The sequence below is a fragment of the Bidens hawaiensis genome, unplaced genomic scaffold (assembly GCF_021521415.1).
Source record: "Bidens hawaiensis isolate Kalapana, Puna unplaced genomic scaffold, B.hawaiensis_p1.1 tig00009937_1, whole genome shotgun sequence".
Taxonomy (NCBI): domain Eukaryota; kingdom Viridiplantae; phylum Streptophyta; class Magnoliopsida; order Asterales; family Asteraceae; genus Bidens; species Bidens hawaiensis.
In genome coordinates this window covers 851,048-923,136 of record NW_027491752.1, presented here as the reverse complement: position 1 = coordinate 923,136, position 72,089 = coordinate 851,048, and the positions used below count along the sequence as shown (strand labels likewise).

The 72,089-nt window shown below is 37.3% G+C and overlaps 2 protein-coding genes and 3 pseudogenes across 5 annotated transcripts in view; 2 read left to right on the top strand and 3 right to left on the bottom strand.

Moving 5' to 3' along the window:
- LOC143533875 (protein NAP1-like) overlaps window positions 1–4,781 on the top strand; it is a 7,850-nt pseudogene extending 3,069 nt beyond the window's left edge. The window contains exons 10-23 of the transcript XR_013135438.1: window positions 1–91; window positions 204–336; window positions 416–526; window positions 621–699; window positions 776–969; window positions 1,040–1,185; window positions 1,276–1,357; window positions 1,432–1,542; window positions 1,614–1,739; window positions 1,845–1,984; window positions 2,071–2,167; window positions 2,792–3,783; window positions 3,878–4,090; window positions 4,184–4,781. The exon at window positions 1–91 is cut by the window's left edge and continues 52 nt beyond it. The product of XR_013135438.1 is annotated as a protein NAP1-like (transcript). The remainder of the gene's footprint in view (window positions 92–203; window positions 337–415; window positions 527–620; window positions 700–775; window positions 970–1,039; window positions 1,186–1,275; window positions 1,358–1,431; window positions 1,543–1,613; window positions 1,740–1,844; window positions 1,985–2,070; window positions 2,168–2,791; window positions 3,784–3,877; window positions 4,091–4,183) is intronic.
- Window positions 4,782–7,465: 2,684 nt separating this feature from the next.
- Window positions 7,466–10,117, bottom strand: LOC143533874 (ETHYLENE INSENSITIVE 3-like 1 protein pseudogene; annotated as a pseudogene). The gene is made up of 2 exons (XR_013135437.1): window positions 10,108–10,117; window positions 7,466–9,593 (listed from the first exon to the last, which is right to left on the bottom strand). The product of XR_013135437.1 is annotated as an ETHYLENE INSENSITIVE 3-like 1 protein pseudogene (transcript).
- A 28,975-nt stretch (window positions 10,118–39,092) lies between these two features.
- On the top strand, window positions 39,093–42,415 carry LOC143533865 (uncharacterized; annotated as a pseudogene). Its single transcript, XR_013135436.1, has 6 exons — window positions 39,093–40,282; window positions 40,439–40,442; window positions 41,191–41,702; window positions 41,774–41,969; window positions 42,049–42,226; window positions 42,324–42,415. The product of XR_013135436.1 is annotated as an uncharacterized LOC143533865 (transcript).
- Window positions 42,416–63,405: 20,990 nt separating this feature from the next.
- On the bottom strand, window positions 63,406–66,627 carry LOC143533872 (E3 ubiquitin-protein ligase RSL1-like). Its single transcript, XM_077028512.1, has 3 exons — window positions 66,209–66,627; window positions 65,397–66,121; window positions 63,406–64,046 (listed from the first exon to the last, which is right to left on the bottom strand). The coding sequence occupies exons 1-3, from the start codon at window positions 66,608–66,610 to the stop codon at window positions 63,617–63,619; spliced, it is 1,557 nt and encodes a 518-aa protein (XP_076884627.1). The 5' UTR covers window positions 66,611–66,627; the 3' UTR covers window positions 63,406–63,616.
- A 2,641-nt stretch (window positions 66,628–69,268) lies between these two features.
- The window catches only part of LOC143533864 (histone H3-like centromeric protein CENH3), a 3,074-nt gene continuing 253 nt past the window's right edge, over window positions 69,269–72,089 (bottom strand). Inside the window, exons 2-5 of the mRNA XM_077028505.1 lie at window positions 72,051–72,089; window positions 70,313–70,387; window positions 70,127–70,202; window positions 69,269–69,478 (exon numbers count right to left, since the gene is read on the bottom strand). The exon at window positions 72,051–72,089 is cut by the window's right edge and continues 98 nt beyond it. Of these exons, the coding sequence (XP_076884620.1) occupies window positions 69,423–69,478; window positions 70,127–70,202; window positions 70,313–70,387; window positions 72,051–72,089 (246 nt within the window). The 3' untranslated portion in view covers window positions 69,269–69,422. The remainder of the gene's footprint in view (window positions 69,479–70,126; window positions 70,203–70,312; window positions 70,388–72,050) is intronic.

The window sequence follows — 72,089 nt, the reverse complement described above, 5'->3', positions numbered from 1 at the left end:
AATCAAAGAAAATGGCAAAATCTGGGCGTACGAAGCAAAAAGAAGCGGATTTGGAATATAGTGTCGCAAAGCAAGTTGAGAAAATGATAAGGTATTAAAGAAGTTAGAAGCATTGCATGAAAATAATAATAATAGCTTGCACTCTTCTATTTGATAAAATGTAATTAATATTTATCGTTTGTATGATTATTTATATACTGCAGTGAAGTGAATGAGCAAGCGGTTTTATCATGTGATGCAATTCATCATGAGAGGAGAATATTATTAAAACAAGAGATTGGAAGAATGGTTCTCTTCTTTACGGACCAACCAAGTTTATTGGCTCCTAATATTCAGGTATAATCTACATACTATAATATTTTTCCATAATTCTTTTATAAAATTTTTGAACCGTTGCAACTTGCTTGCTTTACAGATGGTATTTTCTGCACTGGCGTTGGCACAAAGTGAAGTCTTATGGTACTTTCAACATGTTGGAATTAGTTCTTCAAAATCAAAGGCCAATCGTATAGTAGCAGTAGAAATAGTATGGCATCATACATTATGATATATTCTTTTTCTTTATTTTTATGACCAGTTCAAGTAATAACAAGCTTTCGTTTTACAACTTCTTGCTGCAGAATGCAAGCGATCCCACTATAGGATTCTTGCTAGATGGAATGGACCGCCTTTGCTGTCTTGTACGCAAATATATTGCAGGTAACAATGCAAACTGTTAAATTTGTTATATTTTTGTTATTTTTTCTTGTGAGATTTACAATATTGACACTGGCAGCGGTGAGAGGATATGCTTTATCTTATCTATCATCATCAGCGGGTCGTATTCGGTTTTTGCTCAACACGCCTGGTATGGTGGCGCTTGACCTGGACTCCACTCTAAAAGGGCTTTTTCAAAGAGTGGTTGAGCATCTTGAGAATATTCCAAAACCGCAGGGTGAAAATATCTCTGCTATCACATGTGATCTGTCGGTAAGTGGTTCATTTAATCATGAAAGATTATTATATCGGTTAGTTTACATATTTTACTTGCAATAAGCAGGAATTGCGAAAAGACTGGTTATCAATTTTGATGATTGTTACATCTGCACGGTCATCTATTAATATTAGACATTTGGAGAAAGCAACAGTGTCAACTGGAAAAGAAGGATTGTTATCTGAAGGAAATGCTTTATACAATTGGTCCAGGTACTAAATAGTTTTAATTTGGAAGTTATTTACTTAATATAATTATGCCAAATCTATTATGCTAATCGGATGTGTCAATTGTCAAACTAGATGTGTTGATGAACTTGAATCTCAGCTTTCGAAACACGGGAGTCTGAAAAAGCTCTATTTCTACCATCAACATCTTACAACTGTATGTTTTAGCTTTCTACTTGAATAATAATAATTATATTATTATTATTATTAATATTAACAATGATGATACAGGTTTTTAGAAATACCATGTTTGGGCCTGAGGGGCGGCCCCAACATTGCTGTGCATGGCTCGGTGTTGCTAGTAGCTTTCCAGAATGTGCCTCCACCATTGTTCCAGAAGAGGTATTTCTACTCAGCCTAATTTATGGGAATCGGGTCAATTCAAATTTGACCCGTTAATTGGTTGAATGCAGCTAACTAGAATTGGTCGAGATGCTGTCTTATACGTCGAGTCTCTAATCGAGTCCATAATGGGAGGGTTGGAAGGGCTAATCAACATCCTTGATTCTGAAGGAGGTTTTGGTTCTTTGGAGATGCAGGTTAGGTTACTTCTTTACCCTTTACAAATTAAAAGTTAATTATCAATTAGTATCAATTATCAAATACTCATGCGTAAGACTGACTATGAATGGTTAAATTATCAGCTTCTTCCAGAGCAGGCAGCAATTCTCATGAACATGACATCTAGACTTTCAATTCCTTCAGCAAAATCTCCAAGGGGCGTAGCCGGTTTGCAGTTGCCAGGCCATGAAAGTTATCCTGAAAATAACAATTCCATTAAAATGTAAGCCACCTCAGCATTATTTTTTGTTTTCTGAGTGTCACAGTGTCACACAAGCATTCATGTATGCTATTTGTGTCTGTTTACAGGTTAGAAGCTGCAATGCAAAGGTTAACAAATCTTTGTTCAGTTTTGAATGATATGGAGCCTATTTGTGTTTTGAATCATGTATTCGTCTTGAGGGAGGTAAGATCAGTTATAACCCAAATCGTCTCATTCATCGTTAATATAGGATTAGATTCATATATACCCTCACAAATTGAAAATTTTAATATATACCCAAGCAAAACTAACAATATCATATATACCCAACTTTAATGAACTAGCGTTCTACCCCTTTCCATTATATCGACGATAAACAATCCATATAAATCTTCGTCTCTCATCTTTTTCTACTCTCAATGGCAAATAATCAAACAGTCAAATCTGTATGCTGAACTCGAATGTATGTATGCTATAAAAGAAAATGAGAAAGTTAAGTATAATATTTTGAGAAAACTATTGTTTATGGGTAGAAAAAAAATTAAGTTAAAAACGGGTAAAGAAATTAAGCTAAAATGGGTAATAAAAAAAGTGTAGTTAAAGATGGGCATATATGACATTTTAAAGTTTAAGAAACATGCTAAAATGCTCAGTTATTAGATTATTTTCAGTGAATTGTATATTTGATATTTTTACTACTTTGTAAGCACGTATATGAAATTTAGTTTTGCATGGGTATGTATGATATGTTCCCTTATTATTAATATTATTATTATCGTTATTATTATTATTATTATTATTAAATGGTTCAAAATTGTTTGAAATCAGTACATGAGAGAATGCATACTCGGGAACTTCAGGAGAAGGTTACATGCAGTATTGAAATCGGATACTGATCTTCAACGACCCACAGTTCTTGAATCACTAATCCGTAGACATGTCAGCATAATCCACCTGGCAGAACAACACATCAGCATGGACCTCACACAGGGTATGCGTGAAGTCTTGTTAACCGAGTCCTTCTGTGGGCCCGTTTCATCTTTGCACACATTCGATAAACCCGCTGACCAACACACGGGGTCTGCCATCGAGGCCGTGTGCAACTGGTACGTTGAAAACATCGTGAAAGACGTTTCAGGAGCCGGGATTCTCTTCGCACCGCTTCATAAATGCTTCAAAAGTACCCGGCCCGTTGGTGGTTATTTTGCAGAGGCGGTAACCGATGTTAAAGAACTACAGGCTTTTGTCCGTACCTTTGGTGGGTACGGAGTTGACCGGCTTGACCGGATGATGAAGGAACACACAGCCGCCCTTTTGAACTGCATTGACACGTCACTAAGGGCAAACCGGGAAGCATTAGAGGCGGTTTTGGGCAGCATTCACTCGGGTGACCGTATAGAACGAGAAGCAAACGTAAGACAGATAATTGATGTGGAAACTGTTATTGGGTTTTGTATTCAAGCGGGTCAAGCCATTGCTTTTGATTCACTTTTATCAGAAGCTGGTGGAGCTGTGCTTGCTGACGGTGCACCATTGATACACTCGTTGTTAACCGCGGTTACAACACATTTACCTGTTGAAATACCCGAGAAAAAGGAAATTAGGAGGATGAGACAGGTGGCTAATGGTGTCGGGGTGGCAGTTAATCATGATTCTGAGTGGGTTAGAGAAATATTGGAGGATGTTGGTGGTGCTACTGATAATTCATGGGGTTTGCTGCCTTACTTATTTGCCACTTTTATGACTTCTGGTATTTGGAATACGACCGCCTTTAACATTGATACGGGTGGATTCAACACTAATATTCACTGTTTGGCAAGGTAAAGTGCTTTGTGAGATTCAACTAATCGATTAAATAACAATATTAATACATTAATAATTTGAGGGTTTTTTTTATCATACTTTGATTGGCAGGTGTATTTCTGCTGTGATTGCTGGAAGTGAGCTAGTTAGAGTTGAAAGAGAGTATAGACAGAGACGGTTGTATTCAAACGGCCATGCTGGAGACACTGTGGAGCCTGAAATGCCAGATTACACATCTGTTGAGTCAAACATAAAGTCAACCATACACCTCTTTGTCAAAATCTCTGCAGGGATTGCACTGGATTCCTGGAATGAAATCGACAGGTAACATGGGTGGTTATTATGTCAGGGTCAAAATGACTTAGGAAGTTTTGTGTGTTAAATATAAACTGTCTTGTGTATTATTTATATATGCAGGTCTCATATGGTGGCAAAGCTAATATTTTTGGACCAGTTATGTGAAACCTCCCCATACCTACCACGTACGACACTTGAAATGCACGTTCCTTACGCAATCCTTCGGTCAATATACAGTCAATACTATGGAAATTCCCCTTCTAACCCTCTGGCACTTCTAAGTATATCACCATGCAGTTCGCCAGCTATCTCTGTTGGTCATGCATCACCTGCCATTAGGCATCCTTATGGTGACTCGACACCACAATCGAGCCATGATTCAGGTTACTTCAAGCCTGGATCAGCACACGGTCCAGATCAGCCCTATGATGGGCATACACGAGGTGCTGATCACAAACATAGAAATGGAAGACGGTCTGGTCCGTTGGATTATAGTTCCAGTCAAAAAGTGAAGTCTGTCGAGGGGTCGACATCTGGCAGCCGAGGGCCCAGTCCGTTGCCAAGATTTGCTGTGTCAAGATCAGGTCCCATTTCTTACAAATAGAGCGGTTATTGTAATACAAATCATGTATGTGTTATTCTCGTACCAGTGTCTTACTTTGAGTGAACAAATTAGTGAAATTGAGTTTAATCAATGAATGATACCTTTATCTTGGAAGTATAGCTGCAAACAATCCGAGCCATGTTGGGCTTGGACTCGGGCTCTTTTCTCTTAACAGGTTGAAATGTTGAGCTCAAGCTTGGCTGATAAAAAGCTTGAGCTAGCTTGAGTATTTTTTGTATTTTGTATTTTTCACATAATTGATGTATGTAAAATTAAAAATAATATAAAACATACACATAAATAAGAGTATATAAATTGAGCTTTAAATGAGCCATTTTTTAAACGAGTTTAGAGCAAGATTTGAACCATGAGTTTGTTAAACAACCCTAATTTTAACTTCGCATATGTTGCTTTTATCTAGATGATTAACGAGCCGAATAAAATATATTATAAGTACATAAGTCTTGAAATTATCAAATTTGTAATCTAAACACAAGATGTAAAATAAAACAACACAAGATGTTCTTAAACAATCTCACTACATCATCAGTAACTTAAATTATAGTTAAACATCAACATCCAATTAAATTCAATATCTTCATCCTAACCTAAAGTCAAAAAATTATACCTTAGAAACTACTAAACTTTTGGTATCTTTTAGAATGTTTTTGTTACTATATATAAAATAAAGATAGTATTTTTAGGACCTAGTCACATGTGATCCAATAGTATAAAAAATCTTAACTTTAGAACACAACAGTTTAGACACCTTCTAATAATTGTATTAAGAATAAGAGTAGGTTGTTCACTTGTTTAGGTTGTATATTTTGACAAAGTTAGTTCACTAGTTCAACAGGAGAGACTTCCTGGTAGAAAAATCTCTCTTTTACAGTATAAAATTACTAGTAACGCAGATTTTATAAAATAAATTTTATAATCATAAAACGCATAAAATAGCACCATCAAACAATAACATAAGGGCAGGACAAAACCAAGATTAAGTTAAGAGCCTAAGACAAATCTATACGCCCCAAGAGATTTTTAACCTTTATCTAGATGTCCTCAAGAACTGATATCATCGATAAAAATCTCTTCAATAAAAAAAACACCTTTGATGATGTTTCTTAATGATTTGTTATAATTTTTATGTCTATCCTTTCTATAACTATAATTATTCATGCTAAGACCATGTGTAGTCATAAAGTTCTACATCCAGGGGTTATGCGCCACGTGGCGCCCAGTCAGAGTTATGGTTTTGTACAAAAACAGGCTGTAGTCATAACTCTCCACATCCAGGGGTTATGCGCCACGTGGCGCCCGGTAACTTTTACAGTTTTTTTTAATTTTTAATAAGAATAATCAAATAACAATAATATTTTATAATATTACAAGAAAATAAAAAAAAAACTATTCGTCGTTGTTGTTGTCGTCGTCTTCGCCCTCTTCGTCGTCGTCCTCGTCTTCGCCCTCTTCGTCGTCTTCGCCCTCTTCGTCGTCTTCATTGTTGCCTTCGTTTTGATCATCGTTTTCACCAGGCAGAGGCCGATACATCCAAATATGTTGGACCAAATCCTCCTTTAGTGCGTTATGTATCTCTCTTGATTGTGAATTAGTTGGTTTAATATATAAAGAAATAATTTTTTTTTATTCTCAACGGTTATATATGTAACGGTAATATTTTTTTGATTTGTGTGCCATTTGCGCGTTTTGTATACAACGCACCAAAAAAACAACATCACATAACGCGGGGGGGGGGGGGGGGGGGGCGGTGTACCCCCCGCGTTTTCAACCCATAACGCAAACATAACGTTTGCAGTACACATGGTCTAAGAAAGGATTATTTAAACGATATGTCATTTTCATGTACGGGTATTGGAGTATCTCTTAAAACCTAAATTATATAATTTAGTTAAATCTTCACTTGGATCACGTTGACACATAAGAACTCTAGATGATCACCCTAATCAGAAAAAAAACAAATTAAATAAAGTTAAATTTCATTGAGATCAATGACCGACAAGAATTTTAGATTATCATCAATAAGTAGATACAATATTAGGTTAAACGGCCATGTGAAACACATGGACACGACTTCTTGAAAATAACAGCATTTGATATAAAGAAGCACGTGCGAACGTTACAACAGTCTCTAAATAGGAAACACATATAACGAAATTCAAATTGTTTTCCTTCTTTTCGTGTCACAATCTAATGTAATAATTTTGACTCATTTTAACCTAGCACGTTTTTTTTCCGGATACAAAAGTAAGATATATTATAATAATGGATAGGCATAAAATTCAACCATGATCCACTCTAACAACCACACAATCAAAAAAAGTCACAAAATTTCAGACTAATTTATGAACATAATTCATGATATGACAAGAGAAACATAATTTCCCTAATCCATCACCACAAAAATCAACAAAAATTGTAACAATTAGGTCTAAAACACAGCCATAATAGTGGTGCAGAAACACCACAATAGCATAAGAAGTCAAAACAGCCATTGATGACTTTATCCACCACCCATGAAGTTATGTTTTGTTGGTTAGTGGCCATCCATCTAGCCAGCTACTTAGCATCTTCCTAAATTCTATCCATATATGGGACCCAAACCTTTGGACCCAAACAAAGTCACATGTTATTGTTACCTAATCTTTTAGTCAATTGGTCCCAACCTTTATCACTAACCCAACAACCCCCCACATGCCTTCACCTTTTACTTTCTATACATGATGACAAAACACATGTTACTATTACATAATAATAATATTAATCCAGTCACAACAAACTAGCCACCAATAATTCATATAATCCACCACAATATAATTACACAAGTATTCATTTTTGTCACAAGAAACATGAAAAACACGAGTGCATAGAAACAGTTTTGTAATTATAACAAGCATCATTTCAAATATAACTAACTTCATACTACAAAACTATTGGATCATGATGATGATTATGATAATGATAATGGTAATGGTAATGGTAATGACTTCAGAGGTACCACAAGGACATATCGGGGGTCGGGTTTGGGTTTGACTCGCCGGAAAAGTCCACACCTCCTAGATTGAACGGGGACTGCGACACGAATCTGAAATCCAAATTATTGTTTGCGTCGAATGCAGGGTTGTATGTTGTTTTGTTGTCAAACTGAAAACCTGTTGGCATAAACGTTGACTGATTCGAGGTCATGTTTGACTCGACCACACCTTGACTAAAAAAGTCGTCGTCGAGCTGGATCGGGAACTTTTGCTTCTGAAGGTCAGCGATAACGTCAAGATTCGTGCGATTGAGATTTCGGTTGGTGTTTTGGTGATTAGTGTCGTAAAACGACATGAGGTCAGAAATAGCACGCTGACCATCGCCTGGAAGTCCAAACTGTGAGGTGGCACTAAATGCAGCTGCAACATCCGGGTTAATGGGTTGGCCCGTGCTTATTTTGGGTTGACCAAATGACGGCAGAGTGAACACGGGCTCTTTCATTTGGAAGCTTAGAGTGGACCCACGAGGCGGGTTATGATTCGGGTTAGGCGAAGGGCGATACTGACAATTCATCTGATGATTGTTTCTTGACACTCTGTCAGTAAACCCGAGACGCGTGTCACTATACGGGCATTGAGAAAACTCACATGTGTAGATCTTTGGTGGCTGCTGGTCATCAGATACTTGCTTCCTTTTCTGAACCACAAAGTTTTCCGGGCTCGGGATTTCAACGATTTCACCTTTGACTTGACCAAGTTGACCCAGTTGCGGGCCCATCATCCCGAGGTTATAAATATTAGTGACCTCGACGGGCTGCGGTTTGCACTCTTCCACTTCAATGGGCTGATCATCTTCCACACCCTCCACATCATAGTCACTAGCGTCGGCAACATAAAACGACCCGGATCTAGACCCGGGCCCGGTCCTGGGCCCGCCTGCTATAGCTTCTTCCTGGTTGATAATAGCAAGCCAAGTGGCGCTTTCTTTAGCCGTCATTTTATCTTGCAAACATTTAGATTGTCTAACGAGCTTCCGAATCTTCGCAATATTAGGCGATATGTGTTTAATCACAGCCGTTAAAACCCCAACTTTCCACGCTTTTTTGAGATCGTGGGGTTTCTTATACGGCGGGGTCCCATTCTCTTTCGGTAACCCGAGCTGTGACCACCATTCCTCATTCCCGGTGGGCCACCATGGTGGCGCCACACCCTTCTCCAACGGGAACCGCCTCTGTGGTGGGTCACAGTGCTGCATCAAAGCTGACAATAATGACCCGAGAGTCGTGTCTTGAAGCTCTTGCAACGTGTGCGGGGTGGAAACCGGTGTCAAACTATCATCATCCTTCCCTGGAATAGAGTGATCCGCTTGGTATTTCGAAATTGCAGCAGGCCCGTTTCGGTCAAACCTGACCTTTTCCTTCCACCAGGCCCGGAGGTTATCAGACGCCCCACTAACGGGCTTCCCGTTTTCCGGAATGATCCCATAAACAAACCCTTGAGCCTTGCAAACTTCCATCATCTTGAGCATGTATTTCAAGATCCCATCTTGGGCCCGAGACATTTTCTTTCGTCTCGCTTGTTCTTGCGACTGTCGTTGCTTAGTGGCATCAATCCCATCTTTTCCCTTATTCTGATCTTTTAACCGCCTCAACAGCATACGATCACGCCACATCCTTCGTTCCAGCTCATCAACATCCATTTCTTCATCACTGTAATCTTCCTCCACGGGCTCGGGTTCAGGAGCGCGTTGCTGTTCTCCTTCACAGTTATTAGCACCCGAAAGGAAATCAAGATTCCCATAAAACCCCATCTCTTCAAAGATCCCCATATATCACAAATCAAGAAAGTATTCCGATTCGATAAACTTAAATACCACTTTAATCACTCACCGTCACACGATCACATAAATCGTAGATCGATTATATCTTTTACCCTGCAAGAAATATAAAATCATATCATTCATCTAATAACACAAGATCAGTTAAAACTTAAAAACATAAAATCATATCTAAGCTAGGCTTCTTATGCTCAAAAGTTTCAATTTTTAACACCAATACTATAGCTTTATCAACAACCGATTAATTACATACATATACATAATAAAAATACATCAAATTTAACCTTAAAGATTCCTTCTATTATATGATTCTTACAAACAATCAAACAAACATATATATAATCCCAATCAAAACATATTTATATTTCATAGATCTAATCAATCCATGAAAACAAAACCCATAAAGGGTTGATTCACGATCAATAAAAAAGAACCCACCTTGAATCCAAATTAAAACAAAGCCAGATACAGATCGAACGAAACCCAGATCGAATTGAGAAAATTATGAAAAACCATGAAAAGGGTTTTGAGTTTGATGGAAAAGTGAAGTGGGTTTTGAAGAAAGATTGAAAATAATTAATAAAAGATGAATGAAGAAATGAAGTCTTACCAGAATGAATAATACTGAAGAAGATGATTATGGGCATCTGAAAGAAAAATAAAAGAAAGTCGTCTTCGGCTGCTTTTGAGGAGGCTGGAAGAGAGAGAGAGAGAGAGAGAGAGATGTAATTAATAATTAATTAATGGGGGTATCGTATTGCTACAAATAAGGTAAGTACACGTATTATCAGTCGTCTTTCTACTTTTAGGAGCACAGCTATACAATTACAAACTATGCTCGCACGATGTAGCGGGGTATGTACGCAAACATGACATCGAACGCATAACCGTGTTAACGTTTTAGTAAGTGCGTGACTTCACAACAGTATATGCGTAACCCAACGATAGTATGCTCGTAATGCGGCATTGGAAGCTCAACTGGTGTACGGTGTCAGTAAGCACGTCAAACGATTGTACGCGCGCAATCAGGTGTCGGTGCACACGTAACACTACATTGAATGAGTCTTGACCAGCCACCTGTTCCGCCTGACAATGTTATAACCCGAAATCCGTACTGATTTAACCCCTTTCGACCCGAACCCGTCCTGAGCCAAACCAAATTAACCTTTTGTGTATCGACCCATTCCGACCTTAACCTTTTAGACCCATGACCCGAACGACGAACCCGCCCGACCCGTTTTGCCAGTTCTTAATGGTAATCACGTAACACATTAAGTTTTTAAAATGAAAAAAATATAGCAATACCATACTCAAAAGAAAGAGAATAAAATACTCGTTTTTATGGTATAATGTTTTTTAAATAATATTAACGTGTGAAAAAGTTATAAACGTTTAAACGTCATGAGGATAGTTGGTTTAAAATAAGGGTATATATTTAACTATTCTATAAATTAACAAAATGTAATTAAAGTGAAATGACCAAATTTGTAATTATTATTGAATAAATTAAAATGAACCGTACATTATTTTTGCTAAAAGACAAAATTGTCAAAAGACAAAATTACCTCTATTTATATTTAAAGCAATAAGTTTGACACCTCTTAAAATTTAAGAGGTCCATCAGTCATGCTTTATATATATATATAGTATAGATATGAAATATCTACAAAGCTACTTTCGAATCAAAGAAACTTTATTTATGTAAAAAAAAAAACTAAAAAGCATATTGAATTAATTAATTAATTAATTAATTCTAAAAGCTTTTTAAGTAAAATGTTTTTATCTGGGAATATAAGTAAATCTTTTTATTGAATATATTCCCAATTTGGTTATTGTTTTGGTCTAATTTGGCGGCTAACTGTCTGATTTATCGATGATTGTTACGTTAGATACGTGTTTGATGTATCAGAGTTATCAATATGGTCTTATCGTTTGAGGTGGCATATGTTCTAATAGTGCATGTTGGCATCTTAAATCATGACTCGTAGCTTGGACATGTAAGTAACGTGTAACGGTGAAACTACTTTAATGATGTGGCTTCATAAAAGCAAGTGATTTTACACGTGTTAACATGTTTGTGAAAATTGTTTACTCGTATGATGATCGTGTTATATGTATACAAAAGTAAATAAGTTTTTGTTCACTAATATCATAACGTATGATTTGGTATGGTTATCGATTTAACTAAAATCTACATACCACGTGTAGACTCCAATATGATATATTCATTCTAGTGGCTCATTTTAGTACTTAAACACACCTTTGGGTATGATTTATGTTGTACTGTAGTTGTATAATCAACCTGCTTATCATGCTTAACCTAAAACGATATGTCAACATTGACCCCCTTACATTAGCTAAGCCATTTGCTTAACCAAGATTCCAAATACATCCATTATATCAACAAATTTTAACTAGATTCCTTAAGCTTCCAAAGCAATGTGTAACACATCTTAATTTGAGTTATGATCTATGATATACGACTAGCAATGTGTTTGACATATTAAAGTAATAGCTATAGTTCTTATTTTTTCAGGTGGCATCTTAAACCACGGCTCACAATTAAGACACGTAAGTAACAACATGTAACGATTCATAAATTTTAATGACATAACTTCATAAAAAGCACCTTTACATGTGTCCTATTTGTGAAACTAGCTCTGGTTACTCACATGACGATCATAACACATGATTGGATATGATTAGTAAACCAAAATCTACACAGTACTGTATATGAAGTTAACCAAAGTCATTTCAGTACTTGAAAACACTTTAGGCCCCTTTCATTGGCCCCTTAACATGGCTAGTCTAAACCAATATCACAACATGGACCCCTTTCACTACCAAAACCACTTGCTTAGCCTACATTACAAACTCATCCATTATATCAACACATATACTATCAGATTCTTCAAGTTTTTTAATTAACAGGTAACAAATCTTAATTAAGTTCAGGGCCGGCCCATAGGTAAACCTATATAAAAAATTAATTATTTAAACCAACAAGTGTTACTCTCAAATAAAAGGTTATGGGTTCAAGTCTCATTTGAGACATGTATAATCCTATATTTATACAATTTTTTTTACACAACCCAAATTATAACTAAGTAAACCTATATAAAAAATTAATTATTTAAACCAACAAGTGTTACTCTCAAATAAAAGGTTATGAGTTCAAGTCTCATTTGAGACATGTTTAATCCTATTTTTATACATAATTTTTTTACGCAACCCAAATTATAACTAAGTAAACCAACAAAATACTTCTTTTAAATTAAGGCCTAAAAAAAATTTCGCCTTCGGCCCAAAAATTTTTTTGCTTTCTCGGAGCCGGGCCTGATTAAGTTACAACTGATTTAAAAGATTTAACTTAATTTAAGTTACAACTGATGTAGGCACGATATAAACCGTATTCACAACTTATACAACTCTTGCTGGCATCCTCCAAATATAACACACCATTTAACAACAATGCAAACAATCTACTACACAAGTACACATAGACCATATCTATATGATTTCAGGTGTGATTCACCCCTTTTTAACCTAACCCCAATTTTTTATTGTGTTTTTTTTTTTAATTTTTTATTTTTTTTGTATGAATCCTAGATGTGAGACCAAATAACATGTAAGCGTCACGACTTTTCTTTCTAAAACACTTAACAAAAATTCAACTTTCTTACTATTTTAATTAATTGCTCTTCTGTTCTTAGTTGTTTCTCTTCTTTGGTCAATGCTCATACATATCATACTGAAGCATACTTTTAAGTAAAAAGCAGAACTTTAGACCTTTACCTTCAAAATGTGGTCATAAATCTCATCCCAAATCAAAAGAAGTTATCCCATGTATTGTAGTCATGTACTTAATCATAATAATCATTGGATCGAGGGTAATTATGTGTTACATCAAACGTAGTATAAACGACCTTCCTGGTTAAATTTGGTATCACATCTATGTTGGTACCAAATCTTACCCTAGTCACAAACTCGCAATTACAATGTAGCCTGGCAACTTAAATGAACATGTATAACAGTTGTGTTCTATCTCTTGTGGTAACTCAAAATCAGCCACGTAGACAATTTGATCCACAATCATGTTGTGTTTTTCTGCTTTACAACTCCTTTTATGACCTCAAGCACATTTTATTTCATGGCATCCACAAAGTGTTTACTATTTATTTATCAACCGGCAAACACCCTCTTATACATTATTGAACATGTTTCACATTCTCGTCACCGAGAAATACATTTAATTTTGTTATCAACTTGTACAAAATTTGGCACTACTTTTGGATGTTAAGATTGTTCCTCATGACTCTTCACTTTCTTAAGGAAATTTTTGCGAGCTATATATATCAGCTATGATCATATTGTCAATATCTTACAAACTCATTGACAACTCCTACAGTTGTCTTCTCAGATCGGTCTTTCCACTTCCTGAGCTAGCAGGGCATACCAGACTAGCCATGTAACTTTATGTAATTATCGAGTCCTTATAATAACTCGTTTGTAACACAATCAACAGGCAATTTCATTTTTTACATTCATGCCACATTCAAAGATCTAACTTAGACCTAATGCCATAACAAAGAGAATCAGGAGAGCACTATTAGTTTATGTAGGAGTTACAAAATTTACAAATTTACTAACAAAATTGACAAATTCTGACAAATTATTTCAGATTTTCATTAATATTGATACTAAAAACCGACTATTAATCACACCTCAAAAAAGTTTTTGAACAATCAACCATTAAACACACCTCAAATAATAGTTTGAGATAAGAAATGCCATATTTTGGTTTAAGCAAGAAAATATAAAAGTGAATTATTATTACTATGCTTGATTAGTCAGTTCAATTTGATGGCATATTATATAACCGATGTTTCAGTAATTGGTCATCAAACTCCTTTTCACATGGTCATTTGAATCATTAACGAATCAGTGACTCATCCGATTATCTCCATTCCATCCTTAGGAGGAAACCAACCATAGGTTAAAAAAAACCTTGATCTAACCTATAACCCTTTATTTTTTATTACAAACGGGACTTGAATCCAAGAACTTTCCATTTTTAGATTAAAGGTTTTTGGTGTCTTACCTCAACTACTTAAACCATCTAGATAATTGACAATGGGTTATCCAACTAGTTGTAAAAACCGTTAGTATAACGGTTTGACCTCATATTAATAATAATTTTAGTAAAATAAAATGAGGAAGATTTGATTTGATTTGATTTGGTTCTAATTTTTATTTATAAAAGTCAAATGCATGCACCATTGACCTCAAATTTCTCCGAGGAGTATTTTTAATAATTTAAAAGGAAAATTAGAGTCATATTTGATTCAAGGGGCATGTACTCATGATCATTAAAGGGTATTAAATTTTAGTCTTGTAATTAAAAGATAATAATCAACTTAAAAAGTAGTATTTAATTTTCTTGATTATCTGTCAATTCTTAGAAAATAACCTATTAATAGCTACATCTACTAATTGAATATTTTTCTGCAAATGACTAACAAATAAAGTTTGGCTATCTATGGACGAGAATAGTAAGGGTCAGGGATGGCCCCGACTCCGCCTTTATTTTTGCGCAGTATTGTAAATTTACCCGTTCTTGTACGAAATTTTGTACAAGTAACGTAAATTGACCCGTTTTTTCCCGAAAATTTGAGCCATGCCCCCCCTCCATTCATGATTTTTTACACGTATCCCCCCCGGGCAACATTTTCGTTCAAGTTTCGCCACTGCGGCTATCCAAGGGTAACCCAATGACAAAAGACGATCTCATACGCTCGCGATCGCAGACAATGCTGGGTAGCCCAAGCCCACCATCTTCTATTCTTAGAAAAACCTATCGCCGAAGGTCTACTGTGTTAAAACCAAATTGAGATCATATCCGAACTTCAAAACTCGTTACATTTAATTATAAACAATAAAAGGCATGTTCCTAAATAAACTGACATAAAATAAGCTACTTATAGTTTTTCCTAATTTAAAAGGGGGAATGCATACAATGATTGTACACTTAACAGATAATCAAATGCTTTTCTATAGTTGGTTGTGTCATTTTCTCATATAAAAAGAAAAAAAAATAAGGTCACACTTTGACTTGAACATTGCAAGTTATAAATTTAAATGATTGACATAAGTGCTGGACTCGATTAAAGTTGTTTCATATTAGAAACTGGTACAAGTTATGATCATGGGTTGTTACCTGAAGAGGTAGGTCCCAGCAGAGCCCAGTTGGACTCGCAAGACTCACCTTGAACAGGGACGTCTGCGCAATGACCAACTGCTCCAGCAGGACCCACCATGCTCAAAGAACCTTACGCGCAGTACGCCAGCTGTACCCGCAGGGAAAGCCTCCCAATGGTGAAGTACCCCGCCTGTTCCCGCAGCTGCGGATACAAGCCATCAGGGAAGGCTACCCGCACTAACAGCAAGGCTACACGCACAAGGCATTCGTTACTTCAGTAGTCACATGAAGGAATGAGCAAGGCGGGAACACTCCCGCCTTAATGAGCCAGTCCGTATGCTTCTGGAAGGTCTTTCGTACTATACCTACTAAGGTATGGGCGGAACAGACAGTTTGACCAGAGCAGCCCATGAACTAATCACAGGGTGACAGCTCACCGACAACAATACGAGGAGCACCCTCTAGTACTGTTTGTCACTATTAGCCGCTGCCTACTCACCAACCCTTACGATGGGACGTGCGCAGCCTACAGTTGGTGGAACAGTGCGTAGCCGGCAGTAAAGGAACAGTATACAGCCGACCTTATTACTGTTGGCCGTAACCTATCCACCAACCAGCATGGCCTGTGCGTAGTCCACTGTTGGTAGAACAGGAATACTATTCAGCCGGCTGTACCTGCTTGGAAACCTACCTTCGGCTATAAATACTCCAACACCTTGGAATGGTAAGGACATCATCTGATATCTCAATCTTATCTAGCAATCTCTTAATATACACTTATATTCAGAGCAATCTAGTCTGATTCTCACGCCGGAGGGTGGTCACCAGGAGGAACCCCCCCCCCTTCTCAGTGACGAGCTTACGGTGTCTGTTTTGCAGGTCCCCTGAAGAACAACCTTCTCTGCTGGACCTCATCCGTGGGAAACATTACTTAACCCCCAGATTATCTATAATCTGCCCGTGGGTTCACTTAGTGTTTCTTCATTGGCGCCATCCGTGCATAAAAGCTAGAACTAATTTAGTTTTTTCAAAATTTCTGAAGAAATGGTTAACGTTACTCCGGTCCCAAGGCCAGTAACCGACCAAGAAACCCCGGTAACCACAACCCCAGCAACTGGGGGGAACACCGGCGGTTATACAAATCTTACGAACACTACCCCGACTACCCAAGCCGGGGCAAGTGCAGTAAATATTCCACTGGGGTTCACTGATGCCCAGTTGGAAAAACGAACGAGGGTCCCTCGCCAAACACTAGATCAAGTGAAGGCGTGGGCCGAAGCACGTCAAAGAGAGTTCCAAGCTGAATTGGATGAACGCTTGCGTTCAGTTCAACAGGCTGACGAATTCGGCAGTACTCGCCAACACCTCAATATGAACAGTGAGAGCGAGTACTCAGACGACGAGAGGGAAGAATCCGATACCGACGCAAACCCTCGCCATAAGGCGAAAGGGAAACGTAAGGAAACGGACTTCCAACCAAAAAGGAATTTTGGGGAAGCTTTTAAACCAACAAATGCGGAGAGAAACCCGCGTGACTTCTCAAAAACCTTTAGGCCAACTGCTACAAATGCAGGAAAGTCAAAGTTCGCAAGGGACATTGCGGAAGCAATCGCCCCGAGAAGTGCCAAGCAAATGTCCAACATTGGCACTTATGATGGTCTATCCGACCCAGACGACCACTTGAACAGATTCATTGCGGGGGCAACCGTCAGTAACTGGACGGAACCCACGTGGTGTTATATGTTCCAGATGACTCTGGTTGGAGCGGCCAGGGCATGGTTCGACCGTTTACCGGTCCACCACATATATGACTGGGCGGACTTTCAGAACAAGTTCAGCCAACACTTCAGCCAACAGAGGAAATACACTGAAGAACAGTGGACGATCCTCAACTGCGTTAGAGAGGAGGATGAATCTTTGTTAGACTTCATCACCCGCTTCAACTCCAAAAAACTAAGTCTCGGCAACATAAGTGAAGATCTTGTTCGCGCCGCTTTCATCCAAGGCGCCGAATACCCGGAGCTTATCCGCACATTGACGGGTAAGGATGGCATGCCATCAACATGGGATGCCATCATGACGGCGGCCAAGCGCTTTGCCGAGACGGAGAAGCAACTGGGAAGGGATCTTCCCCAGAGTACACACCTCTACACGCAGAGGACAAGAGAGAACAATGTCCGGATCGCCCGACAGAACAAAAAGAGGAAGCTAGGTATCTGGCAGTCAAGGGTAAACTTTGACACCTCATCCAGCTCTCAACCTCTTGTTGGCAGAAGAAATCACACGCACCCTCCAAGCCAAAAGCACCGGTGGACGCCACTCACCAAAAGCGTCACGGAGATATTTGCCACTGAAAAGCTACCGTGGCCAAAAGCTCCAATGATCCGGCAGCGACCTAATGCGGATCAGAGCAAATCCTGTGACTTCCACGGGACAAAAGGTCATGATACGGAAGAGTGTACATCCTTGAAGAATATTGTTGAAGCATTCGTCAAGGATGGAAGACTGGCACACCTGGTGGCATCAATCAAGAAGGGAGGACGGAACGACAACCGGTACCGAGGCAACGGACGGAAGCCCGTTGACATCAGCATCAACATGGTTCATGGTAATATCAGAGGAAGAAAAAGGCGAACGATAGAACCATGTGCGTGGAAGGAAGCTGAGGTGCGCTTCCCGCGAGTGCCAGGAGGACCCAGCAAAGAAGGTCCTATCGTCATCAAAAGCCAGCTAGGGCACTACATCACCTCCCGCACTCTCGCTGACAACGGGGCCTCGTCAACGGTGATGTACAGGCAGTTCTTCGACAAGCTAGATGACGAAGACAAGGAACGCCTGGAAACGATCTGCGCCTCGATGGAAGGGTTTGATGGCAGCACAAACACCCCCCTGGGTATCCTATCTTTCCCCGTCACTCTTACAGATGGGAAACACTCCCGCACAGAAGATGTGGAGTTTGTCGTGATGAGGAAGCCACACCATACATACGACATCCTCTTCGGGAGAGATGGGATGGCAAGGTTCAACGCCGTGGTATCCTCAGTCCACGGCATGATGGGATGGCCAACAGCTGAGGGTGTAGCGATGATCACCGGCATTCCCCAGGTATGCATCGCATCTGTCTCATCTAAACCCAAACCAAAGATGGCTAAACCAACCATCACCGAACCAGAAAGATGGGCCTTCAACGGCAAATACCCGGACCAGGCCGTCACCATTGGCCCAACAATTGTTGATCCCACACGCACCTTACTTAAGCGCTAATTACAAAGGAACGCCGACATCTTCGCGTGGACACCAGCTGACATGACTGGTGTACCCCGGAGTAAGGCAGAGCATAAGCTCAAATGCGATCCGGCTGTCACGCCGATCGTACAAAAGCGCAGAGTAATGGGGCCAGAACAAACTAACGCGTGTAGAACCCAAGTCAAGGAACTCCTTGACGCAGGCATCGTACGCGTTAGTAGATATCAAACTTGGGTTGCAAATCCCGTTATGGTACCGAAGAATGACAAACAATGGCGCATGTGCATAGATTTCAAGGATTTGAACAAAGCATGCCCCAAAGATTGTTATCCGTTACCTGAAATTGATCTTAAGGTGGATTCGTTGGCACCATTCCGCCTTAAATGCTTCCTGGACGCGTATAAGGGGTACCATCAAATCCACATGGCCGTTGATGATCAGGACAAAACCGCTTTTCGGACGCCCGATGGCACATTTTGTTATCAAATGATGCCATTCGGACTTAAGAATGCCGGGTCCACATACCAACGCCTGATGGACAAAGAGTTTCATTCCCAAATTGGGAGGAACTTGGAAGTCTACATGGATGACTTGGTCATCAAAAGCCCTGACCCAGAAGCGATGTTGAAAGACATCGAAGAAACTTTCAACACGCTCAGGAAGATAAACATGAAGCTCAACCCGAGCAAGTGTGCCTTTGGAATGCAAGAAGGGAAGTTCTTGGGGGTCATCGTCACTAAAGATGGCTTCAGAGCGAACCCTGAAAAGGTCGAAGCCATTATCAAAATGGAATCACCTACTACCATCAAACAGGCTCAGACACTGAATGGACGACTAGTGGCACTTAATCGCTTTTTGGCAAACCACGCGGATAAGTCGTTTCCATTCGTGTCAACATTGAGAAACTGTTTAAAGAAAACGCACTTCTGCTGGACACCAGAAGCGGAAGCAGCTTTTCAGGAGATTCGGTCACGCTTGATCGAACTCCCAACGCTGACGGCACCAAAAGCGGGAGAGGAATTAATCCTATACCTTTCCGCAACTGATAGAGCAACCGGGGCAGTCCTGCTAGTAGAACGAAAAGGCATCCAGATGCCAATCTACTATGTTAGCCGTGTCCTAACAGACGTAGAAACCCGGTACTCTACCCTAGAAAAATTAGTCTTAGCACTAATACACGCTTCACGCAGGCTAAGACGATATTTCCAGGGTCACCCAATCACCATTCTCTCAAACTTCAAACTTGCAAACGTTCTAGGCAAACCCGAGTTATCGGGACGCCTAGCCAAATGGGCAATTGAGTTGGGGGAATACGCGATAAAGTATAAGCCAAGACCAGCCATAAAAGGCCAGGTTTTGGCAGACTTTATTGCAGAAGTGCTTGCGTCGCGGGAAAAAGAGTGCCAGGAAGAGGCTCAACCCTCTCCAGCACAAGACATCAATGATGTCTGGCGACTCTACACTGATGGAGCAGCCAGTAACGAGGGTTCAGGCGCAGGGCTAAAGCTAACCAACCCAGCAGGCCAAGAATACACTTACGCTATTCGACTGGATTTTCCAAGTACGAATAACGAAGCCGAGTATGAAGCATTCCTGGCTGGGCTGAGAATTGCGCGTAAGATGGGAGTGAAAAACTTGGAAGCCCACGTGGATTCCATGTTAGTAGCCAATCAAATCAACGGGACGTACACGGCTGTGAACGACACAATGGCCCTGTACCTCGCACAAGCAAAATCCCTTATGCGCGATTTCAATGACTGCAAAGTCATACACGTCAAGCGAAGTGAAAACAAATCTGCGGATGCGTTAAGCAAGCTTGCATCATTAGCCTTCACCCACTTAGGAAAGGATATCCGCATTGAACTCCTCGAGACACCATCGGTCCCGCACAAGGAAATTTGTGTCATCCAAACAGGCACGGAAACGTGGATGACACCAATAATAGAATACCTTGCGACAGGTACACTACCGGAGTCCAAAACACAGGCAAGAAAACTACGCTGTAAAGCACTGAATTATCAACTCATCGATGACATCCTTTACAGACGTAACTTTCTTGGCCCACTCTTAAGATGCGTGGACAACCAAGATGCTGACTACCTCCTAAGGGAAGTACACGAAGGCATCTGTGGAGTACACGCAGGTCCCCGCGCTGTTGTAGCCAAGCTAAACAACGCGGGATACTTTTGGCCGGGGATGCATACGGATGCACTGGCATACATCAGAAAATGCAGGTCTTGCCAGCTTTACGCACCCAACACGCACCGCCCGAAGAATGAACTTGTTCCAGTCACTTCTTCATGGCCATTTCAGAAGTGGGCCATCGATGTGACAGGCCCATTTCCTACAGCAGCAGGAAATGTTCAGTTCCTAGTGGTAGCCATCGACTATTTCACCAAGTGGATAGAAGCAAAACCTTTAGCCCAAACAACCGCGAAACATATCAAAAAATTTATTTGGGAATTTATTATTTGTCGTTTTGGACTTCCACAGAATTTGGTGAGCGATAACGGCACCAACTTTGCTGACAAGAAGCTACAACAGTGGCTGAAAGAACTTCAAATCACCCACACCTTTACCTCAGTGGCACACCCGCAAGGTAATGGTGAGGTGGAAAGAGCAAATAAGAGCATCGTCGAAGGCATAAAGAAAAGACTATTGGAACACAGATCCGGGTGGGTGGACGAGCTTCCGCACGTCCTTTGGGCAAACAGAACGCTGAAGAAGGCCAGTACGGGAGAAACCCCGTTCAGCCTCACTTATGGTACTGAAGCCATGGTCCCGGTCGAAATTGGTTTACCCTCACCAAGGGTCTTGATTCAGCCAGAAGACAATGATGCGGAAAGACGGTTGGATCTTATGCTAACCGAGGAACGCAGAGACTTAGCCGCAGTGCGTGAAGAGAACTACAAGCGACAAATGCAAAAGTACTACAACACGCGGGTAAAACTCTGCAACTTCAATATAGGAGACTACATACTGCGTAACAACGAGGCTTCGAACCAAGAACGCCCGGGAAAGCTGGCCCCGGTCTGGGAAGGGCCATACATTATCAAAGAAGTCCTGGGAAAGGGCGCATACCGGCTCGAAAGGCTCGATGGCACTCCCATCCCAAGAACATGGAATGGAGCTCAATTACGCAAATGTTATATGTAGATCAATTCCAAACTTGTAAAGAAAAGGCCTAGAGCCACTTCTAATGGAAATGATTCTCCTTTCATAATGTGTTAACTTTACCTTTATACTTATGAACTTCCCACACTGGTGCCGGTATTCACCGCATAAATGGGGAAGAAGTAAGTCGTTACGTGTGGAAGGCGGCAAAACCCGCATAAACAAGACGCTAAAAATAAGGAAAACCTACACGCAGGTTAGATGTAAGTAAAGTTTAGCCATCCTTGTAAGTGCAAGTGACGGTCTTACCCGCACAATCACGAACAAGGAAGCAAAACTTCAACCTATCATCTACCACGTTCAAAGGTTATCCTAAAAAAAAAAAAAAAAAAAAAAAAGATGAGGAAAACCTACACGCAGGTCAGATATGGGTAAAGTTTAGCCATCCTACTAAGTGCAAGTGACGGTCCTACCCGCACAATCACGAAAGAGGAAGCAAAACTTCACACCTATTATCTACCACATTCAAAGGTTAACTTATTCTAAAACACTTGGAAATTTGCCAATTTAAACTAAAGTATGCAAGTCATATAACGTTTATAAAGCAAGGAATCCAATGAAAGAAGCGGTCTTAGCCGCACAAAGATTTATATTTCATAAATATTCGTTACAAGAATGGCCGGGTAACTACCCGCCTACAAGAAAGTAAATCTATACAAACTAAATCTATCCTAGCAGCGGGAAGGGATCTTCAGGATCAGGCTTCAGGGCCACTTCCACTTGGACCAGCGCCGTCAGCAGAGCGTGGCTGTTCAAGGAAAGCCTTAAGGATAGCTAGCCCATCATCAGCAGCAGCAACTTCATTCACCTTCTCCACCACCGGATGCGGGAAGGCAGCATACTGATTCACTGCTTGGTCGTAAATAGCTTCAGTATCCACATTATACAAAGGGAAGTTTGAAGGCGGGACGCCTTTCTCAACGAACCCTAGACCAAGCAGGAAGCCGGCCCGTTCCCCATCCTCGTGAGAAGCGTTGAGGGCTGCGCTCATAGCATCGTCGTAAGATGTCTCTGAGAAGACCCGATGCACAACCTACAAAAGAAAATATACAAGTGTCAACACCCTTTCTATTTACAAAGAAAAGCGCAAAGACACGAAAGCTTACCTGAGACAACGCTTCTCGAAGAAGCCATTCCTTGGCAACCAGAGCTTCTTGGAGGGCAGCTTGAACTTCGTTACGGGCGCGTTCGGCTTCACTCTTGTTAAGGTTGGCAAGCAACACTTCTTTAGCCGCAGCCTCTTCGACGCCCTTTAGCTTCCGCTCAGTATGGTCAAGCACCCCCCTCTGGTCCAAGATCTCCTGGAGCTTTTTGGCGTCTTCCATCGCCAAGGCTTCATGAGCCTGCTGGAGAGCCTCTAATTTGGCTTTAAGTTCTTCATTCTCCACGCGCAGAGGCTCAGCAACAGCTTCAGCCTTGGTGGCCCTCTCGGTTGCGTTCCTCGCAGTTTCCTTAGCCAGCCGAAGCTGTTCATTAACAGCTTGGGCAGCCTTGGAACGGGCCTCGAGTCGAGCCTGAACTTCAACCTCGAGGGCCTTGAAGGCCTTCTCCTTCTCCGCAGCCACTGCGGCAAGTTTTTGGTTCTCCTCCCGGACAGCCCGCGCCTGAGCTACTTCCTTGAGGCGAGCTGCTTTTAACTTGTCGTTTTCACGACAAAGCAGCTCGACGCGCGGCTGCATCCGTGCCAGGAGAACCCGAAGCTCATTGGTTAGCCTACCCTCCTGGTAGCTAGCCATGGCTTCCCCCAACGCACCACTGGGAGCAGCGTGACGAGCCCATTCCACGCACTCCACAGGGGTGCGAAGGGTTGTTCCTCGGCGAATGTTCCATCGTGGAACATACACTTCATTGGAATCCGACACTGCAAAAAACACAAAGCAGTTAGGAAAAGATGATAAAATATATATGTATAAAATGGGCCAGAAAAACCCTACGCACCTGTAGGGTCAATAACAGGCCGATAGCCGCCGAACCCATCACCTGAACCCAAAGGAAATCCATCCAAGAGGTCAGGCAGATGGGAAGGTGGCAAAGATTGGCGGGAAGCCCCATGCGTACCTGATGGACCGGCCGTCGTTGCCGATGGCGGGGGCATGGTAGCAGCCGCCGTGGTCGCCGCCGCGGTCGCTGCCGCGGAATCCGCAGCAATAGTAACCGCCGGCTCGGTGAATGATGCTGTAAAAATCGCACTCACAGCCGGCGGTGACGTCATCTCGGCTGGAACAGTCGGCTCAAAGGAGTGAGCAACTGATCCAGCGGAAGCAGGCGCAGGCGCCTGGGTCGACGCCTCAGGTAGGCTGACCAAGCCTACCGTCATCGGCGGAGAGGTACTACTCGGCGCTTCACCCTGGAATGCGCCAACATCCACGCCTGCGTAAAGAAGAAACGTGTTAAAAGACTAAGGATTAAGCTATGAAGATAAAAGCTAAAGGAAAGTTGTACTTACGGGTTTTCTTGAGCCTAAAGGTACGGAGAGGCGGGGACGGACCCGATGGAGCCGGCCTCTTTGCGCCGGTCACCGTCGTCTTCTTTGGCTCTCCGGAGGTGACAGTCCCAGCCTCCGGAGCAGTGGTCTTATCACCACCGGGATTCCCCGCCACCTCTTCGCTCTCGGTCTCCGAATCAGACCGAGGCGCTGGATCGGTAGTGGAGGCCTTCTCCTTCCCCTTCCCGCCGGCAGCCTTCTTCTTCAGCACCAACGGAGGACCATCTGCGGATTCCTCATCAGAACATACGATTAGAGGAATTCCAGCAGAGGTTTCAACATTGAGGGGTCGAGGGTCGAAGAGCGCCTTACCTGGACGACGGGCGCTAAGGATCTCATGGCCTAGCGGATAGACCTCCACGAACCGATCCGCAGTTTGTTCTAGGATGGGCAACTCGTTCTCATCTAGAGCGCGAGTACCCATCCATGCGGGACCGTCAGCCTCCCGCGGGTTTAGGAGCCACTGCAAGTCGTTCCCCTCTGAAATAAACAAGAAAGAAGTTAGAAGAAATTCAAAATCAACAAAAGGGAAAAACGCATACCGTAAGGAACAGAGTTCGAACCGTATTCGAGGACGATCGGAACCTTGCGCGCATCAGCCTCCTTCCACACCTGGCTCATCCCCAGCATCACCATCCCGGACTCCGCAAACCGGTAAACCGGAGATTGGACCCGAGATATCTTCGCAAACCATTCCGCCTCCTGGTAGCTGGAGGCGTGAAGGCTGAGAAGTGCCTGCCCGTTCTTGAATTTCATGGCAATGGGGATGGCGCGAGCGGATATGAAGAAGAACTCCCGCTTCCACGAGCGAAGACTGCGCTCGGTCGCGCAGATTTTTAAACCCTTTATTCGGGTTGTCAGGGTATACCTCCCCTGGATGCACCTCCAAGTGTAGAAGGTCATCAGGCGGTCAACATAGGGCTCAACGCCCAAAATCCGGCACACCCACTCGAAGTGGCGAATCTTGGCGATCGCCATGGGGTGCAACTCGGTCAAATGAACACCGTGCCTCTCAAGGACACGGTAAACAAACTTTGTCAATGGGAACCTAAGATTCCCATAAACAAAGAATGCTGCATAAACCCCGATCTTGCCTCTGGGGGCATTGTACACAGTATGATGGGGTTCAGGAAACTCAGGCTCGAGAGACTCGAGCATGAACTTCCTGACAACATACCGGTACAGATCGCCAGGCAGAGCACACTGGCACTCGCCAGCAGTACTCTTGTCATCGGCTGTGGATTCAACATCACGAGACGACATCTTGTGAAGGAAAGAAGAAAACGATTTCGGGAGAATGCTTGCCTGAAAAGGTGAGTATTCGCCGGAAATCGCAAAGAAGATGAAGAGAAGAGTGAAAGTGTGGATTACAAAGAACCCTTTCCCCCTTTATATACTAATCGCAATTAATGCGACGAAATTAATGCGGAAGAGAGAGAAAACGAAGGTGCAATGAAACTGTGACACGTGGCAAAAAGCAAGCTGGCAACAGCTGTTGACAGGACGCATACCATTAATTTCGCGGCCACGCGCCCGAAAAATCGCGCCCACGCGCCTGAAAAAGCGTCTGGAATGACCATGTACTGTCACGTCACCATAACTTCCTGCACGTCCTGACACAGTCAGAAGAAACCGTCGCACGACGTTTCAGATGTTTGGACTGTTCCTATCTTTCCACCAACTCTTCGAATTTCAAAATTCAAAATTCAAAAAGATTCAAAAGTGAGCGGGAAAATACCCCTTGCCTTGGCAACCAAGTAACCGTAAGACGGATGCGGGTACAGTGTTAAGGCAAAACCCTTCACATACCTAGCACCCGCAGGGAATTGAAGCCAACAATAACTTGGCAACCAAGTAACCGTCAGACGGATACGGGTAGTGTCAAGGCAAAACCCTTCACATACTTAGCACCCGCAGGGAATTGACGCCAGTAATACCTTGGAAGTAAAGTAACCGTAAGACGAGTGCAGGTACAGTGTCAAGGCAAAACCCTTCACGTACTTAGCACTCTGCAGGGAATTCAAACCAAGAAGGATCTTCTGGGCCATGCTTGCGGAAACGTGAATAACATTCCCGCACGACGGGAACGTCGAGAACTATATTGTTTGAAACTCCGAGATGGAATTGGTGGTTTTAGCATAATTGATCGCTATGTCGAAGACCACCAAGACCCCATGGAGAATCCACACAAGTGGGACTCAACGTTCCTGACGTGCGAGAAGGTTACAAACCTACCCGCTTCACACCCAAAGATCAAGCAGAAAAGTCGGGAATTTCTGCGTGACATCAGGAAAACCGCGGGATGAATCACCACGGAAAACCGAAAAACTAAACCCTTTTCAAAACCCCTTGCTAAGTCCAAAAGTTCACCTCACTTATTAATAATTCATGAGAAGAACATTGGACTGGGGGGACTTGAAGAGGTAGGTCCCAGCAGAGCCCAGTTGGACCCGCAAGACTCACCTTGAACAGGGATGTCTGCGCAATGACCAACTGCTCTAGCAGGACCCACCATGCTCAAAGAACCTTACGCGCAGTACGCCAGCTGTACCCGCAGGGAAAGCCTCCCAATGGTGAAGTACCCCGCCTGTTCCCGCAGCTGCGGATACAAGCCATCAGGGAAGGCTACCCGCACTAACAGCAAGGCTACACGCACAAGGCATTCGTTACTTCAGTAGTCACATGAAGGAATGAGCAAGGCGGGAACACTCCCGCCTAAATGAGCCAGTCCGTATGCTTCTGGAAGGTCTTTCGTACTATACCTACTAAGGTATGGGCGGAACAGACAGTTTGACCAGAGCAGCCCATGAACTAATCACAGGGTGACAGCTCACCGACAACAATACGAGGAGCACCCTCTAGTACTGTTTGTCACTATTAGCCGCTGCCTACTCACCAACCCTTACGATGGGACGTGCGCAGCCTACAGTTGGTGGAACAGTGCGTAGCCGGCAGTAAAGGAACAGTATACAGCCGACCTTATTACTGTTGGCCGTAACCTATCCACCAACCAGCATGGCCTGTGCGTAGTCCACTGTTGGTAGAACAGGAATACTATTCAGCCGGCTGTACCTGCTTGGAAACCTACCTTCGGCTATAAATACTCCAACACCTTGGAATGGTAAGGACATCATCTGATATCTCAATCTTATCTAGCAATCTCTTAATATACACTTATATTCAGAGCAATCTAGTCTGATTCTCACGCCGGAAGGTGGTCACAAGGAGGAACCCCCCCTTCTCAGTGACGAGCTTACGGTGTCTGTTTTGCAGGTCCCCTGAAGAACAACCTTCTCTGTTGGACCTTATCCGTGGGAAACATTACTTAACCCCCAGATTATCTATAATCTGCCCGTGGGTTCACTTAGTGTTTCTTCATTACCAAAATGTTTGAACTTAATCTCAATAAATCCCAAGATTTTTTAAAAAGTAAATTACGTATTTTATTTTCATGTATTTACTCAATTCCTCTACTATAAGTAAAGTTATACTGGATATGTAATTTTGTTGTTATTTTTATTAAGTAATAAATGGTTAAATTAAACAAATCAAAATACTTATCGGGTGTCGTTGGTCATATAGATTTTTATGGGTGTCTAGATCAAAATACTTTGACATTGTTAGAGACTTGATTATATTTATAATATTGTAAAAAAAAAAAAAAATCGTTGGTGTTGGACAACTCAAGGTCTTTCTTTTATCTTTGATACACAACTATTTCTAGGAAATGGAATTGGAACCGGGCACTAAACACTAAAACTGAATTGTAAGAACCGTAGGAATGTCTTAATATTCTGAACCCAGCGTAGATTACGAACTCAGTAGATAATGGAGCTGGCTCGACGACCTGAGTGTGGATTTCACAGTCAAAATGGTGAGTCTCTTCTCACGCCCACTAACAATGTAGCAAGCAATACAATATTTGAATTGAATAATTGGATGCCAGGAAAGGTAAATATTTTTGGTTAGAGAGTAGTGATGGTTAAAAACTAAAAAGCATGGCAAAGAGATATAAATGTTTACGCATTGTGTGTCCTTTGTGGTGAAACAAACGAAACGGTAGAACATATATTCTGATTTTAAAACGTACAATTGTTGTAAGTTGGTAATTTGTTTGCTATCTTCTTGCTACGCGGATTAGTTTTAATGTATGTTAGTTCGTCTCGATCCATTAAAGAGAAAAAGAATCTTTTAGACCATTACCACAAATCAACAACAATTAGCTCATCTACAAGGGAATATACCATTTCTCAAATCCTAGGGTTTTTCTAGGTAGCATCAAACACCTACTCTACGGGTAAAAGACCGTTACTGAAGATCAACATGTTTCTTTTCCCATTGCCTACAAACTATGTCAACAACCCAAAACATCAGAAACCGTTAAAATTGTTAACTAATTACTATAAAAGTTGTTGACGAATTTTTTTAGTACACAAACAATGTGCTTGTAATGATAGCTATTATTGTACGAGAATAATAACTATCATTACAAGTTTGTGACAAGTTTTAATAGCCAATATTGTACGAGAATAATAGCCAATATCCGAAATCAAGTTTGTGACAAGTTTTATATGATTAACTGATTATTATTCTAGTTGTTACACCCTAACCTATGGTGAAAATGTCGGGGCGTAAACTGATTGCCCACAGTTCTCAAGGTACTATCATGCAATATTTAAAATTATAATATCTATTAAGGTTAAATTCAAATGAAACCAAAATATTCATACAAAATTTATGTACGAGAAGCTCAAGAGAAATACAATTAAACTATACATTTAAATGACTACATTAAAAAAACATATATTTTATCAAATTAAATAGTTTAATAAGTACTAATTATATTTTCTAATAGAATGTTCATACGAATGCATGGTGCATTCTCACGTAATTTCTTCATATCACGAAAAGATGGCACATACTGATTTTATAAGTTGCAATTATATTTTTTTAATAGAATAACGAATTCTAGCAAAAGATTATACAATGTTTCATTATAAATGACATAAAAAAGAGAACATCGTATATAAAATTAGCGTTACTAAAGCACTATTTTGTATTGCATATTTGAAAGAGGTGGATGAGAACTCATGGATCGATAGAGGTTGGATAAATACGGGAGAATAAATTTGATATTCATTGATAATTTCTTTTTATTTTTTATCTTCTTAGATCTATAAAGATCATTCATTAATTTTTACCATATAACATTGAAAATTGTTTATAAATTGATTTAATAAAAAAATGTGGATATGACTTCATTAAAGATATAAATCTATTTATTATACTGACATAAATACTCGATTATTTTTTATCTCTGTAATTTAGATAATTAGTTATTGTATTAAATGATGGTCTGATATGTTTTGATTAAAATGACATAAATAAGTTTTCATTAAAAATAGAAAATAGTTTGAGTGGAAAAGTTTAGCTAAGAATGAATCTCCAACTGACATTTGTTTTCAATAATTTTACTTTATTAGAATAGTTATATATATATATATATATATATATATATATATATATATTTGTGTTTGTGAACTATACGACATCAAGTTTATAGATTTTGTTTGGGATTGAAAACAACTTACTAACTTATTGGTTTTTTCAAAAAAACATTTTAAAAAGCTAGAACTGTGGGTTTTAAAAAGCAAGTTTTCAACCATATTAAAAAGCTAAAATATAAAAGACAAATTGGATTTTAATAATTCCAACTTAATGTAGTTGACTAATAATAACTTTAAAAATAGTTGTCACTAGTCCCAACTTTCATACTATTTGTTTTCATTGGACCTCCGTTAAAAAACTTAACGACATTAAGTTTTTTTTTCAAATTTCAAACTGATATTTTAGGGCTTTTGATCGGAATGAGGATACGAGTCGATTGATGTCAAACTTACATCCAAACGGTGGTCCAAACGACTAAAGGAATGTTTCAATTCCGGTGTTTAAATTTTTAACAAAAATTAAGATGTTTGAAGCGACGTTCGAGTTAAGTTTTACATCAATCAATTCGTATTCTCATTCTGATCAAAAGATTTAAAACATCAATTTGAAATTTGAAAAAACGTAACGTTGTTAATTTTTTTTAACGAAGGTCCAATGAAATCAGATAATGTGAAAGTTGAGACCAATGACAACTATTTTTAAAGTTGAAATTATTATCGGCAACTGCATTAAGTTTGGACTATTAAAATCTAATTTTACAAATAAAAAAGATATTTTTGATTGTCAAATCTAACAATACTATTAAAGCAATACATATTGTCCACATGTCATTCAACTAGACTCTCCACATCAATGACACATCATTGCCAAGTCATTTATTTCCTTTCCTATCTTTTATATTATTAAATCAAAAATGATGTTAATGATGGGTATCGAACCATGGCACAATCCCGAGATGATAACTTAACAAATGCAACAATGGCCAACCAACCAAGGACTACTGATGTTCAATTATTTGAAATACAAATCCTATATATTGAAAGAACCATTGTAAATGAAAGGTTTTTGTAATTATGGCAATGGCTGAATTTCTCAATACATGATTAATAATCATTTGAAATTTGAACTATTAACCGACATTAGTTATTTTTTATATATATAAATATATATATATATGTATATATATATTATGACGTCATCCGGGTTAATGTCCGGTCCAACCTCTCGGGCCGAGTCCGGGTCGATGTCTGTTCCGGATCTGAAAACATTAATTTAAACCTTAAGATTTTCCACCCTAATCATTTTAATCTCTCTCTCTCTCTCTCTCTGCTTACTAACTCCACCATCCACCTTCTTCTATATTCCGGTAATGTAGATCGGGATTAATCGTTTTTCGGTAAGGTTATATATTATACTCTAATGGCCAACAATGTTATATGATTTTCCGACAATATTATATCTTTTTCCGGTAAGGTTTTCCGATATGGTTTTATATTTATTTTAATTGTTATATGATTTTGTAATAATCTCTTTAAGTTGTATATCAAAATCCAAGATTGAATTGATATTTTGAAGTTATTATGGTTTTCCGGTAAAGTTTACTGTAAGATTTTTGTTTTCCGTTTTTGTTTGTATTTATATTAATTATTATATGATTTTCTTATAATCTCTTTAGGTTCTATATCAAAACTGAAGATACAATGGAGATGTTCCCTATTTCGTTTTTCCGGGAACGCGATTCAAATATTCTGGTTATCAATTAGAACATCAGTTTTACATTTGTTTACATAATTCAAATCTTCCATAATTGGTAATTTTTTTTATTATGTGAATAATATTAATATTTAATTTTCTCATTTTAGGTTATGTTCCCAACTTGATATAGCTAATTTCATGGGTTGAAGATTTGTTGATAAGATATCTTATTTTTTGTTTAATATTGATGTATATTTTTGTTATTATTCATGTATTTATGTATATTTCGCAATTCATGTATTTTATTTGATTTTTATATAATCAATCATATATTGTTGTTGGTTAAAGTCCATTTAATATATTTTAATCATAACCGATGTATTAAAGAAAAATTATTTGTATCTTATATTTATCTATTTATTAACGATAATCTATATAATTTATAATAATTATTATAAGTTTAGTAATTTTGTTATTATTAATTTATTACCTTTTCTAATTAGTTGTTACATCTTATTTTGACTAAAATAATAACATTTACACCTTACCATTTTTATATTTCAATATCTTTGACTTAAACATTATTCTGTTATTATATTGTAAGATACATTATATTTTCTATATATAACCAATTACGTTATATATGGAAAAAACCCAATTAATAAGTTATAAAGTTTCCATGATTTTAATTACAAGATTTGCAATATAATAATTTATTGCAAATAAGCATTTACATTATATTTTCTATATTCAATGTATTTCCATGATTTTAATTACATAAATAATATAATTAAGTATCCATGATTTTCACTTATGGAAGTCAAATTAAATTAAATTATTTAACTATTTAAACTCAAATTTATTTTAATTACACTAATAATATTGTTACACATATTTATGTATTTTAAGAATGATTTCAAATATTGTGATAACTAACTATAATTTGATCAAAATGATATAACTATAATTAATGATATTATATTTTGCCAACTTCAAAACAATTTATACTTTTTAGATATGTATTAATTTATTAGTTAATATATGTTGACCACTAATTAATTTATTAGTTATGACATCTTTGACATAACACTTTCTTTGTTTTACAAATACAATTATTTGACAAATATATATGAACATTAGCTCCATGTGATAGCTAAAAATTAATCAAATAGAAAGAGTTTAATACCAAGTTTATAACCAATAATATCTATATAAACGTAGGAATGAATGAATATATACCAATTACATTGTTCTGTTAGATAAATTTATAAATGTTACTTTTAGAGTTAAATACATATTTTTTAATGGGTCAGCTCGGGTTTGATTTTCCTTTTAACACACTCGCGCGCGCGCGCACACACACACATATATATACTTATTTAGCAATCGATTTTATGATTAAAACATGAAAAATACTATTATTACCCCCTATATTTACTAATATGTTTTGTACTTTTTCATGTCTCGGACTTCTTGTATGTTGAAGTATTCCTTATAGATTGTAATTTTTGGATATTGATTTAATTAGATGCTTAATTTTTAATTAATATGTGTTTTTTTCTCATGTTATAAGTTATAAAAATGTTTTAACTTTTTATTTATCTTTGTTAGTGTTTGTGTGTTTTTGTATTTAAATTTACATAACAATTTAATGTCTCATAATTTATGTTAAATTATTCTTTTTTATATAAATATGACATTTGCATTTTACTAAATTTATAATATATACATTAACCTAAAATATTTTCCAGTTTAAGGTTAAACATCCATTATAATACAAATTAATTGTTACATAATTTTATTTGAAGTTAATAATCCGTCATTAAAAATATTCCAATATCAAAATAATATCAAGATTTTTTTTTTTAAATTCCATTAAAATACCAATTAATGGTTACACGTTTCTAATTGAATTTGAATTCAATGTTATATTATAATAATATGTTAATTATGTCAAAATGGATGCTTAAAATAAAACTCGCATTAAAAGTTTTTAAATCTCAAATACTTTCTAGGTTAATGTTTTTTGATTAATTCAATATTATATTAAAATATTTTAATTTTGTTAAAAATGTTGCTTAAAATAAAACTCTCGGATCTTTAATTTATTCATAGTTATGAGCATAATAGTAGTAAAATGATAATATGATGACTATCTTTATATAATTCTTATCATAAAATTCATTCTTTCATTCCAAGGATGTACACAGAGATTTATGATTTGTTTATAAGTTTGTAAATTATATTTGTACCTTTATTTCTCTTATTAACAATGCATTAAATTGATTTTATAGTGATTTTAGTTTTCTTCTTTGTAAGTATAAAAAATTACAACACGTTTCTTTCTATTTCGATGATTGTTTAATATACAAGACTTTATGACTTTATATATCATGATGTAATTTTTATTGATATATCTTTTTGGCTTCATGGAATAAGTTAGAAAGATGTTTTAAGTTGACATTTTACGTTATTTGTTGTTTTATGTTGATAAAAACAACAATGTAATACGTTATAATGAATGTACAATTATTTGTTCTTATAAATATTACACTATCAATTCATTATTATTATTATTATTATCATTGTCGCTATATATATATATATTTATATTACAATTTTCACGTGTATGATACATGTTACTAACCATTAAAATATATTGAAATTTTACATCATTGTTTGAGTTTTCGTCTCCAATTCTTCCAACGTTATAAGAATACATTTTTTAATATGTGACAACATTTTGTTCTAAAAGTTATTTTTGTAAACATAAAATGTATAATGATATCGATATTAATGTTTTGTTTTAAAATAAATCAAACACCAATGTTTGGTTTGCAAATTACAGTTTATAATTAATAGTGTATAAATATATCAAAATCTGATTATAAAAGTCATAGATAAAAATCATTATATAATATAACTCAATTTACATGTTACATGATATATATATATATATATATATATATATATATATATATATATATATATATTACTTTTATTATAACTTCCATCCGTGTGTAACACGGGCTTTCATTATTAAACATGTTATTATTTTAATGATATATTTAATTTGGATAATATTGTTTTTTTAAAATTTTCAGGTGGTGAAACAAAATGAGTTTTTTTCTTAGAATATTTGAAGAAGTTGATGATGGTTTAATATGAAAGAACATGTTTAGATCTTTTTGTTGATGTTTTTTTGTGGTTTGGTGTACACTAACTTATTGTAACTTAAAATTTTTAATATCTAGACATTGTAAATGATTAACGTTTTGATCCGAAAGTTGAAGAAGTTATGTGTGCTTGAATTTGTTATATAAATTTATTATGTTTAGTGACATGTTATTCTACCCGCGTGTGACGCGGGTATATACCCTAGTGTTTATATTAAGTAATTGACTTTTTGAATAAGTTGATAAGTTATTTTTAAAGTCAATCCTAAGTAAAAAATTGATTAAAGACTATTCAAATAAAAATAATATGGATAACATTTAAGAACTTAATTAAAGAATCACATGTAACAACTAAAAAATCATATAAAATATCATGTTGATTATTTTCTAGTATAATGTCACTATCACATAGGGTCATATTTCTCAACTAATTATCATTATCATAGACTAATATGATTATATGAATGTATTAATATCATCATCGCAAGTTGCAATACCCACATGCTATAACTAAATAATTAATATATTATTATGTGAATACATATCAAATGATATTTACAAGCTATGCAATCACCTATTAAACATCGTACAACCATGTAATCACATTTCTAACTATGACATGTTGGTTATCATATTATATTATATATATACAACTTACAAATAGTTTCTGTATACTGTAAAATTATATATCAAATTAAAACTAAATAATTATATAACTTTATATAATATCTTTTTATATGATCTTATTACTAGATAATCACATGCTATAACCAATTAACGATTGCCAACTTAATAAGCTGTATCATATAATATTTTTAATGGCTAGAAAGTTGATGTTTAATATTTTTTTAAAACAAAACATTATAGGATTTGAATAGTTATTTATTATAATTAGACATAATAATCGATTATATATGATATGTAATAGTAATATAAGAATTATAAATCTTTTTGGAAACGGTTAAGAAAAAATATTAATTATAATCTTCTAATATATTTATCAGTAATACTCTTGCTTATATAGGGCTACTCAACACTTTTAACATGTGATAATGAGTTGGGAACGGGTCGTAAAGGAAATCAGAAGTTGAGCTAAGGCTATGTGTAGTGGCTGTGTTATAAATTGGGCGTTTTGCGTTATGTGACGCTCAATTAGCAAATGATGGGTTTCTGTTTTTGGGGTGTAACGATGTTGTAGCCCATATATATATATATATATATATATATATACATATATGTCACACACACACACACATATATAATATTAATAAACAAAACAAAAAGCAGACGAGTAATTCTCCTCCCCCCTACTCGTCCTAAAAATCGCTTTGGGGGGGGGGGAGGTGTTCGCGCCCCATTTTGCCACATCTCCTCGCCCACTACACTTGGCCTAAGGGTGGTGATCCCAAACCATTTTTTACACACACTCTTGTTTATGTCTGCTTCATATCATTTCATCCTCTAACCATTCTAATACATCCTAAAATCCTTGCAACCATCTTAAGCCATTTCAATCCATCTTTCAACCATTTTATTTTTAAATTAAACATAACCTTAAAATAACATTTATTAATGAATGTTTTAAAAGGTTTTAGAGATGAAAGGATTAACGAATGTTTTAAAATCTAGTTAGAATGGTAAAATATTTATATGGTAAAAATATATATTTTAACACACCGTTTAAAAAACGGTAATACTACTGTTGGAGTACAAACTCAATCAGCAAGGCATGTGGCAACAACGAAGGTGGGCGTTTTGGTCGGTATCACAGGTTATGGGGCGGTGTTCCCGATCCTCTCGCAAGATACCAATTGCTTCCCGAGCTTCATTACCACCACCTTAACGCCCTGTTCTTGAATTTTTTTTAAACGAGGGAAATGAATAGGAGGAGTTATGAAGGATTAAATTAATGTATTTTCCCAATAAGTTATCCTCACAAAAATGGGATGATTCCTAAGGATAACTATTTTTTAACATAGTTATTATTTCATTTCCTCTAATTTTCTTCCAACTCAAGAAAACACCTAATTAAAAAATATTTCCTTCCCTTTCTTATCCTTCTTTCTCTTTTCCTTTTCTTTCCTTAGTTAAAAAACTCAAGAACAAGGCGTAAAGGATAGATTGGTTTTAATAAGCTCTTTGAATATATCAAAACCTATTAAAGATATTGAGATTATGATATTATCATTATTGATTGATATAGTCATTTTTTAGGTAACTTGACATGACATAAATCAAGTTTTCAAAACATTCAAGCTAAACTCAAAACTTTTTTATATCTCTTCAAATGAGGATTTATTTTTATACACCCAGTCTAGTTAATATACATTTTTTTTAAACAGTAGTTTACATAAAAGTAAATAACAGTTTACTTTGTAATTTTCTTAATCCCCTTAAATGTATGAAAATTAGAACCCTCTGATTATTGATTTTACAAAATGAAGAGAATTTTCCGACTTTTTTTCTCTTCTTTTTAATCTTCAACAATCAGTATTTTAACTTTCTAAACTCCTTCAAATAAATAAATTAATTAAGTATACATTAATTAATTTATCACTTAACTTCTTAAATCGAGTATATAAGAATCGTCCAAAACAAAATTGCTGAAGTTGGTTATAACTTTTTTTTAACTAACTTCGTATTTATAGGATATTTCGAATCCTCTTCACTTTCAAGTTTCAAATGTTATTAAACACTATTTAAATTGGTTAGTTGGTTACGTCTATCCTATAAATTACCACCCTCAACAATCATAGGATGAATCAATGTTTTAAAAACCGGTATTTTATTTGTACCGGATTGAACTAAAAAACCGGTACAACCGGTTGAACCGGATTATACCGGGAGGTTCAACCGGTTGAATAGTTTACCTTGTAATTTTCTATAAATGTAACTTCAATCCAAAAATAACTCAAAACTAAATGATTTTTATAACAAAAAATAATCCAAAAGTTAATCCATATTAGAATAATAATGCAAAAGCAATCAATTTTAAAAAAATAGTCATAAAGTTTATAAGTTTGAATGTTAATTGTTGGGTTAAAAGTATTTTTGAAAAATATGGGCCGCAAATATCAAAAATTTCTCGGGCTTAAAACCGGTTTGCCGGTAAAAACCGGTATTTTAGACAAAAACCGCCGGTACGATGTTCTAGCAAACCGGTCATAAATACTGGACTCAAAATACCAGCCTAGGGTGCGAAATCCGGTTTAACCGGCCGGTTTGAACCGGTTTTTAAAACACTGAGATGAATATAAAACATATGATCCTCAACATCCAAATTATTAAGTTGGATTCATGGCTATATTACTTACCTTCAGCAATCATCTTGGACATCTTGTCAAGACTCAACAGTGCCCGTCATATCTTTGGCTTGTTTTAATAAATAAAAGCAAGGACATTGTTGGGTGTAGATTTTTTATCCTCAGGATGAGCTATGATTCAAGGATTCTGAGCTATCCCGTCAACGCCATGGTTTTGAAACCCGGCCCGGCCTGGCCGGTCGGACCGGGACCCGGCCTCAATACCGGTCCGGGTCGGGGTGTAGAACCCGTTTTCTACTTACCCGGCCGGTCTGCGCGGGCGCCGGTTGAACCGGACCCGGTGACCCGACGGTCGGACCGGCAAGTTTGTATTTTTTTTATGATAAATTGATAACATAATAACCTAAACCCTATCCATCCAGCTCCTCCATCCCAGCCGCACCTCCCATCCAACTCCTCCATCCCAGCCGCACCTCTCATCCAGCTCGTGACCTCACTTCCGTCGCTCACCTCCGTTGCTCCACCACCTGCGAGGCTGCGACAGTGCGACCTCACCGCCGTCGCTCCATCACAGCCACTCCATCACTAATTGGTAAGTAATCTTTTTAATTTACTAATTTTCCAATTCGTTTGTTGTTAATTTGTAACAGATTGTAGCAGATTGTTAATTCCATGTTAATTTACTAATTTTTCAATTCGGTGTGTTAGTGTAAATTTGTAAAAGATTGTTAATTCCATATCTAGAAATAATAATACTCTCTAATTAACTAAAGTCTAGGTTATCTAAATTTATAGGTAACAGATTGTTAATTTGTAAATTTGTAACAGCTTGTAATGGTGTGTTAGTGTAAATTTGTAACAGATTGTTAATTTATTTTGTACAATTCTTTATAGGTTATTGTCAAAATGGACTCGAATTCTATACCATCATCCGAAGAAACTCCACAATCTCAGGCTAGTGTTCAATCAAGCAATCGTATGAAAACAGACATCACTTGGAAATATGTTACTGAAGTTGACGATGGATTGGGTACTCATAAGCTTAAAGTGTGTGTGTTTTGTGGTAAAGGATTTCATGGAGGGGGTATTAATAGATTGAAGCAACACTTGGCTGGAGTAAAGGGACAAGTTACTTCATGTTCAAAGGTTCCCCCGCTGATGTCCGGTGTATTATGAAAAATGCTTATGATGAAAGTGTGCAAGCTCCAAAAGGAATTAGTGTGGAAATAGATGAAGGGCAAACAACTACCCCACAACAAGCTCGGGTGAAAAGGAAAGTATCTTCCACATCAAATAGTCGGCCATTGGAAAGTAACTACAATGCTTGTCAACCTTCAATCAAATCAATATGGAATAGTAAAGAGAGAGTGCATGATACAGATTTAGCTATTGCTATATGGTTTTATCATGCTTGTATACCAATGAATGCAGCTAATTCTCCTTACTTCCCGATTGCAATGAGCAAAGTAGCTTCAATGGGGCATGGTTATACGGGGCCCTCTTATCATGCATTGTGTGTGACTTTATTGAAAGATGCTAAAGCAAGCGTGGCACTCATAATTGAAGGCCAAAGAAGAATGTGGTCAGAAACTGGTTGCACTATTATGAGTGATGGATGGCGCGATAGTAGACAAAGACCTCTTATAAATTTCTTGGTCTATTGTCCAAGAGGGATTTCATTTGTTAGATCTGTTGATGCGTCAGATATTGAGACCAATGCTGAAAATTTGTGCAATTTGTTTGCGGAGATTGTTGAATTGGTTGGTTATAGGAATATCGTCCACTTGGTCACTGATAATGCTGCTAATTACAAGGCTGCAGGAAGATTGTTGTGTGAGAAATATCCTTTGCTCACTTGGTCACCGACCCATTGTATCAACTTGATTTTAAAGGATATATCAGAGATACCTTCTATGGCTAAATTGGTTCAGCTTGCGTCTAGGATTACTGTTTTTATATATAACCATAAGTGGCATTTGAATTGGTTGAGGAAAAGACCAGGTTGGACAGAAATCATTCGTCCCGGTGCCACTTGGTTCGGTACTACATTCATTGCATTAGAAAACTTGCACGACCATAAAGAAGATTTGCAAGCTATGGTTACTGTTAGGCCATGAATTTTATACTGAGGATCCTCTATCCTTGACTGTCTTATAGATAGTTTATCCTTGAAATTTGTATCAGGATATAAAGGATCGATGATCCTTGGTATTACTTGTTTACTAATGATTGCGTTTAGTATGGTGATGTGTTAGACAGGTATGACAACTTTAAGACGTGCTTGTATCAATTATCCTCACAGAGTATTTTCTAGCTGGAGCATGGATCCAGGATCCTAGTTCGATGTAACTGTTAATGGACGAACTCATGCGAAGATGGATGTTTAAATATCAACAACGGCTACAAGACTCGTTCTCCCACTTATCTCGCTACTGGATGGCTATTGGCACGTGGTCAAAGGTCGTGGAGCGGCTAGTGGAAGACTTCCGGATAGTTAGGAGATATTGTTAGTAATATTTTCTTATTTATTTGAGCTATGATCGAGTAGGAAACACATGTACCATCACACACACTCTAGAGCAGAAACAATTACTCTCTCTACTCACTAGCTTATTATTGTAATCTCGATCATATACTCCACAACGATTGTAATACCTTTTACCATTAATAAACTTGACGGTGATAGTTTTCACCGTCTGGGGGTTTTTTGTGCCGGAGATCACGATAATCACATACTCCTCGACCAAAGGTTACCTTGTTGATCCTTGACCGAAAGGACTTAATCAACGATTACTTAGTTAATCCTTTATTGAAGAGATTCGACCAAAGATTACCTTGATAAGTTTTGACCGAAGTAAGACTATCTTGGTTAAGGGCTTTTTTCCTCGTGATCAAACATTTGTGTTCACCAATATTACGATTACACACTTGTCATTATCGAGTTAGCACCTTACCTCACTTAACAGATTTGGATACTTGATCCTTAGTAGATTTTTGTCCAAAACAGTTACTTCTAATGATTTCAAGAAAGTGTCGAAATTACCAAAAGCTAAGGAGGTGAAGCTAACTATCTTAAATGAACGTTTTTGGAATAATTGTTTAATATCGGTGAAGGTGATGGCACCCATCTTGAAGCTTTACGCATTTGTGACTCTGATGAACAGCCTTCGTTAGGTTACGTGTTTGAAGGTATGACCCGTGAAAAGAAAGAGATTGAAGAGTTGTTTCGCAGGAGAAAAAACATTGTGAAGTGTATACTAAAATACTTGATTCTCGTTGGGATAGGATGTTGCGTAGGAGTCTTCATGCTGTTGCTTATTGGTTAAATCCAATATTTCAATATGATTCCGAAAATGCTACTGAAAAGAATTATGCATTTACAAGTGTGGTTGATATGATTGAGCAAAAGACGCATTTAGATCCCTGTGAAGCTTACGTCATAGTTACGCGAATTCCGTGATCGACAGGGTCAATTTAGTCGACCCTCGGCTTTGCCCGGCGTGAAGAAAAATCCACCAGGTAAGTTTTTTTTTACTTAGCAATCATTTTAATATCATCAATTTTAATATTATGCTAATTTTTAATATTAGATGAGTGGTGGAGATTGTATGGTGGAGATGTCCCGGAGTTACGAGAATTTGCGATAAGAATTTTAAGTCAAACTGCATCTTCATCGGGATGTGAGCGTAATTGGAGTGTTTTTGAAAGAATCCACACCAAAATGAGGAACCGTTTGGAGCATCAACGGCTTGTATATGTTCATTACAACTTGAGTCTACAAGATAGGTATGATATAAACCAAAAATTTGTTATATATATGTATATTGCATACATTAAGTTTTTACTTAACATATCAATTCATTAGGGTTAATGTGAAATAAAGGATCTACGGCCCGGTTGATTACGAAAGCATTGATAAACCGACTTTTGGATAATTGATGAAGAGGCGGAAGGTGAAATTGATTATGATGAGTTGGAAAGTATGCTAGAAGAAGAGCCACCAAGTAACAATGGAGCGTCTACTTCACAAACACATGATGAAGGTTAGTTGTTTTACTATTTTTAACTTTTAAGAAACAAATCTTCAATGATGTACATATAACCAATTTTGGTTTGTTTTGTCAATTTTTTAAATTGTAGACGAAGCTTTGAATGAAGTGATTGAATTGGATGTTATTGTGGAAAATATTGTGGTAGAGGACAATGACAATGATGATTTTGATGCGCTCTAAACACATTGCATGAAGCTTTCGGTTATGTTTTGTTTTAGACTTGGATGTTGGTTTAAGACTTTTAAGATATTTGTGTTTTAAGACTAATATTGTGATGTATGTTTTTTATTGTTGGATTGTGATGTATGTTTTGAAAGACTAATTTATGTTTTAAGACTTATGTTTTATATATTAGTAATTATATATATATATATATTATTTATGACGTCATCCGGGTTAACACTGGTCCGCCCTCCCGGGTCGGTCCGACCTTTGACCAGGTGAGGCGTCCGGGTCGACGCCCGGGCCGGGTCTGAAAACATTGGTAAACGCTAATATTCCGAGGATGATATTTGACTAATTCAATTGTCCTATATTACTTTTATTTGTTTTGCAGATAAGATCACGTGTTAAATATGCTAATATGAACGTGCACCTACAACGGCTAATGCTTGAACTTCGTCAACTTGAACGTGGGCAAGCAACGAATTATGGAAGAAATAGTCTAGGGTTTCCGGATTATTCGGGATATCAGTTGTAACTTTTTCTTATATAAACGAGCTGATAATATCATTAGAACACACACCTTCACTTACCTAGCTACTAGCATATACTGTAACACATAGTTTACGATCACTTGTCAGTTCCACCACTTGTAACCACCATTTTATTATTAATAAAAGTGACGGTGATAGTTTTCACCGTCCTGGGGTTTTTTGTGCCGAAGATTTTCATAAAAAGGGCTTTTTCCCTCGTAATCACATCACTGTGTTGAATCATTTTACTATTAAGCACCCCACCTCACGCACTAATTTGATCAAAAGTTAGTTTGCTAATTTTTGACCGAAACAATTTGGTGCCCACCGTGGGGCAAACGGTGCTTTGATCATTATCAACTCTCAAACTAAACACTACTCTCAATGTCCACAACATGTCTACCCAACCGAAAATTGTTTCTTCTTCTGCCACGGCTTCGGATTCCTCTGTGAGGCCTTCTATGCCTCCTCCTCCTGCTGGTGGTATCCCAAAGAAACCTGACAACACTCTGAAGAAAGCCACCACTCCGGTGTTCACTGGAACGAGACCATCTCCCCAGGATCCCATTATGGTATCTAATAATGAACCTTTGTCCATATATAAGCGATTACAGGAACAGATGGATTGCCAGAACAAGACCAACCAGATGCTGGTGAAGGAACTGGAATATATCAGAAAAGCCAAGAAGCCGGCGGAAGAATTCACGCCATTAATCCCGAGATCTCTGGATTTCACTCCTCCAGGATCCTCAGGATTGGTGCGTCCGGAGTCAACCATGGCGTACATCCCTGGATCCTCGCTCTTCCAGCACTCAGGGTCTGCGGGATTGTACTCATCTGGATCCCAATGATACTTGCATGCATCCTTTGCAGGGCCGTTTCAACATGCAGGATCCTCAGGATTGTCGCAGCAGAGAGGATCCTCAGGTCCTTATCAGCAGGCGTTATCCTCAGGATTGTCGCAGCAGGGAGGATCCTCAGGTCCTTATCAGCAGGCGTTATCCTCAGGATTATCGCAACAAGGAGGGCTCACAGGACCGTTCCAGCAGTCTGGACCTTCAGGATTGTCGCAGCAGGGAGGATCCTCGGGTCCTTATCAGCAGCTGGTATCCTCAGGATTTCCGCAACAGGCAGGATTCTCAGGAGTGCCTCCATCAGGATCCTTCAATCCTCAACAGCCATTTGCTCAGACTCTTGCAGGGTTCTCTGAGATGCACCAGGGAGACTTCATCCCGATGCAGGCTAACACTTCGGCCACTCCATTTGTCACTCCAGGAAATACTATGTTTGGGAATACCAGCTACAACATCCAAACCGTTCCTCAAAATATCAATCAGCGTAACAGTTTCAATAAAATTCCTTTTAATGCTAATCAAGGATTTTTGCAGAATGCAGGAATAAGTTCAAGTTTAGCCCGAGAATTACAGAAGCTTAAGGACATGATATCAAATGTTCCTGGTGTTACCCGTCCCATAGCTGAAGTTCCCACTGATAGTCACAGAATATCCCGATTTTTGCCATCAATTGGTGACGTACAGATCCCAAAGCGGTTTCAAACCCCAAATATGAAACTGTACGATGGTTCAACGGATCCCGAGGAACACGTCGCACAGTATAGAGAGCGTATGGAGATCAACCCAATCCCTATGGAAATCAAGGAAGCATGTCTTTGCAAGGGATTTGGGTCTACCTTGACCGGAGCAGCCATGAAATGGCTACTGAGTATTCCTCCTAATACTATCACTTCATTTTCTCATTTAATTAACTTGTTCAATAACCAGTTTTCTTGCAGTAGAACATTTGAGAAAATGACAGGTGATCTTTACAGGGTTACCCAGAATCCTGGGGAATCCTTGAGAGATTTTATTACCAGGTTTAGCAAGGAGTCACTGGAAATTCCAAATCTAAACCCGGCTTCGGCAGTGGAAGCTCTTAAGTTGGGGTTAGAAAAAGGCTCCTCTTTCTATGATGATCTTGTTATGACTCCATGCAGGTCATTAGACGAAGGAAGAAGCAGAGCTCTGAGGTTTATCAGGCTAGAAGATGATAAGAAAAACTATAATATCGGTATCCCGAAGTACGATCAGACGAACAGGAAGGCCGAATTCCCGGGAAAATCATATCGATCAAAGCCTTACTATAAGCCTGATAACCCAAGGATCAATGCAGTAGATGATGAAGAATATCCTGAGGTCTCTGAATATTGTTTTTCTGTTGATATTGGTGGATTAATGTGTGCCATGCAGGATTTAGGTGAAGAAGCCAGGTGGCCAAAGAAGATGGAAAAACAAGGAGCCTACAGAGACAAATCAAAGTGGTGTGCCTTCCACGAAGACTTTGGGCACTTGACTGATGATTGCATTGCACTCAGAAGGGAGATTAGCTATCTTCTCAGAAAAGGCCACTTGAAAGAGCTACTTGGCCGGAAGAAGGGAAAGGAACAAAATCATGAAAATATTCCTGAAAAGCCGACTCCTCCACCAACGGATGCAAAAACAATCATGTTCATATCCGGAGGATCTGACATCTGTGGAACCTCTTATTCTGCTGCAATAAGAAATGTTGATCAAAGGAAGTTAGAAGTGGCTGATAGACCAACAAAGACATCCATTCTCACTCAAACAAAGACCATGACCTTCGATGAAAGTGATAGAGTCAACATTCAGGATCCTCACCATGATAGTTTGGTAATAACATTATATGTGGCTAACCATTATGTGCGCAAGATCCTCGTAGATGGTGGAAGCTCTGTCAACATTATTCAATTAGATGTGCTAAGAAAGATGAATATTCCTGAGGATGAGATCGTTCCCAGTTCCTCAGTATTGGTTGGATTCAGCGGAGAGACTAAGAGCACTATTGGGGAAATAAAACTCCTAGTATACGTCGAAGGGATAAATAAAATACAAAAATTTTGTGTTATTGACTGTTTGTCTTGTTGCAATGTTATATTAGGCAGGCCCTGGATACACGACATGAAAGCAGTCCCCTACACCTATCACCAATGTGTGAAACTCCCAAGTCCGTGGGGAGTTATCAAAATCATCAGCGATCAACAAGATGTAAAGAGTTGCTACACCTCTTCTATGAACTGCACTGCCAAACCCCAGCTGGCGTAGCAATTACAGAAACCAGCACGAGACGTAATGGAGGCCAGGGAATAAGAAATTAAAGAAGTACTTCCTTATCCCGAGGATCCTGAAGTCAAAGTGCTGATGGGAACGAGCGTTCCGGAGGATATTGAGTCAAAATTGCTCGATTTCCTCAAGACAAGACTGTCAACATTTGCATGGAAACATGAAGATATGACAGGTATTTCCAAAGATATCATAACACATAAACTTGGAATTGATAATTCTTTCAGGCCAATCCATCAAAAGAGAAGAAAGTTTGCACCTGAGAGAAACAAAATTATCCAAGAAGAAGTTGAAAGACTTTTGAAGGCAAATATGATTAGGGAAGTCCAATATCCCCGATGGTTAGCAAATGTAGTAGTTGTGCAGAAAAAGAATGGAAAATGGATAGTTTGTGTAGATTTCACAAACTTGAATAAGGCTTGTCCTAAAGGTCCATTCCCTCTACCACACATCGATTCAATGGTAGATGCTGCAGCCGGCCACGAGATGCTGACATTTATGGATGCATCCTCAGGATTTCAGCAAATCCAAATGGAGCCCTCAGATCAAGAAGACATAGCCTTCATGACTCCCAAAGGTATTTATTGTTATATTGCTACCCTTTGGACTTAGAAATGCAGGTGCAACCTATCAGAGGTTAGTTAACATGATTTTCAAAGAGCAACTAGGGGACACGATGGAGGTCTATATTGATGATATGGTGATGAAGTCCAAGAAAGCTGAGGATCATCTCCAGGATCTCAAGACTGCATTTGATATCCTCGACAAATATAACATGAAGCTGAATCCTGCAAAGTGCCATTTCGGAGTGAAAGCTAGCAAATTTTTGGGATACATGGTCACCAAAAGGGGAATCGAGGTGAGTCCAGAGCAGATACAAGCTATCCTGAATCTGAAATCCCCAGAATCAGTGAAAGATGTTCAAAGGCTAACTGGCAGAATAGCGGCACTCAACAGATTCATATCCAAATCCTCAGAAAAGTGCAAAGAATTTTATGATATCCTGAAGAAAAACAAAAGGTTCGAGTGGAACAGTAAGCATGAGGAAGCTTTAATGTCCTTAAAAGCTTATCTTTCCTCTGATCCTCTGCTGGTAAAACCTGAAGAAGGTGAACCTCTATCTATATATCTAGTTGTATCAAATAATGTTGTTAGTGCAGTTTTAGCCAAGGATCTCGAAGGTCAACAACATCCCATCTATTATGTAAGCAAAAGTTTATTGGATGCTGAAACCAGGTATTCTTGTTATGGCATCTACTAAACTTAGACATTATTTTGAAACTCACCCTATTCTTGTTAAAACTAATTACCCTATTAAGTCTGTTTTGAGAAAACCAGAAATGTCAGGTTGGATGGCAAAATGGGCTGTAAAGCTGAGTGCATATGAACCTAGGACTGCCATCAAATCCCAGACATTAGAAGACTTTGTGGCTGATTTCACCAGTGAACTTAAAGAAGAAGCAGACTTGGAAGTCCAACAACTTGAAGAAACCAAAGATAGGTGGACTCTATACACTGATGGTGCTTCAAATGTTAGAGGAACAGGTCTCGGAATCCTGCTGAAATTGCCACAGGGGGACATTATACCTCAATCCATATCCTGCGGATTTCAAGCCACAAACAATGAGGCAGAATATGAAGCTTTGATAGCAGGATTACAACTAGCAATCGACATGAAAATCAGGTTTATTCAAGTACATGTTGATTCATTATTATTAACTAATCATTTTAACGGTTCATATACTGTTAAAGGAGAAAAACTAATGAACTATTTAGAGCTAGTCAAAAAACTAGCAAAGTGTTTCGAAATGTTTGATATTTCGCAGGTACCTAGAGAAGAGAATGTTGAAGCAGATGCCCTAGCATACTTAGCTTCATCCTTTAGAATACCGGAAGGTGTCAAGATTCCTATCATACACATCCTGAGCCCAGCAATAGAAGAACAAGGTGTCAATGAAATATCAGAGGACAATGAAGATTTGAGGATAGAGAACCCTGAGGATAATGAAAATTCTTGGATTATCCCAATCAGGAGATATATTCAGGATGGAGTTATCCCCAAGGATGAAAACCCAAGAGCTTTTCGCACAAAGGTAATCCCATATGCTATAATGAATGATATATTATACAGAAAATCTCTTGCAGGACCATATCTTAGGTGCGTGGAGAAGGCAGAAGCACAAGAAGTTCTTCAGGATATCCATGAAGGAGACTGTGGGAATAATATTGGGGGCAGAGCACTATTCTCCAAAATCCTGAGAACAGGATATTTCTGGCCAACGATGGAAGAGGGATGCTATGAATTATTCTCAGAAATGTGATGCATGCCAAAGACATAGCAACATTCTGCACCAACCAGCAGAACCATTGTATCCTATTATATCCCCTTGGCCTTTCATGAAGGGGGGTATGGATATCGTGGGAAAACTACCAAGAGCTCCAGGAGGAAAAGTCTTTATGCTGGCCATGACGGATTATTTCTCGACGTGGATTGAAGCGGAAGCTTTTGTTCAAGTCAGAGAGAAAGAAGTTATCTCATTCATCAAACGCAATATCCTGACAAGATTCGGAATCCCGGCAGAGATAGTGTGTGACAATGGCTCGCGGTTCATTGGCAATAGAACCACCAACTTCTGTGCCAGTTGGAGAATCAAGATGATCACTTCAACACATGTCCATCCTCAGGCTAACGGACAGGCCGAATCAAGCAACAAAATCATTATCAATAACCTGAAGAAAAAATTGGGGTCTAAGAAAGGAAAGTGGGCCGAGGAACTACCTTTTGTTCTTTGGGCAGATAGGACCACTTCAAAGAATGCTACTGGTCAGACTTCTTTCTCCTTGGTATTTGGAGCTAAAGCAGTTATCCCGACAGAAATGGTTATCCCTACATCCAGAGTCAATCTTCAAAATCCCGAAGATAATGCTCAAAGTCTACTTGAAGATCTAGATGCAGCAGAAGAACTCAAGGATTTAGCAAAGATCAGAATGGCCTCTTATCAGCAGAAGATAGCAAAGTCCTACAACAAGAATATCAGGGTTCGTAGATTTCAAGATGGGGATTTGGTTCTCCGCTAAGCCTTTCAGAATACTACAAATCCTGCAGATGGAAAGCTCGCACCAAAATGGGAAGGTCCTTACTTGATTGAGTCAGAAACAGGAAATGGGGCATACAGATTGTCTACTTTGGATGGTGACTTATTACCAAGGGCTTGGAACGCTATCCACCTTAAAAAATATTTTATGTAAGACTTATATTCCGAAGATAATTGCTATCCTAAGAAATTTAACAGTGATGTTAAAACGACTAGGGTATGTATTCGAATTTACATTTTTATTCATTTTTCAATATTATTATTCTTCTATCATGGTACTGACTTAAGCATCGGAGGGGTGTTTGCAAGGCTAACACCCACCCCTCACTTAGAGTTGACTGCTTTGTAGCTTGAAGACATGTGGTATCCCCACATTGGATGAAATATATTTAGGCCTTGTCGCCAGTCTATTTGGGCCTTGTCGCCGGTCTTTTTGGGCCTTGTCGCCAGTTTCTTCGGCCTTTGTTGCCAGTTAAGGTATTATTCAATGCCTTCTAAGGTTTAAGGGGTTTTCACCTCTTCTTAATATCGCCTGTAGCGCACGATTATTCCGCCGTAGTTTGAGAAATGGGGCTAGCACATGAAATATAGTGACTTGTTACCTCGTTATCCTCAGCTATTGGTTTGAATCCCAAGTTAATGGTAGACATACCATTCCTAAGGTTTAAGGGGTTTTCACCTCTTCTCAAGGGCCTTGTCTCCAGTTTATTCCTAAGGTTTAAGGGGTCTTCACCTCTTCTCAAGGGCCTTGTCGCCAGTTTATTCCTAAGGTTTAAGGGGTCTTCACCTCTTCTCAAGGGCCTTGTCGCCAGTTTAGGCCTTGTCGCCAGTTTAAAAAGGCCTTGTCGCCAGTTTGTTTGGGCCTTATCGCTAGAATTTCTGAAATTATTTTCAGGATAATATTGCAGGTATATCGATATATCCTTATGATTAGAGGAACATCCTGAGAGGTAACCTTGTTACAAGGACGAAATGGTCTATACCTTATCAAAGTTGATTGCTATATGATTTTGGTATGACTTCCTATTTTCTAATGTTCTTTACTTACTCCTACTTGCCTTATTTACAAAATGAATTTTATGACTTCATGTTGGTTAGTTGAATTAAACCTAATTTTCTAACAAACCTCACCTAGATTTCTAAATCCAAATGAAATCAACTTTATTATGTAGATTCAATAACATGAGCAAGGATAAAACACCAACATAAGTCATAAAGAGTTGTTCTACTAATAATAAAGTGCAGGAAAAATGATGATTCAGGTTTCACTCAAAAAGGAGCCCATCCACCTGAACCATCATATTGTTCTAAAGCAGGAAATAAAAGACGGTTTGGGCTTCGTCCTCAACCAGGATCCCTCCACCCAAACCATTATCCTAAGCATGTCATATTATCCTTACACAATCAAAATAAAAATTGTTTTGACAACCATCACAAACACATTAACACAACCGGAACACCCGGTTCAAACCTTGTCACCTTCACCATGATCACCCGCCTTCTTCTCCGACTCCTTCACCTCACCAGCCTTGGTTTCCTTCACCTCCTCACTAGCACCAGCATCCTTGATCACTTCAGAAGTACCTGCCACATCATCTTCTTCAAACTTCTCACCCCTTAGCATCTTCAGCTTCTTCTTCCAAGCCGTGGAGTTCCAGGAGTCCATCGTGTAGCCCTTCGCTTGCACTTCCTCCGACATCTTGAGCATCGACTCCAGGATACTGGTGGCTGCACACTTCTTGGATTCTTCAATGAATTCAGTCTTCTCCAACTCAAATGAGGCTCTGAGATCCACAATCTCTTTATCCTTCTTTTTGAGTAGATTATCCTTTATGTCAACAGCATGTAGAAGATCGGAAACCTTGACCTCAGCCTCTCTCTGAGCCGATTCAGCATCTTGGGATCTCTGACGGTAACCTTCATTTTCTGTTATCCCCAAATTAACATAAGTTTTTCTGCAGTTTACTATTTTCAGGATAAACAGAAGTACTTACTATTCCAAGAAAGTTGGCAAGAGCTTGTAGCTTCTCCACAGCATCAGTAGTGCTCATATCGGCAAAGGGCTCGGTCTCGGCTGAAGTAGTGGCTTTCCTCTTCTTCTGTGCAGCGCTTTTCTGGCGAGTCGTCGGAACTCTCACAACCATGGAGAGGGTCTTGGAGTGTTCTTGTTTAATCACGGTCCTATCCTCGATAAGATCGTCCAGGTCGACTAAGCTGAAAGAAGACTTTGGCTTTGGCATCCCTATACAACAATTTATCAAGTTATTCCCAAGAAAGTGAAATCCTAAGAATTTCATGAAAAACCCAAAAAACTTACCAGAAGACATACTCTCAACAGACTTCGCAGCGGTCACGCTTGTTTCCCCTGTTTCTTCTTTTAGCCAGAATTCCCTATCCTCTGCAGGAACCTTAAACAACACCTTGAGCCTTCGATTTGTATCCTTCCTATACTTTATCAAATCCTCAAACACAACTGCCAAAAAAGAAACCGTATTAACACAAATTATTTGCAAAAAGAAATATTATCCTAAGAATTTCCTACCCTTGTGAACCCATTTAATAGGCAACCTCATTCCGTCGGGAATAAAGTCTCGACGCACGAAAAAGAATTTTTTCTTCCAATCAGGGTCACTACCGGACACCTTGGGAAACATATAAAGACGGCTGGATTTGGATTGAAGACAATAGCGGAAAGATCCGTGGGTACGGAGGTTATAGGTCGCGGCTATCTCAGGTACGCCTATCGACAACCCATGGGTTTTATTCAATCGATCTACAGTAGCCAAGACTCTCCACACCATTGGCATGACTTGGGAGTAAGAGAACCCGGTGACATCAAAGAACTCTTTGATAAGCGAAGAAAAATAGATATGAAAGGATCATCGAAAAGGGATAATAAAAGAAGCAAACCTAGGTTTTGGAAGAAAAGTCAGCCTTTACTTTGGGGTCATACGGCCTAATAATAGCTTCAGCAGGTAGTAAGCCCGAGTCTTTCAGAATTCTAATATCTAGATCTCTAAAAAGACACTGGTCTTCATCGTTGGCGGGAATGTGAGCTTGGTCAACGAAATCTTCTGAGGTTACGAAGGAGAAAGGATTGGGCGCTCGAGGGGTTCTCTTCCTCATTATCGTTCGAATCGGAAGAAAAATTTCAAGAAATTAAGAAGACAAGAAAGAGGAACTGACCTGATTGTGAACCGGTGGAGAGATTATTTTGAGATTGGGAAATTGCTTGATTATAACCTAAAAGGATAGTTATAGGGTCTCCTCAATCCGCGTGCATGTCCTTTCAAATTGCAGAGATATTATTGATTTTAAAATTCAAAATTTTTACAGCTGTCATGCGCTAATTGTAAAAATTGGGGGCAATTGTTGGGTGTAGATTTTTATCCTCAGGATGAGCTATGATTCAAGGATTCTGAGCTATCCCGTCAACGCTAATATTCCGAGGATGATATTTGACTAATTCAATTGTCCTATATTACTTTTATTTGTTTTGCAGATAAAATCACGTGTTAAATATGCTAATATGAACGTGCACCTACAACAGCTAATGCTTGAACTTCGTCAACTTGAACGTGGGCAAGCAACGGATTATGGAAGAAATAGTCTAGGTTTCCGGATTATTCGGGATATTAGTTGTAACTTTTTCTTATATAAACGAGCTGATAATATCATTAGAACACACACCTTCACTTACCTAGCAACTAGCATACACTGTAACACATAGTTTACGATCACTTATCAGCTCCACCACTTGTAACCACCATTTTATTATTAATAAAAGTGACGGTGATAGTTTTCACCGTCCAGGGGTTTTTTGTGCCGGAGTTTTTCATAATCAATGGATTTTTTCCCTTGTAATCACATCACTGTGTTCAATCATTTTACTATTATGCACCCCACCTCACGCACTAATTTAATCAAAAGTTAGTTTGCTAATTTTTGACTGAAACTGACATGATGGGATACATGATAGATTGGTTGGAAATATTCAAATATATATAACTTTTTGAAATAAATCAATAGTTGTAGGTGGTTTTTGAGTTGGTTTTGGTTACTCACGGTCCGTTACCATGAATTCGTGACCGAGTAGAAAATATTGGAATTTTTTATTGTAAACAAATTCTATATAACAACTATAAGCAGGACACAATGGTAATTACATTAATAAGAGAAAATTAAAATTTAAAATAAAAAAAAACATATGGAAGGCTACAAAATTAAAAGAAAAAGAAGGTCGTTGATCAATCATACCCAATAAAATTCCACCATAACAAAACTACAAGCACATAAAAAAAAGGTATGAAACATAAATTATTAAAAAGTTATATTATCAAAAACAAACTAAAGAATAAAACTAATTAAAATAAAAGTATTAAGTTTAGGATTTTTAGGATTTGTAAATCGGAATGTCTAAAGAGTAGCCCGGCTCCACTGATAGCGATGTCCTACCGTGCGCCACTATACACTTCAATACTGCTAAATAATTATGTGTGTAATATAATTTTTTAATTTATTTTTAAAACGACAAAATTCTTTAAATATACGTTGATGTATGTGAAACTTAAACCCAGGACTTCAAGACCTCCCAATCTTAGTGTTTTTAGGCTCGGTCTTTGCTAATGAACCACTAATTACCGATTTACCCCATTGATAAATATACTTACAAAATAAAATTGTGTTACAATAAGTAACATACTAACATATAATACAAAGTAACAAACATATACATTTATAGTGTATCCAACTAACTCCTTGAATACCGACACTAGGCATGGTCGAATACCTTAGTTTGATACATTGTACTACACGTAGAATTGTAAAAAGCGAGTGAGGGTCATTGATATAAATTTTATTCAATGAAATGGGGCTAACATGTCACTATAATTCAATGAGTGAAACAGGTCAAATGGATCTGAACTAGCCTACTTAACCAATCAAACCATTTGAACTCGTACAACTCACATGAGAGATGTCGACCCCAAACGCCAACAAAAGCCAGTGTTTTGCAAGTTGCAACTCCCAGACAATTGGTTGAACCCGACCCGGCCCCATTTAATGATAACTACACTTTTTTATACACTAATGAAACAAAGAAGAAAAATACTTACAATGACGACAAGAGAGAGAAGCCTCGCATATCCATATTAAATTACCACAATTTGAGTATAACACCTGAATTCTCCTGCAGTTAATTTAGATGTAATAATTGGAGTACGTGATTGAAATTGAAAACTTTACAAACGTGAAATATGAAGTTTTAAAGCATCCCAAGTTTAAGTTTCATCTGTAAAGTTTTAAATTGTAATGAGAAATTATGAAATGTTTTTAAGTCTTTTGTTTTGTGTGATCAGTGATGTATAAATCCTAACAAAAGTTGCATCTGTACGTGGGTTTCGGGGTGTGACAAGTTGGTATTAGAAACCGTGCATGACACGACAAAGATGTAGGCAAAGTATCCAGGTAGTGTATAAATGGGCTTCGTCGTGATACACTTTTCTCTATTAGTGTTGGGTGGAGGCAAACCAAGGAAAAGTCATGAAATTTTCACTCATACAACATTACAACTAATAACAATTCTATGAGCTACATGTGAGGAAATCCATACAATATTGCTTGGTACGAAAGGTCTTGATGTTACTGTAGGATTACCGTTCATAACAATAAACTAAAACTGAAAAATTTTATTAATAATAAACCATATTACAATATAAAACAAGAAATGAAAATTACAATATCGAAACCAAATTACAAACATATTAGAAAGAAGTAACAAAACGAATAACAAGGTGACCGAGGCACGTGTAAAACACGTTTCCCTTAAAACAGATTTTCGGGCCAACCAGGTGAACCCGTCTGTTTCCTAAGGTACAATAGCCTAAGCAGATTGTACTGTCGGAATTTGCCTAGCACCTGAACTATACCTGAAACAAGAGCACGTAAGATCGAAAAGTCGGGAAATTCTTTTGGTTGTGTGTGAGATTGCATCAACAATTTTTTCTCTATACCAAAAACCAAATGATCCAAGACATATGGTAGTATATATACACGAGTCATGTCTCAACAAAAAGCCTTAAGTTAATACATCATTAACTATAAAAGTTAAGTTGTATTTGAATGCAACTCTTATAAGACTTGAATAAATCTATTAACTCTTGCAGCTTATCGATTTCTCATTCAAACAGTATTACATTTAGTAATAATAATTATATTACATTAATTATTATACTAAATTTCCAACCGTTACGAATATATAGTCATCCAAACACGAAAATAACATTACATGTCATTTTAATATCCTTTTGAATACTTCGCACCTGTAATTCTAAGAATATGATTTTTATAAATGTTTGTTACGAAATTTTATTAAATTAATAAGTAAACAGAAAAATGCTTACATTATACCATATAATTAGAAATGTACGACACTTACTATGTGGGGTTGTCTTCGTCGATCTAACATGTTATATCATTTAGATAAACACTTGATGGACTGACATTATCTACATTGCATTAACTCATTTAGGATATGATCAGAACTATGCATTAATAACATGATGTGACTTGTGATAGTAAGGTTCTAGAAAACTTGTGTTATCTGTGGTTGATTTCTAATTTTAGAAAGATATTTTCAACAAGATAATCCAACAACAATCAAAGCATACAAATACCAGGTAATAAAAGAGAAAATCATCAACTTAGTTTCATTGGTAGGTTATAAACGCATAATCATGTCATAAAAGAATTATGTTTATATTTTTCTTTGTCACAAATAAGACTTGAACCGATAATACTACTAAAATGCATATCATGTCGATTAACTAAGTGCATATTTATTGGACCTAATACAAATCCATTTCATACAAGTTTTAAGCCCCTAAAGTTATAATTTGTGGGATCTTTCACTAATGCCTCTATGACTAGAATTGTTGTGCTACGGTGGATATGCGATTTGCTTAAGCTTTACATACACACCCATCCCCTTAAGGACTCATCGTCCTTGATTTGGTTTGTTCCACCATCTTGAATGTCACATGAGCGGCTTTGTGGCATATTGGTGACATCTAAACAGAATTTACATTGGTCGTGTACATGAGAGATCCGAGTTTAAGAAAAATATCTTATCGCATGTATTAATTATCAACACATTTTGGTTATGAATATGAGAAAACTCTACAGCTAAACGTGTTTAGATATGAATAATTTCATGACGGACGACTCTCAAAGAAAAATCTTCGTTCATGTAACATAGCCATTGAGTCATTGACAAAGTTGTGAATTTGTGATCAACTGTTGGATAAAGCATGCATTAGTTGTTATTATGTGAGATTATAGATTGATGTTAAAGTTCTCTTTACGTTTCAAGCTACATGTCGTGCACGTACTTAGCTTATGGGAGAATATTATACGAGATATATGATTATGATATCTACAAGGTATTTCAGTATAATATTATTCTCTATATATAAAGCCCATACTACAATACATTCTGTATCTTTGTCAATGGCTACTCTTGCGATGGAAGCATATGAAGTTAATTCATCGTAATTTTTGATCATGAAGAAGTCAGTTCACAAGTACTAAACATTAGGGGAGTGAATGGGTCGGTTTGAGACATTTTTGGGCTAAACCCATAACCATAACCGATATGTTGGTTTTGGTTAATCGGTTTTAAATGTTATAGCGAGTCAGTTATGTGTCACTTAACTGTAACCAAGACAATGCAATTGAGCCTAAAAGTTTGATACCAGATAATTAAAAGAAAACTACATGACATAATCTAGCAAGGTATATAATCCATAATGTCAATACCAAATATTCAAAAAACGGCATTATATATTCTAACAATGAAAATCAAGTTAATTAGATAACAAACGTTGAACCAAAAACATCAAACCAGTATAACTCGTCAATATGTTTAGTGAAAGTTAATCCCAAACATATTGTAGGTTAAATAAATGGGTCGGTTTAGTTATGAAGGGTTTGGAATTATTTTTAACCAAAACCGACCTGCATTTGGCTGTTTTCATAAAGTCATTAAACCAACCCGCGACTATGTGGGTTATCAGTTTAAATTGTTTCGGTTATGACGCTTATGGTTCGGTTAATGGTTATAGAATATAGATGTTATGTCACCCGTACTAAACATAATTCGATGCGGATGTGTTACTTCTTGGTGAGCAAATCATGGGCCGACCCGGAAAAACTGAGAAACCAACTTAGCCCTGAGTGAGACCAGCCATATAGTACTCTAGGCGGTGAGGTCCTCGAGTTGGTTTAGTCCAAACCCAACAGGCTGAACTGAATAACCTGGCCGGCCCGTATAACAATGAAAATGAGAGGAAAAAAAAAACTAGTTTTTTTTTATTTTTATGCATAAGTCGGGTTCATCATCGACATTTGCGGTTCATCTTTTGCATTAACATATCCTGTTCATCTTAAATCTTATATATATATATGGGATGTGTATATATTATTGTATGTATATATTGTAAGGATTCTCACAGAAACCATATTTTAGGGGCAACTATGATGTTCTCTCTATAATATATCATATTATATGTATACTACCAATTAGGGGTATTCATCAGGTCAACCCGGTCGGGTTTCGGGTCAGGTTAGTCGGGTTTTTTTTAAAAAATATCTAACCCGCAACCCGATCGTATTAAGGTTCGGGTTAACCATGTTACTTTATTATTTTAAGTTGGTTTTTGCGTGTAATTTGTAGGTTACAAAATTTCTCATTCCACTCAATTTTTAATTTCATTTACAAGTAATTAACTTATAGGATGAGATATATGATTATGATATCTACAAGGTATTTCAGTATAATATTATTCTCTATATATAAAGCCCATACTACAATACATATATATGTCAATCATATATACTCTTAAATTATTTAAGAATTTGAATGAACCCTTGAAAACCTACGTTTTTTATAAAAAAAATTTATAGGTCAAATATTATTTGTGTGTAATTTTATCATTTTTATATCTATATTTCCGATTACAATTTTGAAAATTAGTTTTTTTACATATTTATGTTTTTTTAACACATGTAAATTTGTTAGTACATAAATTTTACACATATGTAAACTTATTATTATATGCAATCAAAAATTTATATATAAAAGATGATAAAACTACTCTTAAATAATGTTAATATAAAAAAAATTAAGAAAATGTTTGGTTGTTATGAGTTTCTAAGAGTTCAACTTTTTTAGAGTTCCTACATGACACTAACCCATTATCTTATAATTTGTAACATCCTGAAATTTCTAAAGTAATATTTAATATATTATTTTGTCGGGTGAAATAAACGAGTTAGTGGAACGATAATAATAATAGCAAAATATGAAGACTTAGTAGGATAGTTAGATGGGATTAGATAGTGACCAAAAGGAAATATAGGCTTTCAGTCCATGGGCTTAAGGGAGTATAAATACCCCCTTAAACCCCAATCCTTTCCATTCCATCCATTTATCCATCCTAATCTCTACACACCCCAAAACACACAACCTGAACCAAGATCCAAAGGCGAGGACCCGAGCTCGTTGGTGCTAGATCGTCGTGACGAACCAAAGCAACAAAACCAGCTCGTGTTCGTAGTTCGACTCATTTACGGTACGTTTATATCGAGAACTTGTTCGTTTAGGTTTGGATTAGTATAGAAATGATAGATCTGTGTTTGTATGGTAAAAACGAATCCAACAAAGCTAAACTTACTGAAAATGGTTACGATTTGATGGGTTAATCGATTGATAAAAGAACCCGTAATCTATATGCCTAAATCGCACCCTTTAAACATCGATGTTAGGTCGATTTGATGGTTGGGGTTTGTAGGCGCTGGTCAGACGATTCCGTGGATACCTAAATCGAGTTATTTGGTTAAGAAACGAAGATGATTAAGGACGAACAGTAGCTGCAGCCGACAACTTCGCCTGCAAGCTAAGTTCGCCTGGTGAACTTCGCCTGCAAGCTAAGTTCGCCTGATGACAACTTCGCCTAAAGCTAAGTTCGCCTAAGGTTTAACTTCGCCTAAAGCTAAGTTCGCCTAAGGTTTAACTTCGCCTAAAGCTAAGTTCTAACTTCGCCTAAAGCTAAGTTCGCCTAAGGTTTAACTTCGCCTAAAGCTAAGTTCGCCTAAGGTTTAACTTCGCCTAAAGCTAAGTTCGCCTAAGGTTTAACTTCGCCTAAAGTCAAGTTCGCTTAGAAAATAAATTAAAAACGATAAGTAAAAGTAAGCTAATACTAGGCCAGCAGATTAAATCAGGCGAGTATTGATACGTGTAACTTATACAGTCAGCCGAGCTCAGTTAAAGAAGGGATTTACAACTATCGGAGGAAGAAGCAGAGTTCATGTGAGTTTCTAGCCCCATTTCCTTGTTATGTTTTCGGGGCTGTGTGCATACTCGATGTGAAGTGTGAATACACTTACCTTAAGTGGTAAGTGTATGCTATAGATGTTATACGAGGTATATATTTTATAATGCTTGTCGGTACGTGAACGATCTTCGGATATTGCACGTATCGCCAAGGATAGTAAATTCCAAGTGGTTGATAGTGTGTATGAATGTTATGATGTGACTTGTTTATTACGTAAATACTGAACTGATATGAAGTGTGATATAGGCAGGTAGAGGTAGAGTGTGTTAGAAGTGGCAAGAGTCTAGTAAGGGGGTTAGTGGCATAACGTGAGCGCGTGATAGGGAAAGCCTGTACGTGCCATCGTTATTATGTGTGTATGATTGTTGATGTGACTTGCTTATTATGTAAATGATATGAAGCGTGTTGTAGACAAGTAGAGGTAGAGCGTGTTAGAAGTGGCAAGAGTCTAGTAAGAGTGTTAGTGGCATAACGATAGTACGTGGTAGGGTAAGCCTATACGTGCCTTCGTTATTAAAGTGGCAAAGTGGCATAACGTTTTACGTTATTAAAGTGGCAAAGTGGCATAACGTTTTACGTTATTAAAGTGGCAAAGTGGCATAACGTTATAAGTTATTAAAGTGGCAAGGTGGCAAAGTGGTAGGCGTAAATAAGAGGCTAAGTGGTAATGTAAGCAGGTTAGATAGTGGACTACGTGTCTGCGGATACGTATATGATGCATGTAGTGGTTGTATGATAAGTTGCTTGATTAACTAGAACTCACTCAGCGTAGCCGACTTTTAGTATGCACGCAGGTGATCAGACCAAAGAACTAGCATGAGGATGGCACATGGCATGGATTGAACGGCTGGCATCTTAAGATGGAAGAAAAGATGTTTTAAATAAAATGATTTGTTTTATAGTATCAGAGAAGAGATTGAATGTTTTGTAACGAATGCTTCAAGTAAACGTTTCCGCGAAAGTTTTAATTAACTCTGATTGCAAGAACTGTGTTTATGAGTAAATCCGATGCTAAAGTAGGGCTACCGGTAACGGGGCCTTACATAATTACATATACTATGCCTGTAATGGACCGAACGAACATGAACAAAGGCATGTCCATGTTTTTTCATTTAACTTTTTACGAACACGAATACTTAATCGAACATATATGTGTTCATGTTCGTTAGTTAAAACTAAAAATGTCCGTGTTCGTTTATTTTCGTTCATTAAAATCTAAACGAACATTTCAGGAACATAATTAAACAAAGATAAAAGAACATGAACATATACGTACATACATTAAAGAACACAAACATACATAAATAAACATAAATGAACACATTTAAATAAACACAAACATATATAAAACATAGCAGGGTGATATAATTTCTAAATGCAAATAATTTTTAATAATTTTCTATTAATATGTAAATGAACATGAACGAAAGTAACAATCTTAAATGAACGAAAGTAAACGAACGTTCACGAACATAGATAAATGAGTGAAACATGTGTTCATGTTCGTTCGTTTAATTAAATGAACACAACATAAATAAACTTTTCGTCGAATGGTTTATGAACAAACAGAATAATTAACTCCTCTATAAAGCTTACATTATTGCTTTAATAGTGCTTATTTTGCCTTTTAAACATTATTGTATTTAAAGTTAAGGTATGGCTTTAAATATTCAGTTACTACATTGCAAAGAATTGTCTTGCTTATGATCGTTATTGTTCCCGACTGATGAGCCTTTCCCAATTTGTCACAAGGTCTGTTTAGACTCTTTTGGAGACTATGCGGTGCATTGCAAATAATTGTCTGGCTTTAAATACATACAAGATTTGGTTTGGGATGCTTTGTGCAAGCCCGGCCCAAGGGGAGGGCAGTGAGGGCTCAAGCCCTAGGCCTACTCCTCCTTAGGACCCATAGGTTTTTAAAAGACTTACATAGTTATATATATGTGTTTTTTTTACCAGGCCCAACACTCTCATCATTTTACAATTAAAATTAATAGTAATAATAAATAATAATAATTGACTTGTTCAATCAAACGACGCTTCCGCCTAAGGGCTCTTGTGCTTTTATTGTAGTGTTTTTAGGTACTGTATTTCATATTGATTAATTTAATTCTATTAGTTGATTAAATTATTCTATTAATTAGTATACCATTGGTCAATAGACTTTTTATGTTAATTTGTTTTATTTGAGATATTATCCCCCTAAAATGAAATATTTATTCGTTAGTCAAAAATGTAGAAAGAGTAAAATAGAAGAAGAGTTAAGTAAGCGTAAATGGAGAAAAATGTGAAAATACATATGTTATTAGAGTAGCGGGCAATCAAAAATGTTACAAGAAAGACTTAACAGGTTGACGATTACTACTCCCTCCGTCCCATTATAAGTGTCATAGTTTGACTTTTCAAGTCTTTCTTTTGCAACTTTGACCGTAAATATTTTTGTTCGTGTCATATAATACTTGATGAAAATTATATCAATGTAAAATACATTTAAAACTCAATCCATTCATATATTTTACACAAAGTATTATATAACACAAAAAAAAATATTGTCGGTCAAAGTTAAACAAGAAAGACTTGAAAAATCAAATTATGACACTTATAATGGGACAGAGGGAGTACTATTTATAACGATGTTTTAGAGATCATGGATCATTTTAAAAATGCTCCAGGAGCATCGGATTCTTTTAAGTGTTTTAGTTAGATCATTTTGCTAAAATATTTTTGTTTTATTATTATTATTATTATTATTATTATTATTATTATTATTTGTCTAAAATATATAAGAGTTTTTGACTTTGCATTTTAAGGCCTTTTGTTTTTCATATCCCGGGCCCCGAGTTTTTTTTTTGTATTATGGGGGACGGCCTTGGTTCTGTGTGATATTCTTAAACGGGCAGAGATTTCTGCTAAAAAGGAAGCCCCTGTTAACTTTCTCACGGATCTTCTTGAAGGGAGGTCTATTTTACGACCAGCTGATATTCTTGTGTTCGGGTGGGCAGAGGGAAAACACGCATGTGTGGATCTTACAGGGGTGTCTCCTCTTGTTGGGCTCAGGGACCGTGGGTTTGTTGTGGGTCAGGCTGCGCTGAAGGCTGCATCAGACAAAGTTGTTAAACACGAGAAAGCTTGTTTAGAGAATCAACATGTCTTTCTCCCATTTGCCTTGGATACATTTGATTTTCTGGCCTCAGAGGCTGTGAATTTTTTTAGTAGGGTTCAGCGTGTCGTGCACGGAACCTCTTCAGCTCCTAGGTCCAGAAGCTTTGTTTTTAGTAGGATTGACTTTGCTATTCTAAGGGGGTTGCAGCGCAGCTTATTGTCCGTTTGCCTGTCACTTTATTGTAATCGCTTTGTAGTAGCTGAATATCTTGACTTTAAACTTTATTGAATTATCAAAAAAAAAAGTTAAGTATCACCACTAATCGGGTTATTCGGTTAACTGGTAACCATACTTTTTCCCAAAAATTAACCTGAAATCCGACCCTATTAATAATCCGGTTAACCCGAATAACCCGATTAATACTTTTTGACCCTATTAACCCGATCCAAATTTGCTTATACGGGTTCTGGTATTTTGGACAGCCCTACTGCCAATGATTTTGGCAAAAACCAACTGTTTCGGTCCGACTCGATACCGAGTTCTGTCTAACCCAGCCCACACTATAATGGTCCCGTCCTCGGGTTTGATTTTTCATGATTTCTTTTGTGTCCCACCTCCATCTAGAGATGATATATTGATACAATTAACTGAGCAGAAAGCCCAAAACTCTCATTTTCATCGCAGAAGAATCTAAAGGCCAGCAAAAACAAACCATAAAAGTTAGCACAACGCAATGCATGCCCACCAAGTGTTTGTCAATATGCCACAATGACACACGAGTTTCATTTTCATCAACCGTCTATTCTTTCTTTAATAAAAAGAAAAGAAAAGAGATTATACATAACAATGTTGTTTACTGTAGTAAGTCAATACAATCTTCAAGATGAAGATTAGAATAAATCACCAAATTAACTAAATAGAATACCGATTACAAATCGACCTTTTCAATGCTAATATGTTTCAATCTGTATACTGATCGTAATAATCGTCACTAATAACAGAAACAAACCTCTCGAGCCACGGAAGCTGATGGAGGTCTTTCATGGTGTTTTCAAGATACGATGACCCCGAGTCTGCACATGGAGGTGGGGGTGACTGTGACTGACACGGGTATGTATGGTGGTCACTGAGACTGAATCCTCCAGCAAGAAACCTTTGAATCAGCGCAAGTTGTGATCTTTCTTGATCCGAGTAAGCATCCATTAAGCTTGAAAGCGACCCGCACGAGTCCCAAGCCCATTCCTCTAGTGCAGGGCTGGAACTAAAGTTCTGGGTCAGGGTAAAATCGTCATTTTCTCCTCGTGCGTCAGTATTGGATAACACGCATCTGCATGTCTGTTCACTATCAATGTACTCGGCACCACAAGAATAACAGAACTCGTGTCCACACCTGCACAAGAACAAGAAATCTCAAGTTATTTATAACGTGGATACGAGGTACAGTCAAGCCCTGCTTGCGGTGCGCACATATGATGTATATATGTGTGAACCCTCGGGTGGGCAAAAGTGAAATTGCACTAATTTTGACGTTATTTTACTAATCTCGTGAAAATAACGTTAAAAGTGACGGACGGTTAATCAGGCATCATGTAGTGGCGTTGATAGCCGAAAGACAAGGGTACATGCACCAATCAGCCGGTGTCCCGATGATTGAGTGCTATGTGCCTTATGTCCAAGGCTTGATGCAAAACTACTATCGAGCCGGGGGTCTCACCGGAAGCAGCCTCTCTATCCTTATGGGGTAGAGGTAAGGCTGTCTACATCTTACCCTCCTTAGACACTACTATAGCTTTGCTATTGGTGGGATATACTGAGTACGATGATGATGATGATGATGATACGAGGTACAGTCAGCACTTATGAATGGGTTGACTTTGGTTATGCTTATGCCGTTCGTCAGCTACTAGAGATCGGTTCATTAAAAGCACGAATCAAGTCCAGATTAAACAAGCCCATGTTCGAGTCAAGAAACTAAACTTTGTTTAATAAACGGGCACGAGCCCTAACTCGAGCTCAAGTTGCCCCGCGAGCCTTTACGAGCCTAGCTGCTCGTGATCTACCTAAGACCGGCTCGTTAAGAGCTCGAATCGAGCTGGGCTTAAACGATTCCGGGACTGGGCTCAAACCTAGAAATTAGCATGTTTGATAAGCGATCCCGAGCGTCACTTATTGAGCTCGAGCTGACTCGCGAGATTATTATTTATATAACTTTTATTTATTATATTAAACAGATATTTTATTAGTATATAACTATGATATAAACAAGTAAATAATGTATATTATGTTATTGATGAAAAAATTTATAACTAATAACGAATAGGCCAAGCCGAGCGCACAAGATTGAAAAACTACTCAAGAAAGAAGCTTAAGCTTAAGAAATATAGCTCGAAATTCGAGCTACTTTATGTTATTAATGAAGATTATAATTAAAATATATACATATAAAAATTATTATAAATGCATACAAAGTAATCAATATATGATAATCGAGCCGAGCCGAGCTCAATATTGAAAAAACTAGTCATGAGCCGAGCTAGAGCTAATGTTCTCGTAAGTTAAACAAGCCAAGCTCAAGTCTAGTCAAGTTCGGGCTCGGCTTGTTTACACCCCTAGTTGTGCTTTATCTCAAAGGATCAAATCAAAAGTTTAAGAAAAAACAGAACAGGTCAAACGGGACAAACTTCTCCTAAATGTTGAACTGCAAACTACTAAAAAGGTTAAAATATTTCTGTAATCATACCAGCATGTCATTTGATAGCAACCATGCGTTAACTCAATCATCCTTTCACACATTTGGCAACGCCTCCATTTTCTATTTTCCATCGGGTCAACATTGACCCGCCCCTTGGGAGGGCACTCCTGAAATTGGTCACAACTCATAGACGAATGCCAAGGGACCCCACATTTCACACATATAAATCTCCGACACACAGGGCACTCCACACAATTATTATCCGATTCGTTTGAATCACAACGTGGATCAAGCAAAACTGAGCAATCAGAAAACGGGCAGTAAAATTTATTTGTAGCTAACAAATTCGGTTCCAAAAGCGCATCTTGCAATAATGCATAATTGGCAACCGGAAGAAAAGATTTGAACTCAGGGGTAGAAATGTAATATCTGCATTTTAAACTAGGGCATTTGATGGGGACTTGGGAGGGCTCAACTTGTTCAACAACATAATCTTTGATGCAACATGAACAGAATTTGTGTGAGCATTTCATGTTAATGGTCATGCATGTCGGTTTTTCTTCACAACATATTAAGCACGTTTGAACCGATGAGTCACCGTTAATAGGAAGATTAACAACTCCAATTGCCACTTGAGCTAACCGCAATGGCTCATCAAGATCGATACTTGGAACACATTTTAGAACGAAATGTTCAAGTTTTTCAACATGTTCTAATATTCTTTGCTTCAAAGCCATTAGAAGCGGGTTCTCGAGTGTTTCATTGGTTGTAATCTGACAAAAAATCAATTATTCAGAATTGATAAACGATGCATAAAGATTGAAAAATCTAATTAAAAGACTTGGATTGACTTTATTTACCTGGTCAAATAAGGTCGTGGAGTCGGTGAATGCAAATAACCTTTTGATGTTATTTTGTGTAGCTTCGGTTATACCATCCATTAAAGCTAAATAATCCGCAACCGATTCATCTACAAAAAAATCGAGCTTTTTTTGCACTTGAATAATAGGAATCTTGTTAACTCTTTCCATTATCACCCCAATACCCGAAACATTGAAACCGGTATCCCGAGGATCTGCCATTGACACACCCTTGAAGAACATTCGAGCGGAATGTATATCAAGAACATCATCATCATCATCATCATCATTATAACCATCTTTGTCTACACCTTCTTTGATTATTACTTCCTGGTAGAGTTCCTCCTCGTCCGCACAACAGCTTCTAAACTCGTCTTCATCTTCTTCAAACCTCATTTCCATTAAAACAGTTCTTGACTTCTTTCAATCTTTCCCCAATTTCAAATAATAAACTTCAGCAACCACGGACCCTGAGTACGCATGAAAATTAAAAATTCAACCAAATTAACAGCAAAAAATCTGTTTTTTTTTTCTTTTTATTTATTTATTTTTTCAAAATTCCATTAAAACCCAGATCAGGTATGCTTCAATATTCAAAACCCATCACGAATTATAACCCAAAATCAAGAAACAACAAAAAAAAAAAAAAAAAAAAGATAACTTTTGGTCAAAAGAAATTCAAGATTTCATTTTTGCATTTTGCAAACAAACCCACATCCAAAAAGCTTCAAAAATCAAAACCCATTAACCAAATCCAAAATAATAAGTGGGTTTCAAACCCAGTCAATAATTACAAAACCAATGAGTAGCACATGAACCCTAGAAATTAAAAAATAGAGAAAAAAAATAGGTACAAAATAATAAGAATGAAAGAATAAAGGATGAAGAAAGTGAAGGTTCGATACCAAATGAATCTAAGAAAGTGTGGTTTGGTCAAAGTTTGTATATTGATCTGAATTACAGCAGTGGTTTCTGAGCAGCATGTCTTGTCTCCAAAGAAAGAACCCTAATCTGACATTACTGTTTGGTAGTTATAAAATAAAATAACCCTGATTCAAGGGGGGTTTAGAATTGGAATTGGTGTTGTGATGAAAGGAATCTGTTTACTGGTCAGACAGGCATATGGAAATGGAAGGAAGGAATAATAATATTAGAAATGGTCCAACTTCAAATGGAATTGGAGAGCACAAGTTGTGAATTATTTTTGTTTTTATTTTATTATTTAATTACAGATGATTATAGGTGTAACAAAATAATTGGTAATCATTGTTATCATGGTGTTTACAATAAACAAACATAAATGAGGTTGCTTTTTCTTTAATTTAATTTATTGGCCTTTTGCAGGTTTTTCTTGCTGCCTTTTTTTCTTCTCTATTTAGCATTTAAAAACTTACAAAGTTGAATTTTTATTTTATTTCTTTTCTTTCATTTTAATGAAGTTTGAAACTATCTCTACTACTTGAGTGAGCTTTTTTTGAGATGATATATTCACCGTTCATACTAATTAAGAAGAAAACTTATCATTATCACTATGGGAACCATAGAGAACTTAGTTTCTAACTATCAACTTTGTGCCATTGAAAGTCGGATACTGAAATTTGTAGTTCCAAATGGACAAATTAAAGCATTAGAGCATTTCTTTGACCTTTTTAAAGGAAAAGGTGCACAATGAAAGAGAGGCGAGAGAGACTTATTTTATATGAAATGATGGTGTCAAACAAGTTACGTTAGTGAAACAGGAGAGAGATGAGAAGAAATGTTTAAGACTGTCTTTAAGGAGAGATAAGGAGTTGTAATAGTGGTTAATAGGGTAGGAGAAAGAGTGATGCCGTCTAGACTCGTGTTTGGATGTTTTTAACACCTTATAAAACAAAATCAATCTAACATATACCTTAAACGGATTAGTAATAAGAAAAATATAACTTTTATAATAAAGAAATTATATTATACATAACTTGTATATAGGTAAGATGTATGGAATGGTTTCTTTTGAATGATAATATTATTTAATCAACTTGGTAAATTTTGGTGGGTTTTTTTTTTTTTTTTTTTTTTTGATTTTTTTTTCACAAATATTTTATTGACAACTAAGATAACACTTAACAATTCATAATATAAAAAACTTGGCTTCCAAAATGGGGAACATGGTGTTAAGAACTTAAGATCATCTTCTTAGCATCATTGAAGTTAGTCTTTGATATAAGTAAACAAGACCGAAACACAAGAAGTAATTTGTCATTTTCAGAACTTGAGAAGAGTAAAGGAAAGAAGTAGAAACCTTAGGGTAGTTTTAGTAAATATCTTTCATTTTCAAGTTGTTGACGTGGCAGAATATATTGCAGACTGAATTTTCAGTTATTTTTTTTTTATTTTTAAATTCAAGTTTGGTATGATCTACACCTGGTTTTCAATGATTGAGATACCGCTTTAATTCAATTGTCTTCTTGTACTGATTGAAGTTAAGTTATAAAGTTAAGTTATAAAAACAAACACTATCAACTTTTATTCTCGTATGTTCATGATCCGGTTAAAGCCACTTTTGATTGAAAAGTCTAGAGCAAACCACTATCTACGGTTTTTGAAACATGGTCTTATCAGTTTTATAAGGGGCCTGTATGGGTCGGTTACGGGCTTAAACCAAAACAGAAACTAAAATATCGGTTTTTGATTTTTGAGTATTTAAGAGTCGTTAGGTTTTGGTTTTTTCAATTTTTCATTTAAGCTTGAAAGTTTCGTTCAAAAAATTATCTTAATTGATTATTATATATTTGTGTTACACTATTTTTTATTTTAAAATTCTTATAAATTACTTAACATTCAAAAAATTTAAGAATGAAAATTTATAAACTCAGTTTGATTCACTTCATTTTTTTTTTGGTTTTAATTAAATGCAAAACCGAACCAAAAATTTGATTTTACAAAACATAAATCCAAACTGTTAGTTTAGTTTGGATTCAGTTATTTCAATTATGGATATGCTTTTTCAATTTCATGCACAGCCCTACTACATTCTTATTCCCAAGTACAACATGAAGATAAAACCATAATATATTTCTCAAGAGATATAATCCTGTAATAATTAACATTCCAACTTTGCATGCAATAATCCGCAGATATACTTGTGTTCTACTACTAGAAATTTGCATTGAATAACCTACTTTCAATATGCCTAAGTTTCTCCTTACGGAGTACAACAATTCTCTGCTTCATCTAACTACCATGGCTGACCTTTCTTCCCAAGGCGCCGAGCCAACTCCCAGTCCTTTTTCACTGGAAAATATGATTGCATCGGTCAATACGACTTGGGTGGTTAACCCGCAAACACTTTTTTGTCCAAATTTAAAACCATTATAATAACTAATGGCACAATTAGGATTTAGAAGGTGACAGTTTAGGGGAGTGCATGGGTAGATTTTGGTCTCAAACCGAACCAAAAACCAAATTTTGGTTTTTGGTTCCGTTGGGTTTTGATTATTCTGGTTTTACCATTTTGGTTTGAAATTTTTGGGCCAAAAACAAAAAAAACAAAAAAAATAGCCCTAAAATGATATATTTGAGTCTAAATTTTTTTTGTAAATTACTGATTAATTGAATTACAATTGAGCTTAAAGTATTTGGGTATCATTATTTATTAAAGTCTTATAAATTACCAAACATTCAAAACTAAAAATAAAAATAAAGTCCATAAATTAGGTTACGTACTTATGTTCATTTTAAATAAATGCACAAGCGAAACCAAACTGAAAATTTGCTTTTCATGAAAACATAAGCCAAATCGTCGGTTTTTGGGTTCAGTTACTTCAGTTACGGATCGGTTATTTCGGTTTCATGCACACCCCTCATTCAACCCGTTACCATTTTAGCTAAATTTTGTAATTGTTTAAGAATTGAGATGATAAAAATTCTGTGAAAACTTACTGAGGGTCACACGTTTGGCATGAATCGCACACAGCATTGAATCTTCAAACAACTGAATTATGTAATCTTCTGCAGCCTTAAAAAAAGATACGGGGACCATTTTGTTACAAATATACCAGAATTTAATCTAAGAGACAGTGTTCCATAATCAAGATAGTTGCAAATTTTGGATAATAAAACTGATACCTCTTGAAGGGCTTGCAGAGCTTCAGCTTGCCAGCGAGTGACTTCAGGGGCCAAGTAGTTGCTTATCTCCCTTACCTGATCAAACAACAATAAATGTCATAAATCATAATATATAAAAAGTAGCACAAAAATTTATTTTATTTTAATATGTGGTGTGACAGTAACACAAGATTCTACAAGGTTATTATTGACTATAGTCCTATACAAGTAGTACTAAGTGTTAAGCGTTGAGACTATATATTCATTAAAGATTTTTTGAAGTTTAAATTTGAGCTGAAACTCGTTAAGTATTTCTAATCAAAAGATACTCATTAGTTCTCTAAAAATTTCTTTATATATAGTTTCCAATTTATTAAATCGTGAACTTCAAAATTTGACAGTTCAAATGTGAAAGCGAAAGATTTAACCAAAACCGATGTGTTTAAAACTCATTGCATTCTTTTACAAAAGATTTGGGATATGTTCAATAAACTGTATCTCAAATACAAAAATTATCATGAAAAATAAACTTCAGCTAGCAACCTAGAGTGTTATGTCTAAACAATTTGAATGTATTTGGCATGTTTGTAGTCATAAGTAGGGCTGCAAACGAACCGAACGAACATGAACAAGGCATTGTTCATGCTCGTTCGTTAAGGAAACAATGTGTTCATGAACGGTTCATTAACACTTACTGAACGATATTTTATGTTTGTGTTTGTTTACTAAGGAAATGAACGTGTTCATGAACACAAATTAATACAAATAAAATCGGCAGACCAAGGAGATTGAGATCAATGTCACATCAGTGAATAATGAAGAAGGAAAGGGGAACAACGTAAAAACAAGGTGAGAATATGGTTTCCTATTTTACTTTAGGGCTTAATAAATCAAAGAATATAAAATAATAAATAAATGTGCAAACAAGCTTTCATGAACAACATATACAAACAAATATGAACATACATTCATGAACACATTACCGGAAGTTCACGAACACAATTCAACCTTTCAGAGGACATGGTTGAGGATAGGAGTTCTTGGAGACGTAGAATTAAAGCTAAGGATTTTTAGGGCGATATGAATTATTAAAGGGGCTACTGTTTACCTTATTTTGGTCACACACCATTATGCTATTTTAATGTCATATATTATATAGTTTTATTTATTAGTAGTTTTAATTCTATTACGGGCTATTACTAATTATATTAATGTTAAACTTTAATTTCCTCTTATATTCCCTCAAACATATGTTTTTAGAGCCGAGGGTCTCCATGGAAGCCACCTCTCTATCCCATCTGGATAGAGGTACGGTGTGCCTACATCCCACCCTCCCCAGACCCTACTTATAGCTTGCTATTGGTGGGATCCCACTGGGTTTGGTTGATTGTTGATTGATTGTTCGTTCATTAATTAAACGAACGAACATAAACGAACTTCTTGCCAAACGGTTCACAAACCTGTTCGCTAAACGTTGGTTCGTTTACAGCCTTAGTCATAACAATATTGTTCAACAAACAAAATGCCAAGTCCAATTTCGACAAACATATTGGCACTTCGTGATATGAAGACAAGGGGAGGCCAAGAGGCATGATTAAATTCACAACAAATCCTAATCTTATATATCACACCATCTTATATGAATGAAGTTGCGTCATTGATTATACAATCATACGAATTTGACCCTGTTACATACTTACACATGTTATCTAAACCAGTTACATTGACTAAAATAAGTAGAGAGATTCAGAAACCTCACAGTTCGAATAAACGGAGCCGCAGGAATAAGAAGATTAAC

Coding starts and splice junctions, on each gene's coding strand:
- LOC143533872 (XM_077028512.1), bottom strand. CDS start 66,610: ATGGAAATGAGGTTTGAAGAAGATGAAGACGAGTTTAGAAGCTGTTGT. Junction 66,122..66,208: donor CCACGACCTTATTTGACCAG/GTAAATAAAGTC, acceptor ATTTTTTGTCAG/ATTACAACCAATGAAACACT. Junction 64,047..65,396: donor TGCTATCAAATGACATGCTG/GTATGATTACAG, acceptor GTTCTTGTGCAG/GTGTGGACACGAGTTCTGTT.